General features: G+C 49.6%; 1 protein-coding gene across 1 annotated transcript; it reads right to left on the bottom strand.

Annotated features, from left to right (window-relative positions):
• Positions 1 to 225: 225 nt before the first annotated feature.
• Ntsr1 (neurotensin receptor 1) lies at positions 226 to 46,802 on the bottom strand. Its single transcript, XM_006976055.4, has 4 exons — positions 45,642 to 46,802; positions 7,239 to 7,452; positions 4,042 to 4,132; positions 226 to 3,000 (listed from the first exon to the last, which is right to left on the bottom strand). The coding sequence occupies exons 1-4, from the start codon at positions 46,356 to 46,358 to the stop codon at positions 2,751 to 2,753; spliced, it is 1,272 nt and encodes a 423-aa protein (XP_006976117.2). The 5' UTR covers positions 46,359 to 46,802; the 3' UTR covers positions 226 to 2,750.
• Between the last annotated feature and the right edge of the window lie 14,146 nt (positions 46,803 to 60,948).

Raw genomic sequence — 60,948 nt, 5'->3', positions numbered from 1 at the left:
TGAGTTGAGTCTCCTTTTCTAGAGGTAAGACTGGAAAGTGTTCATGGTCGACATCATCATCATTGTTATCATCATGCTGTTATGATGTTCGGTTGCCTAACATCTGAGTGCAGCTCTGCTCAGCTTGGGCCACTTGACATTTGAGTGAAAGCCAGGAAGAACTGTTCATTTTTTCCCTCATTCTGGATGTAGATTTCTTAACTTTGAGGGGAATTCTGTTGTCTAAAATTCCAAAATTTTATTTTTTAAAATTTAACCAGCATTTAAAAGCAGCCATCATTCAACTGTCCATCGAGCTGCCTGCTGAGAACAAGTGAGAAGCCTGGCAGGTGGGCAAGGGAGGTGGGCAAGGGAGGTGGGCAGGGAGGTGGGCAGGGAGGTGGGCAGGGAGGTGGGCAGGCAGCAGGTGTGTGTGCTGGGGGCAGGGACTTTTCACTCTTCGGGAAGGTAGGCAGGGAGGTGGCCAGGATCCCTTCAGTCTTCAGGAGATAAGACCACCACCCATTGCTTATAAGAAGCAGATATAAGCCCACATGTTGCGTCAGCCCTGCCTGCCTTAATGAATGGATGGGTGTGTGAATGGACGCACACACAAAGGCCCAAATTGGGTGTCCACAGCTTCCTTTATTCTTTATGGGGGAGGTCTGGGGGAGAGTGTTCTTCAAAGTGTGGTAGGATGGGGGATATTCTGTCATATATTTGAGGGCACGTGACTTGTGTCCACATCACTACTGGGCTCATGAAACTCTGGATTTGTGGCCCAGACACCAAGGTCAGCCTCTGGAACTATTTCCATCCTGACTTGGCCCTGAGCTGAGGATACCAAGCCAGGTCACAGGTGCATCTGGTGGTGCACGGATGTGTCCCTAACTACGTCAAACACACAGACAAGAGGACAGTAAGGACTTCTAGTGACAGCCACATCATTTCTGGGAGGTTGTATAATAGGGCATTGGCTCTACCCAGCCTCAGGGTATCTCACTTCTCTTTACTCCAGACTGGGTCCTTCACGACAGTCCCAGTCAGCTGAGAGGAGGAAACTGAGGGTCAGAAGAACGGCTTGCCCAAGGTCTGGGGATCCAGGATAGGGACCTGGGGCTGGGCTGCCTGGCCAGGGTATAAGTCCAAATCCTCCTGAAAAAGCATTGGCCTGTGACCCACTCACTGGGCAAGGTGGCTCCACAGGGCTGGGAGGGGCTCCCATGTAGATAGTTCTTGGGTTGAGAGGCCCCACCTCTGGGCTGATCACGTCTTCCTAGTATTGGCAATGAGCCTGATTTGCCCAAGCCCTGCCTTTGATGACCTGAGGGGTCATGTTATTGGCAGAGTGGCTATATCTGGGTGACCACAGATACCCCAACATTCAACCCAATGTTTTATAGTCCTACAGCAGTACTGTTCTCACAGGCCAGCTGCCCATCTATTCATTTCTTTTCCAGACAATGGGGCCCAAGACTCTTTTGCAAAAGGCTGAGCTTGGTTCTCTGGCCCTCCTGCTAGTCCTACCCTGCTGGTCCAGGGCATCCTGGGACCATCTCCAAGTGCTCAGCCAACTTTTTTGGCTGAAGGCTAGATGGTTCTGTCTTGTTTGGAGACAGCTCCCAGAGATGAAAGGTGCCTGCTTTTCTGGGCGCCTAGAACCTGGGCCAGGGCGGCTACTTGGCAGCTGGTAACAAATTGACATATGCCTCTGTCTGGGGCTGCTGGCCAGCTGGATGCTGGGGTGTTGGCCTTTCCTTACCTGCACAATTTCAGACACTGGCATCTTGCTGAGGACCTGGCTCAGTGCCCTACTCAGGAGTCCTGCCCTGAAGCCAGCAGCTGCCAGACTTTAATCTCTACAGCTGTATAGAGACGCAGAACTGTGTATCCCTCCCCCTGCAAAGTCACCTGGACAGGGGAGGCCAGGCCCCACTTATCTGCCATCCTTTTGCAGATCCAAGAGGTCAAGGTGCCAGTGCAAGTGTCCCTGCAAGGCCACTTGAAGCTTGTTCTTGTGAGGACAGGCCTAAAACAGGAGTCCCAGGTCTGTATGACTCCAGTGAGAACTTGGGTCTCTTTAGTGGGCTATAGCTGTCCTGGGTGGAGACAGAGGTGTGGATCCTCTCAGCTTTCCGCTGTGGACCCTGAGCCTTAAGGAGAATGTTGGGGATTTCTCTGGACCACTCTGGGAGAGGCAGTGTGCCCTCCTGCCAAGGAAGGGTCTGGACATGAGGCTCAGAGAGAGCCACAGGATCTGCTGGGCCAGGGCAGGAGTGGAGGCAGGAGGAAGCTGACATGGAGCCTATGCCTATGAACTTGGAGCCCAAGTACAGCTTCAGTCACTGCCTGGCCCAGCTGGTGCGGCCCCGCGGTGCTGTGATGACTACAATAGCCCATCTGCCCGAGAGCCCAGGAGGTGCTTTCATTTCTTCTTTCTAAACATCCATTAGTCTGGGAACAAAGGAGGCTATCCTTGGTGAGTGCTAATTTCTTCTTGTTAGAGGCCTTTTGGGGAGCAGGAAGAGAAGCAGCCTCTGTTCTCATTTTTTAAATTGGAGGTAGGAGAGGGATAGGAGCAAGAACAGAGGATTGGGGAGGAGGGGGCAGAGGAAGAAAAGAAAGAGAAACTGGAAAGAAAGAAGCTTCCAGGTGGAGGGTGCCCCAGCCTTACTGGCACGGTTTAGACTGGCCACTAGTTGGCCCCGTGGAGGCCTAGGAGGGTGCTGCCCTGAACAGAGGCTGAGGCCTCCTCCCAACCTCCTCAGGGCCTAGTACAGGGTCTCCCGAGTGGCGCTGGTGGAGAAGGCATGGTTGCTGGACATGCTGTTCGGCTTCCTAGAGAACGTTGGCCTCTTCTTCCGGTGTCGCCAGCCAGGACACAGGCAGGCCAGTGTGGACAGGAAGACCTGGCGGAAGTTGGCCGAGACCAGGTTGTAGAGGATGGGGTTGATGGCAGAGCTGATGTAGAAGAGAGCGTTGGTCAGCATGTAGAAGTAGTGGTAGAAGTCGAAGAGGAACCTGTGGGAGGACAGGAATTTAGACCCCAATGGCCCTCAGCATGTACAGGGAGCAGACATGGGCAGGATGGTGGCCTGGGTTTCCAAAGCATCCCTAAGGCCTTTCTCCTGGGGTTGTGATGGATCTGGCTTTGACACAGCCCCACTTGGGCATGGCTCCTCCACTTTGCTCCACTTCTCCCAGCAGTACATCTGAATTGTCCATAGAGTCCTATTCAGAGGCTCATTGTCCTAAGGCTTCAGGGCCCACTGGTCCCTAACCACATAACAAAAACAGGAACCACTAAAGCTCCTGATGCCTGTGTATGTTGTGTCCACTCATGAGGATCTTGATCCCCACCCCCAGGCATCCCTGAGCTTCAGAAGCCTTCACGGGGATGTTCCTGTGCTCGCTAAAATCTCCCTGTGAGCAGAAACTATGTCTTGTCCACTGATGCCTATTATTCTGAAGGTAGGTGCTGTTACTCCTGTTTCTGGTAGCTCTGTTCTGGGTACAGAAAGAGTTCGCAGAGCAGGCCTGCCAAGTGGCTGGCCCTCAGATGGCATCCATCAGCTGACTCATTTGCACAAACGGGGTTCGTGCTGGTCACCTGCTTTCCCTCTGGGAGCCTGACTCAGGGTAAGCAGATGGGGCCTCTTTGACCAGTATCCTCTAAGAGCCTGGACATCGAGTCTCCCTGAGTTGCCCAGTTAACACCATTCACAAGTGGCTTGCAGCTGGGAGTTGAATCTATCTGTCTCCCCTGACTTTGCTTCGTTTCCTTTTGTTGTGACAAGTCGCAGCACTGTGTAAGTCTCTTGAGCCCTCAAGTCCAACCCTGGGGTGGCTGTGACCCAAAGGACCTGCAGGTCTGACACAAATGTCTCAGGCATGGCCTTGAGGATCTGCTGCCTGCTCTGACCTCTGGGCTACAGACATCCTCATGCAGCCGTCCTCCCTGGAACCACAGGCTCACAACAGCCCCACCGCATTCCAAACTGGCCTGTGGGTGGTGAGGCTCATGGTAGCCCTGCCCCCGTCTCTTGTAGTCCAAGCACTCACGTAGTCCACTGCTCATCCGAGATATAGCAGAACATGAGACGCCGCACGTGGTAAGGCAGCCAGCAGACCACAAAGGCAATGACAACAGCACCTGCAAGAGTCCTTGGTCTCAGAAACATGGAGAGAGCCACAAGAGACAAGACGGCATTCTGAGGGCATGGGCCTTTCCCCTTTTCTTCCTTCCTCCCTTCCTTCCTCCCTCCCTCCCTTCCTTCCTTCCTTTCTTTTTCTTTTCTTTCTTTTTTTGGTAGTAAAGACACCTGGTGTAGCGGTGTCTGTAACCCAGCGCCAGGAGACTGCTGACCAGTGCGGAGACATGTGCATACCTAGCACTCCTGGGCAAGCCGGCAGAGCTGAACCAGTGATTTCCAGGTTCATGAGAGATACCATTTCAAAAGAGAAGGTAGAGAACAAAAGAGGAAGACATCTGATGTCAGCCTCTGGCTTCCACACACACGTGTACATACACACGCCCACACAAAGCAAACACACAAAACAACCAAAGAGATGCAAGAACGTTAGATGTTGTAGCCACTGTGATAAACAGCAATTGCAAAAACAGAATAACATTCAACACATGATCCAGCACCCCTATTTCTGGGAATCAACTTGAAAGAATTGAAAGGAATGCTTGTACCCCATGTTCACAATAGTATCATTCCTAACTGATCACAGAAGTGGAAGAGACCTGGGAGCCTGTGGACAGACAGGTGGAGCTGCTACCATGTCCTGTCTGTGGTCATGTGGTTCATGCACACACAGGAATGTGTACTTCTGAAACATGAAGTGAGCACTGTACCATGGAATATTATTCAGTATTAAATAGGCAGGAGATTCTCATCTAACATATGCTCCAACACAGACAAACTTGGAAGATGTTTTGTATATCAAGACATACTAGCCACCAACTCTTATATGATTCTGTTTATACCTCCCAGGAGTCAGACCCCCAGGACGGGCAGGGGGACAGATGAGGGGTCCTGCACATAGGTGGTAAGGTGCAATTACTACTTAGCAGTGTGAGTTGCTTAATGTCCCACACTGAGCATCTAACAATGATTATGGTAAGATATTTTATGCTATGCACTTTTGGTATAAAATTAAAAATCCCCAAAAATGCACTTGGGAGAGCTCCCTGAAAACAGAGGATGTGGGACCCTGAGGGTCAGCACAGTGGTCTGAGAATCAGGATGGCTCTGCCCTTGGCCTGACATTTGTGGGGAGCTTTGGTTTGTTGGCCTCTGTATTCTTATCTATACAATGTGAGCTTTCAAGGTTTTCAGTTTTGTTCCATTGAGGGTACAGACCCCCAAAGTTACTGGAAGTAGTTGGGGTACCTTGGGGTCCTAGCAGGGGCTTAGTAGTTGTCTCCTCTTCAATTCTGGCGTCTGTCCTGGGTGAATTGGCTCCCAGTGGGTGTGATCAGAAGGTTGGAATAGCTGGATAGTCATACAGCAACGTAAGATCTCAGAACAGTGTAGCATGATAGAGTAAGTGGACCCTCAGACAGAGTGGGTCTGAGATATTGGGTATAGCCTTGCCAGCTAGTCACTCACTGTAGGGACTTGGTAGAGATCCATTTTTTTCTGTCACACTAGGCAGAGCTTCTCCTAGCTGGGGCAACCTTGAAAGTGAGCAGTCACTAGGAAGGTCAAATCTGGGGCCTTACTAGGGCAGTCACTACAGGGACCACCCCAAGGTACTGGCTCTAGCCTTTTAGCTTGCCGGTCTGTTCCTTTATCTATCCAATATGGATCCTTGAGGTCTTCAGTTTGCATCGTGCTGAGAGAAGCTGCCTAATTTGCTAGAAGCAGAGCTGTGGCATCTTAGGGCCCTGAAGGGCACCCAGTGGCTGTCTCCAAGTCCGAAAACTACTACCACAGTATCCCCTGCCTGGGCTGACATGGGTGAGGGCGAGTTGCACTGCTTGAGCTGACAGTGACCAAGCCCAGAATAAAGAATGCCAACCCGGCCATCCTTTCTGGATGCTGAGGGTGTACCTGCACCTGAGAGGATGCACCCTGACCTGAGAGATGTTCCTGGCTGGGGGCAGGAAGGGCCAGCTCTAATTCTCTGTATGTTTGTTACAGACATAGCCAGGTAGGGATGATGGGGGCTCAGGCAGGGCCTGCAAAGGACTATAAGGCAAAGGGCAACTCAGAAAGATGGGACAGCACCTCTCTAGGGTGGGCCTGGACTTTTGGGGCAGGATGAAAAATGCAGTTGATGGTGCCCTGGCCCAGGTGTGTCCTAGCAGGCAGTCCTGAGCACTGACGTCCCCAGACAGCTCTGCTTGAGGTCTTGGGTGCTCCTCCCTACCTTCAGCCTCAGGCTCCTCCTTGGAACCAGGCCCAGGCCCCACTCATTCTTCCAGTTACCCTGAGAGACATTAGGTTAGTGGGGACATGAGGTCCCTGCTGAGGTCTGCCAATGTCCTTGTGAGGGGTGTTTGAGAATGGGTCCTTCTCACAGATGCTGTCTTTGGGGATAGAGGAGAACATCTGTGAGGAATGCCACCTAGACCCACTCAGAGCTGGTGCCAGCCACTCTGGGCTCCAAGGTGCTGGCCTGGGGGACTCCTTGCTGCCCTGTGCTTTGCCCTGAGACTGCACCTGGAGCTGCTGGGAAAGGGGCAGGACAAGGAAGGAGCCACAGTCATAGCAAAAAATGCAAGACATGGGTCTGGAGAATAAAAAGACTTTTGTCCTGAGTCTTTCCCATCCAACACACCTAATGGCTGTTTCCTAAGGTTGCATCAGCTGCAGGACTCAGGCCTACCCCCTCTGCTCAGCATTGTTGCCAAGTACTGTCTGACCACTCGGCCTTTGCTTGGCATGCCTTCTGCTTACAACTCTGTTACCAGGACCTTCTAGTCCTCAATAGCTAGATGTTGCCTCCAATGAGGTCCCCAGCTGCCAGGTCTGGTCATGTGACATCACTTGTGAGTGTGCCTGGGGTGCACTTGCTTACTTGAAAGAGCCTTGATTTTCAGCAAGAAAGCCAACCCATGTCTGTGAACAGGACTTTGAGCTCAAAGTTGGCACCCAGCCTCTGGTTGACTGAGTGAAGGTATGAGGGAGTGAAGAGGCAGAATGCTGCTGCTGAGCGTGGACCCACACTCTGTCCCGTGCCTTTACCCGTGGTGCTGGGCTGAGCCCCACAGCACTGTCTGCTCCCCGGGGTCTGAGGTTACGTACGTAGGACGAGGACTCCATGGCGCAGGGCCTGGACACGACCAGGCTCGATGGACATGCTGAATGTGCTGTGCTGTAAACTGTTCTGGGTCCCCACAGTGCAGACCCGGCCCTGCTCGTTGGCCTGCTGCACCATGACTGTCAGTTTGTTGGCAATCACAGTGTTTAGGATGGAGATGACCAGCATGGGGAACACAAAGGACATGAAGGTGTTAACCTGCAGAGAGCAAGAGGTGGCCATTAGTCTCAGGCATAGACCTTGTTTATCCACAGACCTGGGGACTATCATGCTAGTGTGCTCAGAGCTGGAGTTGGGAGGTACTTCCTAAGTTAGGAAGGCCATGCCCATCTAGCCTGCCCACCGGGCCAGGCCCTCCCCTGGAACTCCTCCTCAAACTCAGCTCCCACTCCAGTCTGCTTGGAAATGATCAACATAGCCTCTGCTCCTGGATCCGGGTAAAACCCTAGGTGTTCTGACAAGGTTCTGGGCTCTGAGTCCTGAGTCTGGGAATAACATGTCCAGGACTCTAGAACTTAGCATGGTCTTTTCAGTGAGGCTGGGTCCTTGGCTCTCACTCTGCATGCAAACTGTTTGCACTGATGCCTCCATACATTCTCCCCCCCACCTGGTGCCTCTCAGAGTTCTGAAGAAGCGTAGCCCTACTCATCAGTCCAGGCTTTCTGCATAACTCTACATTTGGGGAAACCGAATCTCTGAGGTTCTTGTGGCCAATAACTCAGAAGAGGCTGGACATGGATTTGTTTTCTGACCTGTATGAGTTCAGCTGGCTTCTTCAGCAATGTCCAGCTGACCCTTGGAGCCACACAAATGTGGGCATGTCCTAATTGAAACACATAGAGAACATGGCCAGCACAAAACTTGTGACTTGTGATGAGGACAGTCATGACCAGATCCTGGGAAAGAGGGGAGTGGCCACCCAAAGTGCTGGAGTTGACTGGACTCCCTGGGCCTCTTTTGGGCTTGGGTGCAGCATCTGTGAAGGCCTTGCCTCCACTCCCAGGTAGCCACAGACTATCACTGGGAGGGGCTGGGAAAGAAGCCATCCAAGTTGCCGTTTTGACAAAGCTCTGCTCAACAGTCAGGGCACAAACCATTCAAGGGACAGCATTTCTGCATGTTCTTGGTCAACACCATCTCCCTCTTGGGGCCTGTGTGCCTTCTCCAAGCTGTGTCCCCTCTGACATTGAGAATAGAGGATCTGTTCCATCCCCTGCTCCCCAGGCTCAGGGGCCAGAGCTGCTCCTGCCATGTTCTTAGCTCAGTCCATTGGAAGCCCATGGAGGGTAGGCAAGAAGTTCTCTGATTGCTCTGGGCCCAGCTGTGCCCCATCCCAGGAGACACACTAATTCAATTCCTGGTGAGTCGTGGTGGAATTAAACACACAGAATGTATCCAACACAGATTTAAAATGTCAAAACATTTAAAATACCACACCTCGCTGAACACAGGCAGCAGACAGCTACCTCTGGGACCGGACAGAGCCAGAGCAGAGCAGCAAGACAGGGACAGGCTCTGGGCTCTCCCTGGCCCTCATGCTCCTAGCCCTAAGGTTCCCAGGCTGAGCCCTTTTCCGACCCTTGCCAGGTGGGGCCCAGCCTCCAAACTGTCTGCTTCCAACTTGCAGGAGCATCCCAGTCCTGTCCACACAGAACAGACTTGAGGAACATTTATGGCCTCTGCCAGCTTGAGGATCATGGTGAGTTCACAGTAGGATGCTTCAGTGCCATCCCACCTAACCAGATGCACCCACAGCATCTTCCAATGTGCCTGTCCGAACCAGCTCTGGGTGTCCTAGGGGGCTGACAGGGGCTGACCCAAGACTACCCTGATCTGTGACTCTAAGCAGTGTGGAGGGACACAGCCAATAGCAGGAAAGCAGGAGGGGCAGCAGTGCTAGCGACCTGCTGTGGGAAGGGCTGTCTCATCACAGCCGGGATGTGTAAATGCTGGGAAGACTCAGTGTTGCAGGTCTTTGGGAGGCGCAGCACACACAGCGTCTCTGCCTCCCTGTCTCTGTGTGTGTCTCCCCTGGTATCTCTCTCTTTGTTTTTCTCCTTCTGTTTTAGACATGTGTACCAACTCTCATGGGTGGCAGGACCTGCCTTTAGTGTCCTAAGGCCAGCTAGGGGAGGCTAGTGGACCCCAAGGGCATGCCAGCCTCTGGTGCCCTTGCACCCTGGCTGTTACTGTCCCACTCCATTCTGGATTGGAAATGCAGGGAGGGGCTCCAGAAGGTGGCGGAACACATGGGAGTTGGGGGCTGGAGGTTGCGGTGCAGACTTGAACCTTAGACAGACAGGAGGAGTCCTATGTCCTTGGGCAGCTTTGACCTGGGGCAAGTCCCAGTCAGATTCCAGGTTTAAGGTTTCTTATTGAAAGAGTGACCCAAAGTGCCCCCAACCATTGGGTGCCTTCAGTAGTACCCAGAATTACCATCAGGGTGGGCAAAGGAAGCAAGCTGAGGTTTCTTGTCAGGAAGCTGGGGTGGTTTCTATGAGGAATAGGGGTAGCCCAGCCACTGGTCTCCCTAAATCTATATTTTTGTGCAGAAGGAGGAAGGCAGAATAGAGGGTAGAGAAGAAAAAAGAAGCAGTGGCCAGGGATGGTGAGTCCAAGCTGTACAAAGATGGTATGGGGAGTAGATTTATAGTCTGTCTGTCAACAGGCGAGGATGCAAGCAGCTGGTAGAGTGTACCCCTGACTCAGGCCACCAAATGGTGGCCTTGGCCCCTGAGCTGGAGTTCTTACCCTCATCTACATTTCCCCTGCAGAACAATCCTGAGGCTTCCCCACCCCCTAGTTAAGCCCATTGTGTTTAGATAAAAAGTGGGACTCACTCACTCCAGCAAGCAGCCCACAACGGATGGGAAGGCGCTGAAGGGGTTGCAAGGTCTACGAGCTTCAAAAGACAGAAGGGTAAGGTATGAGAAGTTTCCTGTGCAGTCCTTCCCGGTGTGGTGACCTTCAGGACCAGCCCAGGTTGGTCTGCAGGAGACTGTCTCATCTGTATGGGTGGCTGAGCCCCAGCCAGGACAAGTTCAGCAATGGTCTAGCCTGGGACAGACTGCAGATATAAGACAGTCTTCAAAGGCCAGCACTAGTAGGTTCCTGTGCTCTTACATTTCCTGGCTTCCCTTCTCCAGCTCTGCTGAGACTAGGGATGATGGTGTAATGCACATCAGAAGGACCCGATATCAAGGTTGTCAATGCAGCCTTGTTTGAAATAACAAAAACGGAATGATTCAAATGCCTGCCACCAAGGCAGCCGGCCAGTCCCCATGCATCTGCTCCCTGGGGCACTGGTTGGCACCAGGTGCCCCAAGATAACAGTTTATGAAAAGAGCAAAGGAAGCAAAGGGAAACATCATGGCTCCCCGAGTTCCTCTAAGGCACAGCTTGGCACTACAGAAAACCTGACCAATCTGTTCGGAGGCTGGCAGTACAAGCTTCAGGTGTCCTTTTTGAATTGGAGCTGGAATAACTGGCTCACTGCACAGACTGGACATGTCTCGTACCTTACAGAAGATGCCCTGGTGTGAACAAGGGCCCCCATGCCACACCAAAGCCATCATTTATTCCCAGGTCTGGGAAATATTAGGGACAAAAGAAGCCTGCATCTGGTGGGTCTATTCTCATTTCACAGGTGGGCAGCTGGGGCCCAGAAAACAAGAGGGGGGGTCTCTTAAAGTGACCCCGCCCAGAATTCTACAGGAGCAAGAGTGACTGCACAGCATTTGCTCTCAGGGCAGGATTGTGGAAGAAGACAAAGAAGACATCATCTCAGAGTCCCCACAGGATGCTTGAGGGCTGGGTTCTAGTCAAGTGGCTAACAGGGAGGAGAGGGCTTAAGGTACAAGGAAATTGCCGGAGCAGCTTCTTCTAGAATGAGTGTCCCAAGAGTGGCAGGCCCAGGATGCCATGTTGTCTCAGTCTCCGCTTGAACCCATGTTACCCTTGCAGGTATCTGGGAGTGGTGGCTTTGACCCAGACAAGCTCTAGGTATACCAGGACTGGAAACTGAAGCTTCAGGATTTGCAGCTCAGAAGGGAGACAAAGAGGCAGACTGGACCCCAGCCAGATGAAGTACAGGATGGAGTTCTTCATCTTCATGAGTGAGTGTGCTGAGTACATCCCTCGACTTTCCAGGTAGTACCTCTTTGGGCAGCTACCAGGTTAGGGAGCATCCAGTACAAAGGCTGGGAGTCCTTGGACACCTCTTGGAAAGCTTCTATCCACTTACTTACTTTGCCCCCACCCCACTGTTGGGCCCCTGTCCTTTTCTGGTTTGGAATTATTGGAAGAGGCTGGACCCCAGAGTCCAGTTGGGAGATTTGTGGGGTAGTTCTTAAATCCTACATGGGAGGTCAGGACCGCGGACAGCACCTACCTATGCCGAAGAAGACTTCTGACAGTGTGTGGGCAGGACCCCACTGCCCTTCTGCTCCCAGCAGATGGCACGTACCACCCTCCCACCTCTCTGCGTACTGGCCACTTTCGATGGGCTGTCCAGAGGCGTAGAGGCTGCTGCCTAATTGTGGACTTGGCAACAGAAGGCCTTGAACATCCACATCCTGTCAGTGCCCGGCTGTGCTGGAGGCCTGGCACCAGTTTGGCTGTCAGGAGACCACTAACTCAGCCTGGAGGCCTCAATTGGATTAGGGAAATGGCCTTCTCAACAGCACTGCCCTTGTCCCCACCTGTGCCAGGCCCGAGTGTCTGGGGAGGGCTCAGCGCTGCAGCATGGGTGCAGGCCACCGGGGTCCAGACCCCTCAGCACAGCTGGTGGTGTGGGGCTCGTTGACGGGGTGGAGGGCAGAAACACGCGACAAGACACTTCAGTGTTCCCAGCTCCTCTCAAAACTGGCCCCAAGCCGTCTGCATAGGGGAAGAACTCTTCAGGGCAGGGCAGACTGACATCTGTCTGCCACGCCTTCACATACATGTCATCCAAAAAGCCCATTAGAACGTTCAAATCTGTGGGACAGCCACTGAGGAACAACAAACGACTTCAAGGTCCCCGACAAGTTCAGTGGCAGTGCAGTCCAGAGTCGGTGGGCTGGGTACTGCTGGGCCCATAACCCCCACCTCTGTACCCGACATAGAGGAGCAGGAAAGGGCCTCAGCTTGTACCTAAGTCTCACTTTGTACCAGCAGCCAAGAGAGCAGCACGTGGCTGAAATGAGTCCATGACTGTCCGTGTCAGCTAGGACAGTAGCATTTCCTCCCACGGATAACCATGTCCTGAAAAGCAGCTTCCACTTGCTAAGATGCATCTGCTGTGTTCCTATTTCAAAAACCCAAGCCAATTCAATCAGCTTTGCTGATACGCCTTTTGTTTGCATTTTCCTAAGATGCAGGGTGCTAATTTGACACTGAAGGATTAGACATTGGGCCAAGTGCTCAACACAGTTCATTTAGAGCCCTTGACAAAGGTTGAGTCATCCAAGAAAGTTCTCTGTTCCATGCCAGGAAAGCCTGGGACTCGTGGACATTAGCTTCATATTTCCAGTGATCATGCAAAGCTTCATGCTGGCCTTGGGAGGGAGGCTCTGCAAGGCTGGGACAAGGCTGGCTGCTGGGGTTCAGGGGTTGTAAGCAGGACACACAATGCATCTCAGAGTGTACTTTTAGTGTGAGGCGTACGGGTCACAGCCCCTTGCCCGTCCCTATGCACCAGCCGCCACGCCATCCCATTCTCATTGCAGCTGAATCTCCAGCCCTACAATTTGCTGTGTGCTTTCTTGCCATGTAATTGTGCAGCAAATATCCTGCCTGCTCCTCCCAATTTCTAATTACCACCTATTGCCAAAGCTGGCCACCACACTTCCCCGTGGACATCTGGCTCTTCAACGTCGGCGTCCCAATGGGATTAGTGCTCTGTCCCTGCTCAATAAATCTGATTATATCGAACATAGAAGGGAGTGTCCTCACCCACAGGAAGGGGATTTAGAGATGGCCATTGTGAGGGAAGAGGTTGGTAGAGGGCTTTCATTCCCCCACACAGAGCCTCAGAGATGTCAGAGGACTCACCCATAACTGCAAAACTAGGCTCTGGCCTTCTGGGCGACCAGGCTCTGGGCTTCACCTCTGGCTAGGGGACACTTTGCCTGAAGGCAGCTTCCTGCTGGGTAGGACCTGGGGCATCTGAGGGCAGGCAGAAGTGAGTGCTCCTCAGAAATGGCAGCAGATGGCCAGTTAGTAAAGTGCTTGCCTTTCTTTTTATTCTTCTCTCATGCAATATATCCCGACCCCAGCCTCCCTACCCTCCACTCCTCCCAGTCACTCCCCCCTCCACCTCGTCTCTCGCCCAGATCCACTGCTCATCCATTTCCCTTCAGATATATGACTGTAATCCTAACACTAGGGAGGTGGTGACTGGGCATTGGGACTTGCTGGCCAGCGAGGCCATCTTAAGAAATAATGTGGACAGTGACAGAGGAAGACACCGGGCATCAACCATTAGCCTCCATACTCACGCACACACCCTAGAGCATTCTCTCTCTCTCTCTCTCTCTCTCTCTCTCTCTCTCTCTCTCTCTCTCTCACACACACACACACACACTCAACACAACACAAAACACACACTCTCTCTCACACACATGCTCAACACAACACACATACACTCACTCTCTCACACATACACATACTCTTAACACAATACACACACACTCTCTCTCACACATACACTCACACACATACACACACTCACTTTCTCTCTCTCTCTCTCACACACACACTCTCAACAACACACATACACACACACTCTCTCTCTCACACACACTCTCAACACAATACACATATACACACTCACTCTCCGCCCCCCATATCTGAGGCTGAAAGGCTGGAAGATGAGGAAACTAAACAGTGGCTCAAATGCTGCCCAGTGAGAAGGAGGGTGGGGGAAAAGAACTTCTCTGTTAAAGACCGCTCTTCCCTCCCCGTCTACAAGCTCTCACTATGTCCCATTACCTCATTAGGTTTTACATTGTTTGTCCTTTACAGCCACATGGGGCTTTTCTTTATAATAACAAAGAGGCTTTTTTGTTTTATGAATGGCACAGCATGCAAATTCACGCTCTCCAGAGTGTCTGTGAATCAGAGAGCTGTGGGTATAAATGCTTTGATTTTCTTTCTAGATAGGGAAGAAGGCTGGGAAGAGGAAGGACTGCCAGAGTTGATCTTATCAAGTGACCCTGAACTCCTTCCTGCCTCACCTTGGGCCTGCCATCCCCCATGGTGGAAAGGATGGGCCAGATCACCCTAAGCTGTCTGGCCCTGACCATTGTCCTCATGATCCCCAGTGATCTCTGAAGTCTGAGGACAAGGTGGACCTGGCATGCGCTGCTGGCTACAGCTTCTCCTACTCTGTCTGCTTCCACAGAAGGAGAGACACTGGCACAGGTCTTTACCCACCCATTGCCAGGCCATGAGTCAACCTTAGAGTATTGAGAACCAGGGCCTTGGGGAGCCTCCCCAGGCTCAGAGCTCTCTCAAAGTCTCAAATTAGCTTGCCAGCCTTGATGTCCTTCCACAGGAGTGCAGAAGGAGCCTTGGCCATTTCAGGAATTGTTGCTATGCTGCATAGACCGACCCTAGCAGTCAGGCGGTTGCTGATTATTGTTCCAAGCTGGGAGCAGTTGTGTTGCAGGCTGTAGACCAGAGAAGGTGCAACCTGGCTCTTTCTGGAAATTCCAGAACTTATGGCTGTGCCCGCCCATCTCTTCCCTGGAACTGCTTATATACCCTTCCATTCTACACACCCTCTGGCACTGTCTAAGGCATTACATGTCCCCAAGCTCACTTTATCTAAGTCTCATAGTCACTTATCCAAAACCTGATGTTTGCAAGATGTCTCACTTGCAGAAGTTGGAGGAGACAGGCACTGAGAGGGAGGAGGCCTTGGCTGGAGGCAGAGGTGAGCTCAAGATTGTATGAAGGCTTAATTAACACTTGTTTGTGGGCTGGGATCCTGTGGGCCAGGAGAGGTTGACAGGGGCAGGAGTCCTGGGAACAGGGAATTGATATAGCTGTGTATATATTTGGGGTGCTCAGCAGAACCTGGGACAGGAGTCAAGGATGGCAGCCTATGTTGGATACAGCTGGAGAGGGGCCAGGGCTGTGGCTGGACCTGATGATGGGGCAATGTGGTGGGGCACCTGACAGGGTTTCTTACTCTCTCTCAGCAAGGACCCAGTGCTGGACGTGGCACAGGAGCATTGCGGAGTACTTACAGAGCCAGGACTCCACAACCCAAGCTCTCAGGCAGGGTTGCATTGCACTGACTTTTCCAGTTCTGCCATGGCTTGGGTCCTTGCTGAGAGAGAGTAAGAAGCCCCACAATGACCATTGTGGGCCCTGCCACTGTGCCCACAAAGCAAAGAAGCCTGGCTGAGTTAAAGTGAGGTGGGTCGTCTTTGTCCGTAACCTGACAGTGGGAACCATTTGAATGCTGCCCTGAGGTCCTTCCTCCCCATCCTCCTCTGTCCTGGAGCAGGAGTCCACAGATACCTGCTGTAAAGGGCCAGAGTGAGTGATTTTGCTCTGTGGGCCAGATGATCTCTGTCACAACTGCTCAGCTTGGCTATCACAGCTCAAACTATCCACAAGCATGTGAATGAACACTGGGCCATGTGCCAATAAAACTTTACTTTCAGCAGTCAATCAGGGTCTCAGCTTGCTGACTCCTACCTGAAAGACCCATGCTTACAGTCATGTCACGGTCCATCTGAGAAGAATGGGGACTACCATAACCATTGGGACTGTATTCCCACACCAGTGTCAGGTGTATAGAAGTAGCAAGAGGAGGAACCAAAACATGCGTTTGAGTGTGAGAAGCGAGATGCCACCTAGAGGCAGCTGAACACCATCTGCCACTGTCCTCTGTCCTTCCCACCATAAACCTTTGCTGTGGTTTCCAGTTCCAGGATAGCCAATGGGCCTAGGCTGGTGACGTGCATGGCTGATGACCTGTCCCATTCCTAGGGACTCTGAGGTGAGAAACCATCTCCTAGGCTCTTTTACTTCACATCCAAAATGGTTTAAAACAACCCTAAGAATGGGCTATACTTGGCAGAGGCAAGAACTCTTTCATGGCTTAATCTAGCCTGCTGCTGCCAAGCTAGGCATTGCCTTCCTGTTCCACAGCCTCTGAAGGTAGCTCCCCTGCCACTGTGCACACAGTATGATGAAAGGTGAATTTTCTCCAGTTACATGAATCTCCCCTAATGTGTCTCCGCTGGCAGTGGCCGGACACCTTTCATGGACAACTGGGGCTTCATTCCCTCAGAAATGTCCCTGCAGAACCTGTTCCTGTCACTGAACAAATCCATCTTTCTGCAGGCACTTGGCATCCTGATTCACATTCTGTTGAAAGTCGTGGGCTGTCAGTCACTCTCACTAGAATGCCTTGTCAGGCACGTTCAAGGTGTATATGGAACGAGATTTGTTTCATTCCAGTAGCATTCGGAGTAAGCATTTGCACTAGGGCCTTCTCCCACACTCCTCCCCGCCCATCTCAGACAAGCACAATTTGCCGGGGCACTTAAGAGAAGGAGGAGGAGGAAGGGGGAGGAGGAGGAGAGGAAGAGAAGGGGGAAGGGGAGGAGGAGGAGAAGCGAGAAAGGCAGGAGGGGAAGGGAGGGGGCAGGAGGCCTTGGGGAGACGAGGAAGGGGTGGTTCCTTGTATTTAGTTGGAAGGTGGATGCTGCACCCACTGGACAGGCTGAGTCAGTGGTCTATTCTCCATGCTGCTGCTGCTGCTGCTGCTGGGCTCTGCCATTGACCTGGATGCTAATTGCAGCAGCAGGAAGCCTTATTCCAGGCATTGGAATGCATGGGCTGCATCCAGCCGTCCAGCCAGGCTCCTTGGGGCAGCAGTCTCTGCCCTGCTAATCTTGTTCCTGCAGGCTAGATGAGTTTCCTTTGATGGCTTTGAAATGGCCACTTCAAGGCACTCAGGCCTTGGTCTGTAAATTCTCCCGGACCACAGCAGCTACAGGAGAAAATCCACAGCAAGGCTGGGCTGAGTGTTGATGGCAAATTCTCGTGATTGAAATGGAGTCAAGGTCAGCTGTCAGTAGGAGGGAGACGATCCATGTGACCATTTCTCTGACACTCAAGCAAGTCCGGTCTTTTATGTGGCCTTGTCCCCAGCTGGTGCTAGTCACACTGCTGGCATCCTGCTTGCTCGGTCACATCAGCACAGTGGCTCTGTGTTCTGGAAGCTGCACATGTGCATGGGCTCTCAAGCACACACGGAAAGACTGGACAGAGGCACAGAGGTACATGGACACACAGACACAGACACACGGCAAATATCAGGATCTCCTGGGTCCTCACCCAAGGATCTTTGAGGAGGCCAGCTGAATCACACGACCAGGAACTCAAACTCAAGAGGAAACGGCCCTGGTTTTCCTTACATGCTTGACCCTTCTAGTTTCTCTCTGTTCAAAAACAAAAACAAACAAAAACCAGTAACAAACCCTAGCTCTAAGGGCTGAAGGGAACTTTACAGTAGTGTTGAAGGCTCGTTAAGGGAAAGCTGCTGCCTCCTAGACAGAAGAACGAATCTTCCCCTGGTGGAGACATACCATGGTCTCTTCTCCCCATAGTTATTCTAGTTGGGCAGGTCAACTGCCTGGCTGAGGGAAGACCCCTCTGGAAGGCAGATTCACCTGAGGCTTTGCCAAAGAGATGGGAGGAACGTTTATTCCTTTAATGATTCCCTCCCACCATTTGTGCAATGGCCCCAGAACCATCATCAGGGCCTTTAGATCCTTCAGCCTTCTGAGTCCTGAATCCTTCTGCCTCTTTTTTTGAACACTGGTCAGAGCCTAAATACGCTTCCTTTGGTACTTTGGGCTTCATTCTTTCTCTAAAGCCATGCATCCCTTTGCCATCCACCCTGTCTGCCATATGGTTGCCTGTTTGCCAAACCTCCATGCCTAAGTAAAGAAGGCTCGGTGTTCTCTCTTCTCCATCCTTTGCCAAGATTTATACCTTTTCTGTCCTGGAGTTTTTCTTTTAATAAAATTATCCTCAAGTGTTTGAGTCCATTCTTAAATTCTTTTATTGTTGACACTAATAACCCCAAGATGGGACACCCTCTTCCCCACTTCCTCAGTGACATGTGGCAACTCTAGCAGGACTTCCTAAAATTTCTAGTAATAAGAAGGGAAGAGGGGACCCAAGGGGAGGACGGGGTCCTTCTCACCAGCCTGAGGATTAGGCTAGGTTTGACAAGTCAGTGCACTATGTGGTCCTCCTGGGGCTTCTGCGGAGCTCAGAGAGCGAAGCATGACTTCTTTTCACATCTGTTTCTTGCAGAGAGGGCTTTATCACTGGACCCAACCCTTAGGTTCTGCTGGGAACCTGGCAACTGCTCCGTAAGCCTTGGTAGAGAAGAACTGGCTTTTTGCCGCTGTTCATACTTGGGTAGAATCAGGCAAAGTGGTCCTGGGGTACTGGGCCAACCTAAGACAGTGTTCTCTGCTCCCTGTGAGTCTAAGAGCTGACTGCTCCCATGATGCTTTCCCACAGGCACCAGCAATCAGCAAGTGCTAGCTCAGCTACATTGGCATGAGCATGTATCTGTGTGTACATCTGTGTGCTTGTGTTTGTGTGTGCAAATGTGCATGTGTCTGTGTTTCAGATGTGCCTGTGCCCATGTGTATCAGGTCTGCTTATACATGTGTCTCTGTATGTATGTGTACGTGTGCATGCACACATGAGTGCACATTGTAACTGGTGGTTTCTGCTTTAGCTCCTATAAGCTATTGGCCGTCCAGAACTCTGAAAGCACTTGAAGATATAAAAGGGGTGCCAGGTGTTATAAGGTCCTAGGGCCTGGAACCCCCACCATGACCTTGGGGAAGATGTGTGATCAGTGCCTATCCAGTGTGGTCGTGGGTCCATGCCCCTCTGGTAAAGGTTTTAGATTGTTACCTGGAGCCGAATGCCAGGGCCCTACAACCAGATGCAGGGATTCTCAGGGTGAGACTGAGTCTCCAGTGGCTGGCCTCCCTTCTTTTCTACTATTCTCCCAGCTCTCTGCCTTTGTTGCCCATCAGGAGACTCAGTATCTCCATGGGTTCCCTGTTGAGGCAGGCGAGGCAGTGTGGCTAACATCTTTCCATGTGTTCAGAATCCAGGGAGAGCGGCCTCTCAGGTCTCAAGGTCTCCCTAATGCCAAGCATAGTCATGCAGACCTGGGCCAGGAACAAGCTTGGCTGCCCCACCTGCCTGCCTCCGCTGGGCTGGGCACCCGGCCCTGCCCATTACTGCAGGGATGAGCTGGAGAGCAAACCTGCCTCAGAGCCAGCAGTGGCCTTCAGTCACCACAGAGTGCTCCCCATTGAAGGATGCAGACCCGCAGATTGAGTAGGGAAGCACCTGCCTGTAAACAGGGCTGTGGTAAGTGGGTGGTGGATGGACACAGAATCCAGACCAAACCCCTTGGGAGAAAACCTCAGCTTATAATGATGATCTTACATCCTTCACCACTGGGCTTTGGGTGAGCGTGAGGGCTGTTCTCCAGCCACGAGCCAATCGTCCCTTCTGATGATGCAGCCTGGTGCCTCTTTCACTGTCTGTGGCAAGTACCATAACCTTACATTACCCACCTGTAGCAGGAAAACAACAGGATGGGGGCTGTGCCCTGCTGCCCCTCGGGGTGGGCATGGGGAGGAACCCTAAAAGGAGGGGCGAAGGAAGGTCTGTTCCTTGGACTGAGATCACTTTACTCTGAAGCCTTCACCCCACTTCAAAAGAAATCTCATCTTCCTTCCAATAATGACTTTGTCACAAAGACATAATTGGTTCATTTGTTAGACTGAGTGTTTCCAGGCTGAACACTGAGGATTTTTTTTATTTGTTTTTGTACAGAAGCAGTCTCACTCAAATGCCACCAGGCTTTGAGGCAAATAGGCATTCATCCTTCCTGCTGGGGGTTCCATCCTGGTTCCTACCTCCTCTGCAATCAGTGAATTTGGGGATTTGCGTAGTTGTGAATGGAGCTGCCCAGGGTGCCAGGTCTGTTTGGAAGTCAATGTGGGAACAGACTGACCTTCCAGTACAGCCTCCTCTGAGTGTCTGATGCTGCTGGGTCTTTAGGACCCACAAGAATGGAGCACCTGTTAACCCAATCAGGATCTGGCACTGCTCAGCAAGAAGGATTGGAGCTGGTCTTGGTCTTCTGTCTTCTATATACAGTGTTCATGACAGCAGGCAGTTTGTGCTGAGTTACTGTCTGTTCTTCCTCAGGACCGGCTGAGGACAAAGCCTGTCAGTTTTACCCAACACTGGGTTCTCCAGAGCTAGTAAGGAGTCCTCAGAAGAGGACATCCTGCCCTGAGTGGGTGGGACAGGCTCTGGACCTCCTCAGGTACACAGGAAAGTCTACAAAGTGCCCCTGTCCTGGGGTAAGGAGAAACAGGAAGCAGGCTATAAGGAAAAGCAGCCATATTTTAAAAGTAGTTCTACCCTGGGGAGAAGGCTCAATTGATAAAATGCTTTCCTTGTAAGCATGAGGATGTGAGATTGATGTTGAGGACCCTGTTTAAACAAAGAATTCTGGTGTGGTGGAGCACACTAGCAATTTCAGCACTGGAGAGGTGGAGGCAGGAAGATCCCTGAGGCCAATCACCTTGCCAACAGGTGAGTTTTAAAAGAATAAGAGGCCATGTATCAAAACAATGTGGACCGCACCTGAGGAATGACACTAGAGGTGGCTGGCATACACACACAGACACACACACACACACACACACAGACACAAAAAATAAAAAAAAACCACACACACACACACACACACACAGACACACACACAAAAACATACACACAGACACACACACATCAGAGGTGGCACACACAGAGACACACACACAAAAACATACACACAGACACACACACATCAGAGGTGGCACACACACACACACACACACACACACACACACACACACACACACAGGTTGTGGAATATTCCTTTACACTGTGTGAAGATGTGTCACTGTGATTGGTTTAATAAAAAGCTAAATGGCCAATAGCTAGGCAGGAGATAGAGCAGGGACTTCTGGACAGAGAGAGCTCTGGGAAGAAGAAAGGCCGAGTCACCAACCAGATGTGGAGGAAGCAGGATGGACAGCACAGAGTAAAGGTAACTGAGCCATGTAACAGAATGTAGATTAAAAGATATGGGTTAATATAAATTAGAAGAACGAGTTAGGAGCCAGCCTAAGCTATAGGCTGAGCTTTTATAATTAATAATAAATCTCTGTGTCGTTTTTTAGTGAGCTGGCAGTCCAAAGGAAAGTCCAACTACACACATACACACACACACACACACACACACACACACACACTCGTGAAATAATTAGTTTTGTTTTGCTTTGTTGAAATAGCCTTTTGCTATGTAGCCCAGGATGGCTTTAACTGTTGATCTTCCTACCTCTGTCTCTTCAGTGTTGGGATTATAGACATGGCTACCATGGCTGGTTGTAAATAATTTTAATAAAATTGTATTTAATTCATTATATCTAAAATATCATTTCAAAATGTGAACGTGTTAGTGAAGTATTGTATACTCCATGCTCCCTTTCTTACTGATGCTTTAAAAGCTGTGCACCCTTCCTAAAGAGGGCATCTAAATGTAGCCATGGACAGGGCAGTTATCTGTTCTTCTGGGAAGACTTGAAGAGAAATGTTAAGGTGTTCACCCTACAGACCCATTGGGCAGCATATCATCTTCCTGCCTTTCCTATGGAGTATCCTTGACTCACTTCTGGTCATGTGAGGTCCTGGGCTCACAGGTCACTCCTAGGATACATGACTCTGAACAAGGTCAAGGATGGGACATTCATCTTAAACCACTTACAAATCACATGTACTGGGTAAGGAGGGGTGATGTACCTTTCAGAAACAGGTTCTCCCTCTCTTTCTCTCCCTGCAAGGCCCCATAAGCAGAGCTTGTGCAAGCTGAGCCAGCTACACCAAGATTTCACTGGGTAGGAACAGGACTCACTCTGGAAAGGCACTGCAAAATCTCACTGGAGTTTCTCTCCCTACCTCTTGAGTTCTTCCTGACCAAACCTCAGAAGTGTCACGTAGTAAAGCTAAGCCAAGCCTCAGGGCTTGATGGGAGAGGACCCTGGAGATGAGGCACAGGCTGGTCAGACAGCAGGTCCCAAGTACCCACCACTGTGCTTCTCTTCCTCACAGACCTTCACTCTTCCTCAGCTGAAAAGTGAAGATGGTCCACAGAACCCCCAGACTCTCGGCTGGTTTGCGCTCAGAGATATCTTCCGCCTTGTGAGGTGAATAGTAATTACGCGCTCAGCACAATTAATCCTCGCAGTAATTGCTTGTCACGGGAACTCTGCTCACCCAGCTGTTAGGTTAGAACTTTCTTTTTCTTTTTTTTCTTTTCTTTTTTCTTTCTTTCTTTCTTTTTTTTTGTTTTTTTTTTTTTTTTTTGTTTTTTTTTTTTTTTTGTTTTTCGAGGCAGGGTTTCTCTGTGTAGCTTTGTGCCTTTCCTGGAACTCACTTGGTAGCCCAGGCTGGCCTTGAACTCACGGAGATCCACCTGGCTCTGCCTCCCGAGTGCTGGCATTAAAGGGAGATGTTGTGGGTGGCTGTTTAAGCCATGCCCTGAAGCACCGCCCCTAGTGAGGTAGCAGGTAGCTGTCACACCTGTCTATGACCTTGAGGTACATGCCCCTGGGGCGTGGCCACTGGGGGACCCTTAAGACCTGGGATGCACGTATGTGCTCTCTTTTCTCTACCTCATGGTTTTGGATGCTGGTATGGACCAGGGCAGAGCTCACCAGCGAACAGCGCATTGGACTGTGCCTCACCCTTTCAGGATCCTGCAGCAAATTCCTTTATTATGTCTTGTGAGTTAACCGTCAAATAAATTCCTTTGATCATTAAGCAGCCTCCGTGGATTGCTAGCGATATAATCCCATTACTCAGCTCGGAATCTTCCGTCTGGTCATAGTGAGACCCCAGTCAATTGTGGGGACCAAAGCTAGATGTGATGGTATATGCCTATAATCCTAGCACTTGAGAAGCAGAGGCAGCAGTTTGAAGCCAGTCTGGGTTCTATGAGAACCTACTTAAAAACAAAAACAAACAACTGAGAGAGGAAAAACAAAACAAAACACCTTGTTTTTTAAAACCAAAAGGAGTGGTGACAAGAAAGAGCTACCCTATCTTCATCCCTGCCCTGCTTCTTTACTCTGCCGCTGGAACTCACCCTGAGCTGCAGGTGAGTCACAGTGGAGGAGCTTTCTAGGACTTTTTTTGAACCAGGAATGGGAAGATAGGGCTAGGATCCACCTGAAGAAGTCACCTGCTAAGGGAAACACAGCTGTCCCCAAGACGCAAGTGGCCTCAGACAGCTGCTTTGGAGGGGATCACACCATCAACGTTGGGCTCACCAGGTTAGCATTGATTCTCACCCTCCTGGGGCTGTGAATGGTGAGGACAGCCTGGTGGCTGTGCAGAGGGCTGGAGGCCCCTCCTCCCGCTGTGGTTGTAATCATGATGCATTTTCTCTGACAGATCTTCTCCAAAACACGGCCACAGGTGCTCATGACATTTAAATTGCTTCAATTTGCAAGTCCAATGTTTACATGAATATTCACACACACACACACACACACACACACACACACACACACACACACACGAGTGTGTGTGTGTCTCTCTCTCTCCCTCTCTCTCTCTCCCTCTCTCCCTCTCTCTCTTTTCCTGGTATTCACCACAGCCTGCTTGGGGTGACAAGACTCATTGATTCCCTCCCATGATGGTTTCTCTCTCATCAAAGAGTATTTTGGAACTGAAACCTGTCAACTGCCCAAACTGTCCTGAAATGCACTTGGCCTGGAGGCCACAAATTGAAGATGCCTGGCTTAGATGAAACAGGTAGATACAGAATCCACCAAAACTCCCAAAGAAGAGACAGACAATTGGAACAGTCTTTTTTTTAAATTAATATTAATTAATTAATTAATTAATTAATTAATCAATCATGTATATAGCATGTATGCCCACAGGCTAGAAGAGGGCATCAGATCTGATTACAGATGGTTGTGAGCCACCATATGGTGCTGGGAATTGAACTCAGGACCTCTGGAAGAGCAGCTAGTGCTCTTAACCACTGAGCCATCTCTCCAGCCCTGGAACAGTCTTTATTAAAGAAATCTAATAGATATTGGATAACCTTCTAAAACAGGAAGTACCAGGCCCAAATGGCTTGTTGGTGAATCCTACCAAACACATAAAAGTGATACAACTCTCTCTAGTATCTCTGAGAAGATAGATGTATAGGGAGACCTTAAGCTCACTCAGTGAGGCCAGCATTACCCCAGAACCAATCACAAAAAAATGACAAATGCAAAAAACCTTAGGAAAATACTAGTTAATTAAACACAACAACACATATGTGATGGTTTGAATGTGCTCCTCAAAGTCTATGTGTTGGAAACTGTCTTAAGGTTTCTTATTGCTATGAAGAGACACCGTGACCATGGCAACTCTTATAAGGAGAACATTTAATTGAGGTGGTGACTTTCAGTCCACTATCATCATGGTGGGACATGACTGTGTGAAGGCAGACATGGTGCTGGCGAGGCAGCTGAGAGTTGCACATCTTGCAGGCAACAGCAAGTGCATGGAAACACTGGGCAGTATCTTGAGCACACATGAAACCTAAAAGTCCACCTCCATGGTGACACACTTCCTCCAACAAGACCACACCTACTCCAACAAGACCATATCTCTTAATAGTGCCACTCTCTTTGGGGGCCATTTTCTTTTAAACCACCACAGAAACTTAATCTTTAATGCAACAGGGTTGAGAGGTGGGACCTAGTGGGAGGTTTAGGTCTTAAGAAAGAGCCCTCACATACACATTAATTTCATTATCCTGAAGTAAGTTTGCTACAAGAGCAAGTCTGGTCCTCTTGCCCTCCTCTTAGCTGCTCTTCTGCCATGCCGCATTACAAGCACAAGAAGACCATCACCACACCAGGCATGGTGGCACACACCTTTGACCCCAGCATTTGGGAGGATGAGGCAGGCAGATCTCTGTGAATTGAGGTCAGTCTGGTCTACATAGTGAGTTCCAGGACAGCCAGGAACAGAGAGATCCTGTCTCAAAAGAAAAACAAACAAACAAAGAAGTCTATCACCAAATTCGGCCCCTTGATATTGATCTTTCAGTCTTCAGAACCATGAAGCCAATAAAATCCTGTTCACCAAAAAGTGCCCAGTCTGTGGCAGTTTGTTATAACAGCATTGTCCCGGCTAGTTTATGTTAAGCTGATATAAGCTAGAGTCATTGGAGAGGAGGGAACCTCAACTGAGAAAATGCGTTCATAGCATTGGGCTGTAGCTAGCCTGTAGGCATTTTCTTAATCAGTGATTGATGGGGGAGGGCCCAGCCCTTTGTTGGTGGGACCACCCCTGGGCAGGTGGTTCTATAAGAAAGCAAGTTGAGCAATCCAGTAAATGGCCCTTCTTCAAGGCTTCTGCATCAGCTCCTGTCTCCATGTTCCCACCATACTTGAATTCCTGTTCTGACTTTCTTTGATGATGAACTGTGATGTGGAGGAGTAAGCCAAAAAACCTCCCTCTTCCCTCCCAATGCTTTGGTCATGGTGTTTTATTTCATCACAGCAAGAGTAACCCTGACCAAGACAAGCACAAGACAGACCCAAACAGCATAGCAAGAATTATACGCTATGACTGCTACAAGCTGCAGAAATATGAAGTAGGGATTCAGCTGTATATTGTAAAGCTATACCTGGAAGAATCAAGGTGTTCTTCCAGAGGAACCCAAATCTCAAAGAGTATTTGGTGTTGTTTGACTTTTAATTTCTTGTGTGCTCTCATACCTTCCCCAAGAACTTCTAACAGTGTATTTTGTATGATATGCTTCTCTAGCATCCAAGGCCAAAGGGCAGATAGGACAAAGCATTTCAGACCAACCACTTAGTCTCCTGAATTAAGGTAGACACCCTCATGGAGACAGATGAATGTTAGGTGCATAGCTTTGTTTTTTGTGCAAATTAATCTCAGATCCCCTTTCTTATATAGGCTTAGAGGTATTTATATTAACATTATAGACTCCTAACATTTTACCTAATCACTTCTAGGAATGTAGTTTGAGCACATAAATTCCCTTTTTCTGATATATTAACCGATTTTAGCTCTTAGTTGACCTCCTCCCTTAACCACTGCCCTTTTGGGTGGTAGAAGAAAGCCTGGTGGTCACTGCATGAGGAAAACTCTTACCTGCCTTTATGACCCTGTAAGAATTCAAACCTGGTGATCTTGCCTTAATCAGAGCATTGCTATTGCATGGGTATATAACTGTAAACCTCAGAGACTTGGGGGACTAGATTGGAGGAGAACAAGAAGGATGAGATGGGAGATGAGGAAGAGCCAGAGGGGGAAGAACTAGGTGAGTAAGAACGAGATGAGAAAGACCAAGATGGGGCAGAACTAAGATGAAAGAATTAAGATAGCATTTAGAGGGAACAGCAGAAAGAGGTAGAAAGAATAAGGCAAGAAAGGAGCTAAGCAAAAGAGCAGAAAAGAAGCTGTGTAGAGAGAGAACTGACTCAGAAGAATAAAGTGTATGGACTAAAGAGATTCGTGTGCATAGATTTATTAGTGAACCCCTGAGATTAATCTGCCGCTGGTAGCGTCTCTTCTGGAACTCTGGGTGAAGGCTATCAAGGGTTCACTTGATTGCAGTCCACACAATCACATCAATAGATGCAAAGAAAGCTTTTTGACAAAATCCAAAACCCATTCATGACTGAACTCTTAGCAAGCTAGAAGTGGAGGTCTTCCTCAACATGGTGAATAACAAAAGCCCACAGATAATGTTACTGCTGGTGAGATTCCAACTCCACTAAGATGAGGAACAAGGTTTGCCCAGCACCATGCCAACTTAACCTTGTACAATAAACCTTAGCCAATAAGACCCAAGAAAAGGGGAAAAGAAGGCATGTGTATTGGGAAGAAAGAGAGAGCTTTGTGTGTAGATAGCTATCTATGTAGAAAATAGCAAAAACAGACATTCTTGGAACTAGTATGATTATAGGAAAGTAAGATAAAGGGTTAATAAACAAAATTCAATTGCTTTTTATATACCAACAATGAACAATTGAAATAAAAAATATAATACTGTGTCTGTTTTTAAATATTTGTTTAATATTTGTGTGTGTATGCATGTGTGCATGTCTGTCTGTCTGTCTCTCTCTCTGTCTCTTTCTGTCTCTCTCTCTCTCTCTCTCTGTGTAGGCCAGAAGAGGCAAGATCTCATGGACCTGGAATTACAGACAGTTGTGAGCTATCCAATGTGGGTTCTGGAAACTAAACTTGGGTCCTCTGCCAAAGCAGTATAAACTCTTAAACACTGAGCCATTTGCCCAGCTTCATAATACTATATTTTTGTACTAAATAATTAATGCAAAAACTTTAAAAATAAAATACTATTTATAATAACACAATAAGTGAGATATGGACTGGGCATAGGTCGTGGCAGAGCACTTGCTTTGCTATCCTGAGCATCACCAGCCTGCTCCAAATAAAAACTTGGCTTAATTTTTAAAAAGATGAAGGGATTGAAGTGATGGCTCAGTGGTTAAGAGTGCCTGCTGCTCTTGAAGAGGACTTGAGAAGTTCAGTTCTCACCACCTATCATGACACCAGCTCCAGGGGACCCTACATTCTCTTCTCACCTCTGAAGATCTATGGACACTCGGCATACACTCGTATTGACACCACCAAGTCCAAGACTGCCAACAAAACTACATAGTCAATATGGTGTGGTCAGTGAAGCCAAGAGAGCCTGGAAACTGACCCACACAGGACCTTGGCTCTCTGGCCAAGGCAGTATGTAGAGGGCAGGTCACCCCTGGACAACCATCTGTGAAAGGACAGGATCTACACCTTCCAAAAACTAATCAAAATTGATCACAGATCTAATATAAAGTTCAGGAAAATAAAGCAGGAGAAAAGTTGACTAGCCCTGTGTTTAGTAATGAATATTTATTAAGTTTTCTTAAGACAGGGTCTCATGTAGCTTCCTATGACTCTGAGTTCACAATCCTTCTGCCTCTTCATCCCAAATGCTGGGATTACACTTGGAAATCACCACAACCAGCTGGATTTTTAAACAGAAGAATGTTCCATGAAAGAAAAACCAATAAATTGGGCCTTATTAAAATTAACAATGCTGTTAAAAGACAGCATGATATTGTAACACCTATAATATCAGCATCAGAAGCCTGAGGCAGGAGGATGGCAAGCAGGAGGCCAGCACTAGCTATATAAGACCTGTCTCCAAAAACCAAAATAAAGATTAAGTAAGAAGAAACCTGGAAAGCAGTATTTGCAAAAGGCACATATGATAGGCTGATCAAAAATATACAAAACTCTTAAAAATAAATAAGAAAGCACACACACAAAAAGGGGCAGAAGTCTAATCAGGAACCTCAAGTAAGAAAACCCACATGGACAAAAATTTGTGTCATGTGGTGCTGTGTGCCACACCTTACAGGACTCAAGGCCTTGATTATCAGCTCAACTCCACTGGGTTTGAACACTGGAGAGACACATCTGTGGTCAAGTCTGTGAGTGCTTCTAGAGAGGTTTAACGAAGCAAAGAAATGTGGAGGGTACTTCTCAGGGTCTAGAGTGCTGGGCTGAATAAAAGAGGGGAAAAAAGAAGCAGTCTGAGTATCAGCAGATAAACTTTCTCCTTCTTGACTGCCATACAATGTCACCAGCTGCCTTACATTCCTGCCACCGAATCTACAGCAGTGGCTCTCACTGCTGTGCCTCCCTCATTGCTGTGCCTCCCTCACCGTGATGAGCCAGACCCTCAAACTGTAAACAAAATAAACCCTTCCTCCATTAAATTGCTTTTGGCTGCCAGGCGGTGGTGGTGGTGCACGCCTTTAATCCCAGCACTCAGGAGGCAGACGCAGGCGGATCTCTGTGAGTTCGAGGCCAGACTGGTCTCCAAAGCGAGTTCCAGGAAAGGTGCAAAGCTACACAGAGAAACCCTGTCTCTAAAAACAAACAAACAAACAAACAAATAAAAATTGCTTTTGGTTAGGAATTTGGTCACAGCAATGGGAAAAAGTAACACAGCAATGGAATAAAACAGGAACGTCCTAAAACAAGCCCCAAATCCCGATGAAGAGCACCTGGAATGTTCATCATTGCTGGGGGAAGGCGAAAGAGCGCAGCTGCTGTGGGAGACGGGTCAGTGTCTCGTACAACTAACGTATTCATAACGTAAGGTTCCATGATTGCATTCTTCGGTTTTTTACCCAAAGGAGCTGAAAGCTTATATTCACACAAAAAACCTGCACAGATATGCTGGTAGAAGCTTTAGTCATAATTGCAACTGAGATGTTCTTCATTAACGGAACAATAATGACATCTAATTCAGAGATACAAAGAAATGAGCTTCCAAGCCAGGAAAAGACTTGAAGGAGCCTTGAATGAATATTAGCAAAGGAAAGAGGCTGGCCTGAAAGAGTGACTTGACTCCAGCTGTAGGACCTTCTGGAAAAGGAAATAAGGAGTTGGCTTAAAAAAATAAAATAAGAAAGGTTGGCCAGAGCTGGGGTGGGGATGGTGAACAGATGGAGCGCAGAGCACTGGGGGGCAGCATAGCTGTTATCCTTGATGGGATACCATGCCTCTATCCAGAGCCACTGACTGTGAAGCACCAAGGAGGAGTCCTTATGCTCTGTCAGTTCTTACTAATTTGTCAACACTTGTAAATTGTGACAATGTACCTCACAATGCAAAATCTTTTCAACAGAGGAAACTAACAGGTGTGTGTGTGTATGGGGTAGGGGTGGGGGGGGCATAATGAGACATTGTCTCAAACAAATTACAGAACTGCCCTAAAAAGTGTCCATTAACAGTTGTAGCTCCTAAGGCTGGAGAGACGCTCAGCTCAGTGGTTACGAGCACCGGCTGCTTTTCCAGAGGACCTGGTTCTGTTCCTGGCACCCATAGTGTCTTACAATCATCTGTAACTGCAGTTCCCAGGGATCTAACACCCTTTTCAGACCTCCTCAGGCACACATGCATGTCGTGTACTGACATAAATGCACCCAAACACCTACACATAAAATAATTTTTAAAAGGTTGTAACTCCCAACCCCTTAATTTCCCACCTGAGCTCTTTTGTATCCTTCCAGCAGTGATAAGCATTCCAATTGTTCTCTGACCTTGTGAGTATTATGTGCCAGGATTTGGTTTGTTGGGTTGTTTGGTTGCTGCTTTGCAGACATTTTAGGGACTGCGTGCATTTTACAAGGTCCCTGTTTTGTGAAACTTGCTTGTGGTCAGGCTCTTAGCTCAACTGAAGGTCCTTCCACCTGAGGCTGCCCTCAATACTGTGTGCTTCTGAGGTATCTCCCCTCAAGCAAAAGGAGCCCCTAGCTCCCTGTATTGCCCGCGTTTCATCTCTCCTCAAGGTCTGGACACCTCAGTTCCTGTGTCTCATTTTGGTCTCTTTCCCAGCCTTCCTCATTGGAACCAGCTGCTTCAGAAATGGCAGTCCCTTCAGGGCCACAGCAGAAAGGCTGGTCACTGTGACCAGATGACAGGCCAGGGAAGGGACAGTTAAACTGTGTGTGTATTTAGGAACAACAGGCACCTCAGAGTGGACTTCCTCCTGGGTCTGGACAAGGCCCTGACATTCACCTCTCACTTTTGTGTATGTCTCTCTCTGGATCTGGTTAGAAGACGTGGGGTGGGCCAAGGAGGTCTTGGAGGGGGTCCTCTACTAACTGGGCAGCTATGATTGCTTCAAAATAAATCCACCTGACTGTCTCAGTGTCTCCTAAAGACCCTTTGCCCTGAGTAAGGACCCACTGAAGGCTGGTTCTGGGTGCAGGTGGCATGTGGCCATGCTGACCAGGGGACCTGGTAGATTCAAACTCCACTTCAACTGCCCCCAGATCTGCTTGGTAGAACCCCAACTCCCTGGGACCAGCCCCCTCCACAGCACAGCGTTCCTTTTACCCTTTCTTCCTCTTTTTGAGCAAGACTCAGAGGCTTGCTCAGGTTGAGCATGTGCTGTCTTCTACAAAGCACGTGACCAGGGCTTGTGGCAGCAGCTCTGAATGGACAGGCAATGAGACCACCACAGGGATAGAGAGACGGCTCAGAGCTTTAGAGCACTAGCTGCTCTCCCAGAGGTCCTGAGGTCAATTCCCAGCAACCATGTAGTAGCTCACAACTATCTGAAATGAGATTTGGCACCCTCTTCTGGCATGCAGGCAGAATACTGTATACATAATAAAAAAAATCTTTAAAAAAAAAAAAAAAAAAAAGAGACCACCACAGTTTATTTGCACCAAAAATCCATAGTTCTGAGGAAGGGATACCAAGGGATGAGCTCTCTCCATTTTTTAAAACAGAAGAATTCTTGGGACCAAGGCCGGTGTATGTAGAGATGAGGCTTTGCTCACTCACATGGTGGGCTTTCTGTTTGTCCATCTGATAGAATGGATTCAGGCTGTGAGTACATTAAACACGCGACAGGGGAGGAGGGAAGCCTGGGGTCCTTCTGAGAAGGCAGGGGCCAATGTGCATCTGGGGAAGGGAAGGTATATAAAGCTGGAGCTGCTCAAACCCTCATCAGTACCCTTAAAACACTTGCTTCCTTGCCTTCAGAGCAGACTCCTATGTCCTCCCAAAACTCTTCCTGCTCTCCAGCACCCCTCAGTTGATGTAGCCCTTCATCCTCGTAGGAACCTTAGGATGGGTGTACAGAGGCAGCCAAGGAGGGGAACATGCATGGTCACTGAAATGCTGAGATTGGAGACTCAGGTACTGCTCAGTAGCTTCACAAGGAGCTGCGCTGGCATTTAGACCCATCTGCTGGCTGGGCCTTGTCTCTGAGGAAGGAGGCCCATAGTTCCAGGGAGCACTCTGTTTATTTCCAGCATTCACTCCACGCTGAACCCTAATACTTGAACCTACTTGTTCCCTAAGGAATCCAGTTTCCTGACCGACTAGGAGGACAGACACATGTACCACTGTGATCTGTGTTCCACAGTCCCAGTGCTGATGGGCCACACCCAAAGCTGGGCAAGCACAGCCCGGCCTAGAAGTATCTTACAGGGTCTGTCCCATACGCAAAAAAGGCAGCAGGGAGCTGGCCTTGTCCTTGTCTTCACACTGTTTGTGAAGAGTGGCCCTGCCTGGCTGACAAACAGCAAGGTCATGAGGAGACTGGGGTCTTCTGGGGGGAGCAGGCCTGCAGGGGCCCCGATGGCAGGCTTCCTGGGTAAATTGCAGGTAGACAGCTAGCATGGGGTCCATTGCCCAGGGAGAGCAGAGCCGGGTCCCGTGGGCGCCTCCCCAGGTTCTTTCTTAAGTAGTCTGTCCTCCTTGCTTTCAACTCTGACAGGACCCTTGTTAAGGCAGGAGGACTGAATCCGAGCATCACTTACTGGTAGCTCCCTCAACAGGAACCTGCCCTTCAAGCTCCTTAGAACCCAAGGCTCCAAGGCAAGCCTCCAGGTAGCTTTATTTCCTCCACTTCCTGTGCTCAGATTTTGTTTTGTTTTGATTTTTGAGACTTGCTAGGTAGCCCAGTGCTTGAGTTTTGGCTGTCTGCAAGGCAACCCTGCTGACAAGTTTGGCCAGCTTCAGAAGGCCCCCAGGATGCCCATTTGTTTTGTGAATTAGTTACAAAGGTCAAGGAAGAATGCCATCAGAACTCAGTGGGAGGCTGTGGGAAGGGCTGAAATGTGTTCCAGTGTCAATCACAGCCACTCACCCTCTGCTGGGTAATGCTGCAATGGTCAGGTCCTAGGCCAGAGTGCAATTGGGCAGGCCTATTTTAGCTACTCAGAACACATTGCTGCAGCCTTGTCCCACAACAGGAACAGGACAGTGAGTCTCTTGAGGAGCCACAAGGCCCAGGAGGCAAGTGGAACTTGATTTGTGGGTAAAAGGAAGAGCCTCCAGCCTCCTGATCAGGACCAGTTGCTCTGCCACATCCTCCTAGGGCCTGGCCCTCTAGCCTGTGCCTGAGGATACCCTGAAGCTGAGCAGCCCAACCTGAGGTGATGCTTACGGTAGGAACTGAGCCTAGTAATGTTCAGCACTGCTGGCCCTCAGTACCCCCATAGTGGCACCTTCATGGACCTGGGCCCTAGCAGGGATTCTCTGGAACATGCTTCACGTCACAAGACAGCAGTAGCCAATAGGTAAGACTCAAGCCCTGGGTCTGGGGCAGTGACCCCCCACTGTGCTGTCGCCAGATCAGTGTGCTCCTGAATTTGCTATACTACGGGACAGGATTCTGCTGGAATCAGCAAGCACATTCCCCTTAGCAACTAGAAAAGTCTGTGACCAGGCAGGTGGGGGCAGCTGGTCAAGTTGAGGGGAGTCCTTTCCACAGTGTGGGTAAATGATGGAATCCAGAGGCAGCTGTGGGGAGTTAATACATACAGCATTTGGGGAAGAGGCAGCCAGTGGAGGAGCTGGCCTGCCTTGTCCTGGGAACCTCGCTGGCACACATCTAGGAATCCAGCAAGAGTAACGTCTCAGCATGGAGTGGGACGGAGCAGAAGATACAGGGGCTGTTCAGCCCTGAGGTCGCCCTGAAGGCAGAGGCTTTGCATGAGACAGGATCGCACCCTGACCTACCTGTGTCCCACCTTGCCCTGGCTCGAGACCTCACCTCCTGACCTTAGGAAACATCTTCAACAACTGTGGACTGGGCTGGGCATTTCTGAGGCTGCATTCAGATCCTTCTGGTTTGTTTTTATCTTCCCGTTATCAAAGTTCCCAGTGTACTGGTTAGGCATAGCTCAAGGAACAGCATTGGCTGTGCCCTGGACCAGAAAGACCAGACCTTGGATCCAGTCTCTGGCCTCTTTTTAAGGTATACTGAGATAACACGATGGTGGCAGTGTGTGTGTGTGTGTGTGTGTGTGTGTTCAACCTCTCAACCTCTGAATAAATACAGCCTTATTTGGGAAAAGTGTTTCTGCAAAATATAAAATCAGATTTAGATGCAATTGTCCTGGTTCAAAGTGGGTCCAAAATCCCATGACAAATGTTGCTAGAGGGCAGATATACAGATGGAATAAAGACCAGTGAGACCGAAGGGCTGTGGCCATGAGTGAAGGACACTTGAGTCCATCATGGCTGGAAGAAGAGGAGGGGGCCTCCTGAGCCCCTAGAGGAAACATGGCCTTGAGACACACCTCTGGTTTCTGTGGTCATAAGAGAATATGTTTGCATAATTGTGAGTCAGTGGTGTCAGGCCCTGGGTTACGGTGGCCACAGATCTCAGGCACGCTCTCAAACTTGTTTGAGGTTAGTGCAGTTAAAAGCACGAGCATCCAGCCCTGATGGTTTTCTTTAGAGGCTCTGTGAGCACCGCCTGGCTGATCTGCCACAAACACAGGTATTTTTAATACATTAGACGGCTCCTTTTAAACAAGCTGTCAGGAAAATTAATTGCAGGAAGTTTAACAGGCGCTAACATGCCTAAGAGCCCTGCAATTACCGGCTTCCAGTCTGCAGGCACATTTGACAGCCTGGGGGCCCTAGGGGTGTCTGGCTGCTCCAGAAATGTTTTCTTCTGCTGGGGGTGCCTGACCTGACCCCAGATTACTGCTCCAGCATCTGAGTGGATTCTGGAGTCTCTAAGGTGCAGAGCGCCCGATGAACCTCCTCTACTTGGGTCAGAGCTGCAGGGTTCCAAGTCAGGATCGGGTACACGGCACACCACCAACTTCATCTTCTGGAATTCAGTTCAGCCCTCGTGGGGAAAGTCCTGTGGGAGTACAGTCCATCTCAGCAAAATGGATGCTGAGGCTAGGCAAAACCTGGGGTCTCAAACTTGTGTGAGGTCTATAGGGACAGAGGAGACTTCCTGGTCATTCTGTCCCTGTCCCCAAAAGCACAGCTGGTGCAGAAACCGTGCTGGGCCCCTGTGTCAGGCTTCTTCCCCCAGTTTTTCCCTTGTCCTTCTAAGCAACACTGGTGTCTTATGCCTGACCTGCTGTCATAGGAAGACCCCTCTGGGGACCAGGCAGGAGTTGAGAGACCTTCAAAGCTGGCCTCATATTCATACAAATGCCTTTCCTGAGTGTGGTTCTGGACTCAGAATCATCAGTAGAACAGGAAATACAGAGGCAGTGTCAGGGGCTCTGGGCTTGAATGCAGTCAAGACAGGGGAGCTTCAGGTGGCTGAGTCTGAAGGTCCGGCCTACCTTGTTTTTTATGTCTTCAAAGGTTCTTGGCAGAGGCCAGCGGCTGCAGGCCTGCCATGAGCTGGGTGCAGGGTCCTGGAGGTGGGTCGCAGAGGGCTATGAGCTGGGTGGGGTGACCCCTCCTCGTCCCTAGGCAATAAACCTGACTCTGGACAGTTGCTTCCTACTGTGCACATCCTGCCTACAGCAGACAGGTTCATAAACAAGCTAGTCCCACCTGGATCCAGACCAACTCTAAGGCCTGGACGTCTGGCGCTCAGCTTCCCGAATGACACGACCCAGATGTGCTTTGCACCACTCTGCTTGACCCTCAGGAGCTGGGGATTGTGTGGTTTTACTGAACTCTTGGAAATTATGCGCTGGACCAACGGCTGGCTGTGAGTGTTTACATCTTAACAATTCCCAGGGAGAGATTATTTCCAAACAGCTCCTGAGTTCTCTGAACCTCTCAGAGGGGCTGAAAGTGTGGCATCTTTAAAGAGAAGCACCGATTTTGAGTTACAAGAAAACAAAGCTCTCCCAAGAATGCTCTTAACCTTTAAATACACCAAAGGAGAGTTACTGGAATTTACAATAAATTCACCTTTTCACAGACAACTGGCTAAACGTGTTGAAATCCAAACAATTCTGCTCTTTTCATAAGCCTAGTGTAAGACTTGCTGAACGTTTGTAACTACCTTCCTTTGTTATGTCCTCTTTACAACATCGTTGTAATAATTCCTTCAAGCCAAAGTTTTGCATCTTAGCTGCCTGGGATATTTGTGGATGTAGGCAATGTTTAAAGTCAGGAGAAAGCTTTCACTTGCGATACTAGACAAACTCGGCTGCTATAAACAGCCGTAAACCATCCCCGGGTGCCTAAGGCCCTGTGTTCTGACAGGCTGTGCACTTCTCCCAGCACCAGAGCGCTTTACCAGTGCTCTCTGGGGATGTTTTTGTGATGGAGTCTTTGGGAGCTGGAGTCTTTGTTAGGACAGCTCCTTAAGCTGGTGAGGCCAAGTTCAGGGACTGGGCTGTGAATCCACACAAGGCTTCTCTGTGGGTTCTGTGCTGGTAGGGCTAGGTGCAGACAGAACATGGAAGGCCTGGAGGGCAAAGCCAGAGGAGAGGGGCTGTTCCCATACTGATCTTCCAGCAGAGGATCACCTACACCTTACCCTAACAGGTTGAAGCAAACGCCCATCGTGTGTGTGTGTGTGTGTGTGTGTGTGTGTGTGTGTGTGTGTGTGTGTGTGTGTTGTCCTCTTCCACTCAGCACAGCATCAAATACAGCCTGAGCAATCTGAGGATGCTCTACCAGCCATGGAGTCCCTTGCTTGAGCAGAAATCAGATCCTTTAAAGGAATGCAACAGAATCCAGAGCCTTATAATGTGTCATCTGCAGTGTTTATTATCAATTAAACGACTATCAAATATGTAAAGAAATAGGAAGAGGTGGCCCACTGACAAGAAGAAGTCACACGGCACAGACCACAGGTAGACCAGTGATAAGTGGGAAGCATCTGTGTGACTCACCACAGTTCAGTGTTTACCAGATTCTGATAGATTGAGGATGTGCAGGGATGGCCCTAGTAGGGTGTTCACCTCTGCACCATAAGGGTGACTCTGGAAAGCCAGCAGAGATGAGATGAAAGACTCTGGCTTCCTCAACAGAGGATGGAGAAAAGGAGCCCTAGAAACTGAGGATCATGGGAAGAAATCTGAGAAGAGATAGAAAGGGACCCACTGAAGCTGTGTCTGACCCAACATGAGTCCTGAGATTGCCCTTGAATGGCATAGGCATGTAACTCTCAGTAAAGGGCTTGAGACCTGAGCCACAGCCATGAACCAAGACTAGGGTGAGTGTTCAGGTGTCTAAGGACTTAGTAGTGGTACTGATGTTGGCACTACCACCAACAGATGGTACAACCAAAGGCGTAACTCTCACTGGACAGCCTGCCCACCTCAAGAAAAACACCAGCATTCTCCAGGGGTTAACATAACCCAAAATACCATAACAAAGTTTAAAATGCTCAGGAAACAATCCAAAGTTACCACTGAAAGATCCAGGAATACGACTCACTCCTAAGGAAAAGACAATCATTAGATCCATCCATGGGATTGTTACAGTCACAATGACAGCCCATTAAGAAAAACAAAAACAAAAACAAAAAAACTCTTTCTGGCCTGGGTGAAGACCTAACATTCACCTGGGTCTGCTCAATTATCTAAGGAAGGTGGGCTCACCTTAAACTATGCTAAGGAGATGGGGGAAATAATTTTCCCTTTAAGGGGATACTGTACTTCCTGCTTCCAGAATTCCTCGGTGTAGTCCCTCTGAGTCACCATGAGGTCCAGCCGAATCATCTCACTTTTCTGAAGCCTGAATCTAAAAGGCACCCCCTCACCTCTGCCTTTTCTGTCTCTTTCTGATGCTGGCCAGAAGCTATGTATGTTTTCTGACATTTTGGGTTCCTTTGCTCTTTCTCTAAAGCCCCCACCCCACCCCCACGTTCTGTGGCCATGTGTCTGTCGTGTGTCTGACTCCCACGGCAGCTTAAACGGCTTTTTTTCTTCCATTCTTCTTCAGGCAGCTGCTGAGATTTATATCACACCTGCCCTGAGAGTTTTTCCTTTTAAACTTTAATAAAATCATCCTTGAGCTTCTGTTTGAATCCATTCTTAAATTCTTTTGTTAGTGAGACTAAGAATCCGAAGAGAGGGTCTCGATGTCTCCTGTATCACCCAGTGACCACAGAGGGACATAAAAGTTCCAGGAACAGGATGGCCCAAAGGAAGGAAGATCAAGGCTTTAGCAGGCACTGGGGCATGCATGGTGTATCCCGACGCTTGGGAAGGTGAGGCAGGAGGATATACATTCGAGCATGGCCTGGGCCATACATGCAATAAGATCTTACGTGAAGACAAAAACAAAACAAAGCAAGCATGTGTTCATGTGCCTTAAGGTGCGGAACTCTCTGAAATGAATGGGAAGATAAGGGCTCATAAAAGAGAAAGACTGTATTACAAGACCAACTAAAACCTTAGAGGTAAATTAAACACCAGCAAAAAGCATTGGCAGTTACAGAATAATCTGCTGCTAACAGAACATTCTGCCTGTTTCATGAAACATCTACCAATGTTGACTATTATCCTGGATATAAAACAATCTCCAACAAACAAAATTTATATCATATGAGCATATTCTCCTAAAACAATAGGATAGAGTTGTATGTGGATACAGTACACTGGCATCTGGGAAGACGTCAGAGCATCTAGAAGTAAAAACACTTCTAAACAACCTGGAGGTCAAAAGGGAGTCTTAACAAAAACAAGAAAATATTTGAACGAGAAAGTCTCAAAACAATAACAACAACAACAACAAAAACCAAACCCAATGCTCGAGATGCTACTAAAGCAATACTTCAGAGGAATTTTGTAGCATTAGTTGTTTATACATGAAGTAATGAAGTTCGTGCTGCGATGTAATGGCACATGCCCTTATTCCCAGCACTGGGGAGGCAGAGGCAGGTGGACCTCTGAATTCAAGGCCAGCCTGATCTACAGAGTGAATTCCAGGACAAACAGGGCTACACAGAGAAACCCTGACTCAAAAAAACCCACCACCACCACCATATATAATGGAGTTCTTAAGCCACCAATCTAAGTTATTACCATAGAAGTCTAGACTGATAAACGGGGTGTGGAGGCTTACACTGTAACCCGGGTTAAGGCAGGAGGATTGCTGCAAGTGTGAGGTCAGCCTGGGCTACGGAGTGAGACCCTATTTCAGAAAAACAAAACCAGAAAAGCAGTCCATCAGTCCAGGGAAAGAAGAACAAATTAAACTCAAAGGAGTCAGACTTAAGAAATGAAAAAGATTAATATAAATTAACTTGGAGACACAACAGGGAAACCAGAAGTTGTTCTGTGTATGAGTGTTTGCCTCAATGTGCGCCTGCCTGTGCACCACTTCCTCACGATGCATATAGCGCCTAAGGTGTCCAGAGGCCATGCCAGATCCCCTAGGACTGAGTTACAGGTAGTTGTGAGCTGCTATGTGGGTGCTGGGAATTGAACCTCAGAACTCTGGACTAGCTGCCAGTGCTCTTAACCACTGAGCCATTTCTCTAGCCTTGGAAGTTGATTTTTTTTCTTTAAAAAATTTTATTTTCATTGGTGTTTTGCTTGCATGTATGTCTGTGTGAAGGTGTCAGATCCCCTGGAACTGGAGCTACAGATAGTTGTGAGCTGCCATGTGGGTGAGAGAGAGGAAGAAGAGGAGGAGGAGGAAGTAGAGGAAGAGAAAAGGGAAAGAGAGAGGGAGGGAGAGATTGATTATGGGTCTGGCGTCAGGCCTTCGTTTGTTCCCTCCCAGCCCGGCCTAAGCTTCTCTTCTGGAATAATGGAATAAGGCAGCTGCTTCCTCACTACTCTTACTGTCCCAACATTGCTTCCTGAAAGGCAGAAAGACAGATCTGTACCCTTAAAACATTACGCCTCCATTCTGTTCTGCTGGGAAGCTTGCTGCTGCTCATTTCCTGGAGTAAAAGCCACAGCATCATCTGTCCATTAATGCTCATGGCTCCAGCCACCCCAGCTTCCTCCCAATTCCTCAGGCACACACAGCACACATCTGTCAGAGACCCTTTGTGCTTGTCCTTCCCTCTTCCCTGACACTCCACATCACTTCCTGGCAGCCTACAAGAGGTCTTCTTTGACCTACTAAGCTGTGCTCCCCATCTTAACTCCTCCACATTCTCAGAGCAGGATTCCTCAGAATGAGCTGCTGGAGAAACCTGGTCCTGGATTCTGCCTCAGACAGCAAGTATCTCTCAAAGGAGGTAAATAGATGCTGGCCAGCTGGCTGTGTTCCCTGACCTAGTGTCGTGTGAACGGTGTGGGGTGTCAAAGATGGATGACAGAACTGCTCTCAGGCTCTGGTAAAGACAGCATCCTAGGAGTAATAGTGTCTGTGTTCTACAAAGAGGCCTTGCCTGCCTATGAATCTGCTGTATCTTTGTTGTTCCGTGAAGTGGAGGGAATCCTGCACGTTGTGAATTGAGAGCTATTCTCGTCCCTGGCAATTGCAAGTGTCTAATATGAACTAACTCATCCACCGTTGGCACGCGAGGAAACAAAGTGCCCAGGGTCCTGTAGCTGTTCATCTATAGAGTGGAGATTTGAACCCAGCTCCAGACTGCTGCTCTGGGGTGTCCCCCAAACTGCTGGAGTATCTGCCAAGTCACTAATTGTATCTGGTTTGCCTTCCAAACCAGCCCTGGCACTAACGAAGTGGCCTCCAGAGGACACAGGTGTCCGGCTTAAGAAGGTAGAGGGTCCTTTCAACTTGGCCAAGCTAATCAAAGCCCTGTTCGACTTTGCATTCTGTGTCTATGATAAAACATTGACCGATAGCAGCTTAGTGCGCAAAGGCTTTAAGAATCTCTCCTTCCTGTAAACACAAACAGCTAGAAAATCATACAAGTTTGCGGAACAGACAGACCTCCAATCCTGGTGTATGGTCTGATATGATGGCAGTGTCCTCCATGTCAGGCTGGCCCTGGGGCCACACTGTTTGAATGTGATCATGGGAGCATCTCTGTCACATTATCAGACTTGATCAACCAGAGTCCCTGCCTCCCAGTACAATATATTGAGACTATGACATGAGGCTCAGAGAACAACTCCACTGTCCTTGGCACCCTGCAACAGGGTGGCAGGTGAAGGCCTCAAGGATGAACAGTCTTCAAGAAAATTATCCGTCTGAGGATAAGGCCTATGAGCCCAGCACTTGGATATTATAGGAACTACATGTATAGCCCCTGAGCTGAGCTGCTGTGGAGAAGGCTTTTTTTTTCCCTCCCTTCTCTTTGCTCATCTCCCAGAGACACTGACCCTTATCCCCAGCAGAAGCACCAACAGTCAGATGGATACATTGGACAAGTGCTCTTTCAGTCACCTGATTGACATGACTGTATGACCTTGCCCCTGTTGCTTTCTGAGAAGCAAGGTCCCAGTGTGGCCCCCACCTGGATTGCCTGCATGTCTCCATCCTTCATGTCCTGCATTGCTAGGCCAGGCCAGCAACCAGGAGAGATCACCCTGTTCTCAAGGTGAGGGTTACCTCCTCCTGGGAGACCATCTCAGTCTGCCTTGCTCCCCAGAGCCTTAGACCCTTCCCACGATGCTCAGTTACCGTCTATAGACTGAACACCAGATTTCATAAACCAAGTTCTACCCCACCCCACTCTAGTCCTCTCTGACCAGGTTTTCCTAGATAGCCCAGTCTTAGTCTCCTGAGAGCTGAGATTACAAATATGCACCACTATGTCCAGCAATATATAGCATGTTGTTGGGCTTTTAAAAGCTTTGACCAGGGGTTGGAGAGATGGCTCAGTGGTTAAGAATGCTTCCTACATCAGGCGGCTCACACCCCTGTAACTCTAGCTCCAGGGTACAACCACACACAATCTCACATACACATTAGTAAAATAGTTAATAATAATAATGATGATGATGATGATGATGATTATGATAATAATAAAACTTCAGTCATCAGGCTGGGCATGGTGGCACAAGCCTTTAATCCCAGCACTCGGGAGGCAGAGGCAGGTGGATCTCAGTGAGTTTAAGGACAGCTGGTCTACAGAGCAAGTTCCAGCAGAGTAACATAGCAAAACCCTGTCTCAAAAAACAAAACAAAAGAACCTTTAATCACCAGGATGGCAAGATTGCTCAGCTTGGTAAAAGTGCCCACTGCACCAGCCTGACCACTTGTGTGTGACTCCCGGGCCTCACAGTGGAAGGAGAGAGCCGACTCCTCAGAGTTATTTTCTGAACTCCACGTGCATATACCTCCACTTGAGTGTGTGCGAGCATACACACAGTAATTAAAAAACAACAACAAACTTTGATCATGAAACACTGCAAGTATATAAAAGAGACTAATACCCAATGCTCACTATTGCTTCCCCTACACACACCTGTGATCTTTTCCCAGGCTGTGTTTCTGTGAACTATTGGAACCAGTTTTCTTCTTTGTGGAGTCAACGTGCTTTTCATTTCCTAATCATCCCTGACCAGCCTGGGTGCTCCCCATGTCACCTTGCAATTGATCTGCTGTAGATTTTAGGTGGCAGCTGTAGGTACCACCTCTCCCTGTGTGGAGTGTAGCCTCTCCTGCTCCGGGGAGGGAGTATGCACTCTCTCCAGTGATGATGCTGCATCTAAAGTTGAGTCTGACTACAAAAGGAATACTTCCATTTTCACTGGAAAAGAGGCATTCAAGGATAACTGAGTGGTTGGAATTGGGGAGGATGGACACAGTCCATGGACTCACCTTTCCTCCCCATGTGTGCATATTCAGTACCTGTCCAGTACTTGGACATGTGGACAAGGACTTATATAAGCTATAGTCTGGGACACAAGCTTCAGGGTCAGCAACAGAGAACTACAAGACAGTTACAGAGCAGGTCAGAGCAGGGAGCAGGAGCAGGACAGTTATAGGTCAGAGCAGGAAGCTGGCCTGGGTGGCATCAGGGCCACACAGGGCTCAGGATTGGGCAGGGACATGTGACAGTCTTGGGGAACCCTTGGACACCATGAAGTCCCCAGCTCTTCCTCCTGTCACCGGTATAGAGGCAAGTCTCAAGCCTTTGGGAGAAGCTGGGTACCAGGCTTCACCTGCTGTTTTGCTCCTTCCACTGCTTGGCCAGCCCCGCCCCATCCTGCTACACCCCAAACACATGGCCTCCAAACAGTGACTGTTCTCAGTTGCTCAGAAGTTTTACCACCTAACTCTCAGCTCATTTTTGAATCATTCTGATTGACAAGTGCCTGAGATGGAATCCTTTAAGTGTGCAGAGTAGTCAGTCCTCACAGCAGGTGCTAAGGCAGGGAGATGTCCCTGTATGGAAAGAGGCCAATGGGTCAATACTTCCAAATATGGTCATCGGGATGGAGACATGGGATGGCTAGCCATGACTGGGGACTCAATAGAGCAGAAGCTATCCATTCAGATCTGTTTCAGGTACCCAGACATCCTGGTGAACACCACAAACCCCATAACCTCAGGAAACAAAACACATCTTCAGATGGTGGATAGTGGTGCAGGAGGGATGAGGGAGGAATGGTCTCATCAAGTACCCAGAAGAGCTTGCGTTCCCAGCCAGAGAGGCCTGGTCAACTGTTAATATCAGATGGATGAAGAACATGCTGTAATCAGTCACTCCAAGAATGAGGCTGAGTCTTCTGAGGAAAAATGGAAGCCCCTGTTCTCCAGGGGCTCATACGAAGGCAGCCAGCAGGCACTTAGTAAACTCTCAGCCAACACCATGACAGCTACAGAGGGGAGCCTGGCCTAGGGTAGGTGCTCAGCAAACATTACCGATGGACAATGACCAGGATGTTGTCAAACGGGCCCCGAAGCTGCCAAGCAATGACAAGTCCCATGCATCAGAGCTTTGGGAGGGAGGAGACACCCTGTCATATGGGGATCCAGTTCTGTGGCTCCAACGGGTTCTGCAGGAACCTCAGAAGATAAGATGAGTTGTGCTGGCCTCTTGCTGAGGCCCTACAGGTGGAGAGGCTGCTGTCCCCAGGCCCCCCTCCCACAAAATTGATTAAAGACAGGAGCTTGAAGGAAGAAACAAGCCTCAAAGGAAGTGAGAAGCCATGGCGATCACCCACTGCTCACCACACAAAGCACCCATTGAATTCGAACACCCACCAAATGTGCTTGTCTCAAGGCGCAGGATCTTGATCGAGAAGCTGAGCACTGGCTTATCCCTGCTAAGAGCGGCATCTCAGGAGGGGCCCCATACAGGGACACTTGTAGCACAAGTGTATTTCTGGCCCCATGGCCCACCTCAGAGTAGACCTGTTGAGTTAAATACTGCCCAGAGTCGGAATGCCGATTACAAGCCACCCAGCATTGCTAGTTTCTGGGTGGCACCTGAACATACCATGTGGCTTCTAAAGTGACCATGGAATCCTGCTGGGAGGCTGTGGGAGGCTCTCATGGTTTGGTGAGCAAAGTGACAGACACATGGGACAGCTGGCTTCCCTGGAGGCCTCTAACATGGCAGGAGCCCCTGTCCAGACTGTCTCATTCTCTGCCTTCTTTGCCCACCCTGAAGTGAAGGAGAACCCTCCCTGTACCTCCATGGTTGTCCAGGGTCTGGGGCCAAGAAATTATTCAAATCATAATTCTTTGCTTTTTTTCTTTTTTCTTGTTTTCCAGACAGGGTCTCACTATGTAGCCTAGGCTTGCCTCAAACTTGCAAGCCTCTGGACGTCGCACTACAATGCTTAAAGTGTTATTTCTGCTCCAGCTTCCCCTGCGGATGCCCTCCTCAATCTTACTTGCCTCACCACACCCAGACACCCCAGACTGCTCTGCAGACACATTACCAGTAGCAGCAACAAGGGCACTGCCTGGAAGTGCTTCGGCACCCTGGGGACCTGGGAACCCCTCTTCTAGCTCTCTCTTCAATGTTGTGACTGTTTCATTTCTCAGGTGGGTAAACTACAACTCGGCTAGGGACATGTCCAAGGTTAAAGCTCCAACTCCCAGGTTTGGGTCCAGAAGAGGCAACCAGAAGGCATTGGGGTGGGGGGTCGCCTGGGGATCAGACATTGTAACCTCTTGAAAGGCTGATGACAGCCTCCTCCCCTGAGAGTGCCGTCATATTGCAGTAGATGGAGGGAAGTCACTGCTGGGGCTCAAGCCCCCTTCAACAGGAGGGGAAGAAGTAGGGTGGGGCAGGCAGCTGCCAGTGAAAAGTTAAGGAAGAAGGGATGAGCTGCTGGAGGTGTTCTGCCCCTTCCCTGCCTCCTAGGAGCAGCCTTACTGAGCTCTGTCAGTGCCCAGGATGATGTCACTGGGCCTACTTTGAGACAAGGGAGAAGAAAGTGCTGCTGAGGTACGGTTCTTTCCACAAGGCAACACTGCTGTGTCTCCCCGGGTGGTGCCTTGACTCACTGGGGCCCCTAAGGTAACGCTGCTGAAAGTCTCTGTGTGGCTCCAATGGAAAGAAACAGTCAGACATCTGGGAACAGTGGCTACCCTGGTGCGCTCTCTAATGTGGCATAGCACACAATCCCCACTTAAGACACTCTTACCTGGATGACGACCTTGACTGTGGCCGTGTCCACAATGGGTGTGCACACCAAGCCACCAGGGTGCTGGCCATCAGCACTGCGGTTCTGTAGGCCCATGGTGAAGAGCATGGGCACAGCTAGCAACCCCGAGGCTAGCCATATGGCACTGATGAATTTCTTGGTGCGGCTGCGGGACATGAGGGTCTTGGCCTTGAAGGGATGGCAGATGGCCAAGTACCGCTCCACACTCAGGCTGGCCACATTGAGGGCTGTGGCATAGGTGCAGGCATCACGCAGGAAATAGTAGCCACGGCAGCCGGCATCCCCAAAGGCCCAGGGATGGTGCACCCAGATAAAGTTGTACAGCTCCACGGGCATGGCCAGCAGCAGGATGAGCAAGTCGGACAGTGCCAGGCTGCCCAGGTGGTAATGCACAGTGCTCTGCAAGCTCTGCAGAGACTTCTTCCGCGCTAGAGTGAAGGCTGTCACTGAGTTGCCCACAGTGCCCACCACGAAGAGCGCCAGGTATATGGTGGTCACCAGCACCTTGGAATAGATATCAGTGTTCACGTCCAGGTCGCTGTTAGGCGCTGCCGGGACAGATTCCGAGCTGTTGCCAGAGCCATTGCCCAAGCCGAGCGCCAAGAGCATCGCCTCCAGTCCTGATTGCGGCCAAGGGAAGGGCTGGGCGCCGGGTTCACCAGGGGCGCCCTGCGGCGCGGAGCTGTTGAGGCGCATGGTGGGCGCCGGGTGCGTGGCTTTGTCTTGCACCTCAGCGGGTGAAAGTTCCTCTGGGGCAGGTGAGGAGGTGCCCAGAGGGGAGAGTGCAGAAGCTAAGGGGGGCGTGCCGTCCAGCGGAGAAGCGCGCGATCCTGACTATCCTGGGAGCTCTGGGGCTCGCGACGTGCTGTCTCCGGAATCCACTCTCCTTTCTCCTCCAGAGTCTGGGATCTGCCTTTTGGCTCCGCTCTTCCTCGGTCCCAGACTGGGGCTGCTTCGACCTTCAGATTCTATGTGGTTGGTTCTCTGAATGCCTGGGTGGCAGCAATGTCCTCAGGACAGAGACCCTGCTGGCTTGTGCTTCGTCAGACGATCCTGTGGCGCAGAGCGGGCGGAGCGCACGCACGGCTGCTCAGCGTGCTCACCCTCGTTCGTTCTCCCTCTTCTGCTTCGAGCTCTCCCCGCACCCCGACTTCGCACACCTCCTGCTGCGCCGGAGCCTGCGGGGCTCCTCGCGCCTTCACTGAGCTGGCGGCTGCGCGCCGCGCCCTCAGTGGAGGAGGGAGTTGGAGAGGCAGAGAGGCGGCCCCAGCCACTGTCCCCTCCCCACCCTGGTACTGGCTGACGGTAGCCCCTGCTTGCTCCCGGGGACAGCCTGGGCTGGGACGAGCACCCCCAGAAAATCAGGATTCCTTATGGGTGCTGCAGAGTGAGGGGATATTGGATCTTTCCTTTCAGCCTCTCTGGGGCAGCACAGTCTTCTCTTCCCAACTTCTCCCACCCCCAAAAGAAAGCTACCCCATGTCGCCTCCAGCTCCCGCAGGGACACTGGGGGTATACTCAGGGAAGGCGGAGAAAGAGGCGGCACCCTCCTAGTATGGCAGGGCCTTTGTACAGCAGGCTGGACCCCCTCCCTTCTGGGTGCCTGCAGGGTGCCATAGCTCTAGTCTGTGCAGGGTTGGGTGAGGGAAGCAGAGAGCAAGAAGGCAGAGCAACCCAAGCTCCAGGCCCAGGCCATTCTGTGGTCCTCAGCTGCCCTCGGGTATGATGGGCCTCTCTGTCCTCTTGGAGTCACCTGGATTTAGTCACTAGCAGTCACTCTCAGAGTTAGGGCCCTGCAGGGCTTAGAGGGGCAGGGCAGGTTTTTGGGTGACACAGAGAGGCATCTGTCCTTGCAGGAAACACTACAGCCTGTGCACTCAGCCCAGTTCAGCTTTTCCCAGGGGACCCTGCCCCTGTCTTGGACCAACAGAACAAAAGTCTTTGCATCGTGTTCTTCTTGGCAGGGCCCTGGCAAGAGCTTCCAGGATTGCTGCCATCTTGCTTGCCCCAGGGCCCTTGCCTCTATTTCCCTACTTGGCCCTCTTGGGAGCCTGTACTCCTCTTCCAGACAACTCATACGGGATCCTGTGGAGTCCAAGGGCAGGGCGGAGGTTCAGGGATTGCATTCCTGCGTGGACCCAGCCCGCTGCATCTGCTGTGCTGGAACTAGGAGACCTGAGCGGGCTGTGGGGAGTCAGTGGACAATGAGAGACATGACTCAGACCAGGGATTCAAACTTGACCTGAGACCCAGGTTCAGCCAGCAGGGAGACCCCCAGATTTATACTTTTAACCTGCTTTGGGCTCACCTGATCAAACAAAAGCTGGTCTTGTCACTACAGAATCTTAACACACGAAAAGTAGTGTTTAAACATTTGGTCTTCAAAGGAAACAACTGTGTCCCCTTGCTAGAAACCTGTACAGCAGGCTCAGAGGCTGTAGGGGTTGAACAGGCCTTTAATATTTGGGCAAGTGTCTCTGCCTTTCTGAGCCTTGGCGTCTTCCTTTGTAGAAGGGAAACCTAAATCTGCACTGATGGGTTCTAGTTGATTGCCCATCGACTGTGCCAGCAAGGCAGGCTTGAAAACTGCCCCAGATGAGACTAGATTTGTTCTCTGACAGACACTGGGCACCAGCTAAATGAGCAGGTGCGGGGTAGGACCTGCTGGTCTGTGACATGGTTAGGAAGTAATAGCACTAGGCTGTATCAGGCCCACACCTCACTGCCCCGTGGTATCCTTGGTCTCACCTACCCCGGTCACCAGTAGTACCACCTGGCCTCCTCTATCAGGGGGTTCCCCGGAGGAGGGCCATAGCCAGTGACCACAGGAATATATATATATGCAACAAGAGCCGCAGTCACCTGGGAGAGGCCATCTCAAAGGCAACTTGAGCTCATGTTTGGTTTTCTAGTCCTGACCTTTTGGCTAAGCCGGCCTTGTCTCCAAAGCTTTCTTTTGCGATAGTGTCAAAGCTTAAAAAAAAATCATAAATGGCAACTTAGCACAAATATTATGACAAGGTATTTGCTTAAAACCAGCTAGGAAAATGCCATCCAGAAGGCTTGGCTATGCACAAGGATGGGGCAGGCCCTCATAGGGGGCACCCCAGTGCTCACGCTCCTGGACCCTTCTGGAGTATTCTTTCTGCTCTGAGCCAGGAAGACTCAACAGCAGAATCTTTAGTTGCAAGTTTGCATCTTCAACCCATGCTTCCTAACAGGAGCCCTCTCCAAACAGCATGTCGCTGAGCACCTTGTGCGAAGATCAAGCCTGGATCCAGCTGTGTCCATAGGTGACCCAGCCATAATCCTAACGGCTCAAGTCCCACACTGACACATTGAAGCCCCACATATCTATGAGCAAGCAAAGCTTGAGAAGCATTAATTCCTACTGTGTTGGGATCAGGAAACCGGAGTGGGCTGTGGGGAGTCACAGCTGCTCCCCATCTGGACCCACTTTCAGGATCAAAGTTGACCCACCTCCTCTGCAGCGAGGGCCAAGGTCTATTGACAGGGTCTGTGTTTTCAGACAGATAGAATACAAGATGATTTCAGTATCCTAGGTTCCTTGTGTGGTATGGGCAAGGCTGAGTCCCACCATTATGTGGAATTTTTAGCTATTATCTATGTGTGAAAGTCAAGTTCAAAGAGCCACCAAATGAAAGACTCCAGGAAGCACCCTCCTAAGGGCTGGTATCTTTGTTTATTTGTTTTGATAGCATGACCCCCAACTGCTCAGACAGACACAGCTGGCACTTAGTGCATGAGAAGATGCACAACTTAGCTCAGCTGGACGAGAGCTGTGCCACCGACTCATCGTGTCCAACAGGCTCCAGTAAAAGCAGAGTCCATGCCTCCTTCCTCTGGCCTCTAGACCACTGCTGGGCAAGAAACCTCCTTAATAAATTCAAAAGTTTGAATATGGGACTAAAGAGATGGCTCATTGTTAACTGCAGAAGACTGGAGTTTAGTTCCCATCACCCACAGAAGATGGTTTGCAACCACCTGTAACTCCAGCTCCACAGAATCTGACATCCTTTTCTGGCCTCCACTGGTGTATGACTCATGTACACATGCCCCACCCCCACCCCTACCCACAAATGTGCATAATTAAAAATAAAGACATTTTTTAAAAAGATAAATACATTTCCAATCATAGTGCACCAGTTATTGTTTCATAAGAAGCCCCTGAAGCTCAGACCCTTAACTCAGCAAACATTTATTTATTTGCTTCTTTTCTATTTTTGTGGTGCTGCAGATTGAACCCAGGACCTCACACATCTAAACAAGCACTCTACCACCGAATTACATCTCTAGTCCATTTATTTATTTATCTCCATTAAAATTTTTAAATTATATTTTTGTTGTTGTTATTGTTTTGAGACAAGAACTCACTGTGTAGCCTTGGTAGTCTAAGTTTCGATTTGTAGATCATATTAGTCTTGAAATCATAGAGATCTACCTGCCTCTGTTTCAAAGGTGTGCATCACCATTCCTGGCCAACATTTTATTTATATATTTGAGTGTGTGTGTGTGTGTGTGTGTGTGTGTGTGTGTGTGTGTGTGTGTGTTTGTGCAGGCATATGTGTACCACAGTGTGTGTGTTTGTGCAGGCACATGTGTGCACAGTGTGTGCGTGTGCACTCAGATCAGAGGACACCTTGTGGGAGTTAGTTCTCTCTTTTCAGTTTTTGGGTCCTGCAGGTCAAATTCAGTTTGTTTCCATGTCTCTCTGGACCTTATTTTCTATTTTTGAGACAGAGTTTCCCAAAGATGCTGAAGCTGGCCTTGTCCTTGGGATCTGGCTGCCTCAGCCTCTCAGGTGCTGGCATTGAGGGTGTGTATACCCTACCTGGGTTATATTTATCATTATTATTTGGTGTCCTATGAGACTGTGAGTAGATGGGATGTAAATGTGTGTAGATGTGAGGATAGGCACCATGGATACTTTGAAGAGTTCAGCTGTCTGCTCCATCTCACAGTTTGGAAATTGCACATGTTCCAAGGCCTGCTGCCTTCCAAGAAGAAATCTTAAAAATAGAGCAACACATGTGCATGTGTGGGGAGTAGCCTCCCCCTCTCCCTGTGGTCTGGCTATGCTCACAGCATCTCTGGGGTTTCTGGCAGATGTCCAAGGTCCAGGTCCATTAAGCTATAGAATGGTTACCCTTGTCTTTCATATTCCCAGATCACCCTTCAGCCTCGGCCAGCTCTCTGGAGTCACAAGCTGTATTCTGGGAGAAGAAACAGGAGAGGAAGTGGGGTGGCTGCTAAGAGTGCACTGTGTGACTACAAGAGACATGCTACCACAGGGCCACCAGCTACAGAGGGCTATTGGTAGGGCATGGGGTGTCATGCGATTAGGATACACAAGGTCTGGAGTCCTAGCTGTACCTTGCCCTGGTGATTAGCTCTGACAAGGGAAATAAATTTATTTTTTCGGAACTGAACTAAGCCTGTTTTCCCCATGTATACAGTGCAGATGGTGTGGTCTCTGTGAAGGCTACTGAGGGTGTCTTACAATGAGTGCCCCTCTTCAAATAACACAGAATGTCACTCTGAGAAAACAGCAGCATTCACAAAACACTGGCACCATCTGAATGCAGGCCAGCAGGAGAAGCCAGGCAGGGAGGTGCCACGCCCCTTTCCTCTTCCTCAGGTAACTCTTTCCCAGGATGTGCACTTGCCTAACAGTCACCCTCCCTTGTGTCTGAAGTCCTCTCGGAATGGGCTATCACGCCGTTGGGGGTGGGGCGGGGTGTGTCAGCATGACTGCCTCATCTCGATTTCAAAGCTGTGGTTCAGAGGCCTTTCAGGACCAAGCAGTCAGGGATGGCTGGGGGTGGGGGGTAGCTATTGGTACTCCCTATCCTGCAGACCCAATAGCTTACCCCCCCACCCCGCCACCCCCCATCTCTCCTTCCACTGCTCTCCCTGCTGGCCACCCTATCCCTGGTCTTCCCACTAGGACAGTCCTCAGCTCTCCTACCACCCAAGTCACCCAGAGATCCTTCCTGTGACTAAAGCACCCAGAGCATTCTAGTCCAAACCTGAGGAGGTTCAGCCAGCACTCACTGCCAGAAACAGGCCCATTTAAATCCTGTGTCTCTGCCAGGCTCTGCTCTATGGTTGCCAACATCAACACATGTCTCCCAAGGTCTGCCTGGCATGTGCGGTGTGAACCTGCTCTTCCCCACCCCTGATCAGGGCTTGCCTCGAGGGAGCACCTAAGACTGATCGGTTTACTTTCTTCTGACTTCTCGTGCACCCAAAGATATCTCCGTCCCTTGAACTCAATGACCCTGTGACAGCTGTGTTTCTCTTGTTCAGTGTCCCGTCCCCCCAGCACCCCAGCCTTCCTGAGAACTGCCTGAATGCACAAGTGTGTATCCCATGCTAAGCCCCAGCCCAGGGTTTCTAGGGTCTTGGTCCATAGACATAGGCTTGCTGAGGTACCTGCTTAGAAAGCCAGATTTTTTGCTCCACCCCCCACATCCCACCCCCAGGGGGTGCTGAACACTGGCTTTGCCCAGAACAGAAACCAGAATGGAGAGGGAGAAGAGCCCCTGTGGCCATCTGCAGATCCTTAAGTTCTTGCTTTGTTTATTTTGATTTTAGACAAGGTCTTTCTCTGTGTCCCAGGCTACCATTGAAATCATCATGTAAGTTAGTTGTGGCTTGAACTCACTGCCTTAGCTTCCAAGCTTTAGAACTACAGGCGGGAGCCACCACATCCAGCTTCCTTAGTTTTTTCTACTGTGCCATGAAAACTGGTTCCCTTGACTGGAGTTGGGAACTCTCGCCAGCCTGATGCTGTCTTCTGGGTAAGTCTGCTCTGCTTGGTTAGGTGAAGTGTTTAGGATCTGACCTAGTGGCTTCAGTCTTGGCTACCTCCACTGAGGCTGTCGAGGTACCCAAGCCTCGGTTTCCTCATCTGTGAAGTGGTGGTGCCAACTACCTAGTGTTCATGGAACTGGCCCTATTCGTTTGGGACAGTGCATGTTGTCAGCAAAATCATGGGCTCCAGACATCCAGAAGATCTGTGAGGTGGCTGCTTCCTAACTGTCTAGCATAGGAATTTATCCTGGGCCATCAGAGGAACCTGTCAAATTGGGAAGGATCTCTAGTAGGGATGAGGGGGGCAGAACCAGGGAGAAAACAGCTGTGGAAGTCCCCCTCAACCACGATGGGAGCCCATAAGGCTTCCAGAAGGGACCAGACTCACTAACATCTTGGTTCTAGACCAGGGGGGCCTATTCTGGGTTATGATTGCAGAATTGCAAGGTGGCAGGTGCATCTGTGGGAGGTTTGTTTCAGAGAGTTGGGAAACAGACACTTGTAAAGCACAGGGTGTAGAACTCTCGCCCGGTAAGCACCCAGCACATGCTCCAGTCAGACTGAGGCTCCTAAAGAAGCTCTTGAAGAGCTGGGCAGTGGTGGTGCATGCCTTTAATTGCAGTACTCAGAAGGTAGAGCCAGGTGGATTTCTGTGATTCAAGGTCAGCCTGGTCTACAGAGCGAGATCCAAGACAGGCACCAAAACTACACAGAGAAACCCTGTCTTGAAAAACCAAAAGAAGAAGAAGGAGAAGGGGAAGAAGAAGAAGAAGAAGAAGAAGAAGAAGAAGAAGAAGAAGAAGAAGAAGAAGAAGAAGAAGAGGAGGAGGAGGAGGAGGAGGAGGAGGAGGAGGAGGAGGAGGAGGAGGAGGAGGAGGAGGAGGAGGAGGAGGAGGAGGCTCTGAAGCTGGGAATGGTGCACAGGAGGCTGAGGCTGGAGGATCAGGAGATCGAGGCCAGCTGGGCTACACAAACAGACCATTCAAAACGCCCCACAACAGAGGAAAAGTTATGATGGAGCAGACGGACTTTGCCCTTAACTGTGCATACACAGCACACTCTTCTACTTGGCCCCACATCTTATCCCCTCTCTGATCAGAGACTGAGTGGGAGTCTCCAGCAGGAATACCAAGGTAAGTACAGGGAGCAGGAGAGAGCCATTGGAACTGTTGTGGCATGGCTGGGGATATGCACCGATGAGAGAGGGTGTGGCTGGGAAGGAATATAGCTGGGATGGGGAAGGGCATGGCTAGGGTGGGATGTGGACAGGAGGTGCTGCCCTGGGGGCTCCTATGCTGATCACACGGAGGAGCAATGTGGTGATATATTGTGTACCCTAATAAACTTATCTGGGGATCAGAGGACAGAACAAGCCACTAGATTAGACATAGAGGCCAGACAGTGATGGCACATCCTTAATCCTATCACTTGGGAGGCAGAGATCCATCTGGATCTCTGTGAGTTCAAGGCCATAATGGGAAGAGTCAGGAAATGGTGGCACATGCCTTTAATCCCAGGAAGTGATATGGCTGGGTGGAGAGGGTACAGGAACTATGCAGCAGTTCAGCTGAGATTCATTTGGCTGAGAACTCAGAGGCTTTCAGCCTGAGGAAACAAGATCAGCTGAGGAGTTGGTGAGGTGAGGTTGGCTGTGGCTTGTTCTGTTTTTCTGATCTTTCAGCATTCACCCCAATATCTGGCTCTGGGTTTTTGTTGTTGTTTTATTAATAAGACTTTTAAAGGTGGTGTTGCTGAGCAATGATGAGGCTTGAGGCCCCGTATTCTGTCCTCAACTATGCTGGGAGGTCCTGGGGGAATACATAAGTGAATGAATGGCCAGTGGGGGCTCAGGGCCCACCCTGCTCTTGCCACTGTCCATCCTGGAGGCCAGATCCCTCTTGTTTCGCTTCCTAGGAGAAAGCCCCAGGATGAGTGGATGCAGAAAGCATCCCCTTGTCAGCTCTAGGCCATGCTGGTGGTGAGAGGGCCAGGGGTGGGGGAGGGAAGAGGGTAGGAAGCCCCAAGGACCAGTCCTGCCAGGGTAGAGGCAACTAGCATCCAGGTGGCAGAAGCTGTTGGATACCTCGAGGTGTAAGGGGTGACTGGGCTATGAACTGGCACTAATCCGATCCACACAGCGAGTCAGTGCTCTTATTAGTGTCTACCAGGGGTCCCTACATCCTCTATCCCCTTCACCCTGGCTTAGTGAATACTCCATTTCTTGATGGGGTATGCCAGCTTACTTCTGCCTCAGGATATGTGGAAAGGGTGTCCACCTCCAGGCATCTCTTCCTTCTTTGGTTCCCATGAGTGATATCTGTTTGTGGTGGCAGTCATTAGACAAATAATGCCCCACAGTGGGAGAGGAGGAATCTATCTTAGCCCATATGAGTGGCTGCAAAACAAGGTTAGATGCTGGGTGACTGGAAGGGCAAGACAGATTCCATGTCCCGTAAGGGCCACTTCTGCTTTGTGGATGGTACTTCTTGCTAGGTCCTCACTCAGTAGGAGAAATGAGGGGTTTTATAAGTGTGTGTGTATAGGAGCACTAGTCCTTGCCATGAGGTGAACCCCCACAGCCTAGTCACCCCACAAAACACCCCAACACTACCCCCATGGGGTTTTTCACATATTAATTTGGAGGAGACCCTCTGTTTCTCAGCCACATGTCTTTCTGGGACTCTTTTCTCCCCAGGGCCCCCTTATCATCCAGGGGCTCCTTGGTCCCTGAGATTCTTGTTTCCCCGAACCATTTCTGGGGTGAAATGGAGCTGTAGTTTCCTGGACCTGGTTTGGGTCCCTGTCCCAGCCTATCTGGTCCCTTGGACTCTGGTCACATAAGCTCTGTTTTTCTCAACATGGTTTGACTTGGGTTTGGGTCACTTGCTCCAGAATGTCCCAAGAAAACCCTCTGTGAACTAACATTAATTCTTCACCTTCTGGGTGGTTTGGATGTTTGGAGGTCTCAGTATGATGAGGGAAGGGGACTTAAGTCTGCCCTCAGGAGAAACTGAGTCTCTTGAGGAGACTCAGAGCCCGAGTGGGACAGCTGAGCAAGGGTTGCCCTACTGGGATGCGGCTCAGTAACAGAGCACTTGCCTGGTATGTAGGAACTCAGTTCCATCCCCTGGGCTGAAAAACAAGCAATAAATGGCAAAGGTGCCAGGCATCTGTCCTTGGCACAGCAGCCCCACAGAGGACACTGGCTCCCAAAGGCAGACTCCCTTATCCCACCTTCCAGAACACACACTGGGTTCTCAGTTGGCTCAGCCTGACCTAAGCAATGCTCAGAGGCTGCTGTGTCTAATTTTTGCATGTTTTCTTTTCAAACGATGAATTATGTTGAGTTAACATGGATAATTGAGTGTAAAACTTTCCCTAAAAATAACATACAGGTGCTAACCCTGCGGGCTGCCTCTTCCCATGCCTTCCAGAGGGAGAAAAGGAAGGTCTGGACCCTGCCTGGCCAGGCTCTTTGACTGCCCTTGATCCTTCTTCTCTACTTTCCATTCCACCCTTTGCTAGGTTTCTCTGAGATCTAGAGGCCCAGAATGTGGGTGCAGCCTTGATTCTGCACTGTCCATGATGTGGCCCCTGCCTGGACTCATCATTGTGTGAATTCCAAGTAGTAGGTTCTGCCTGATACTTAAATTGAATCATCTTTATGATCCAGGAGCACCAGTCATGACTGTCACTTGTTAAATAGTCAAGAACCTTGGGGACAAATCACACAAGTTTTATCTTCACATACAGATAGGCCAGGTCACCATAACATGGGCAGGTCTTTGGGGCTTGAGGACAGTTCAAGAGAGATCAAACACAGTCTCATTTCCTCTACCAGGAAAGTCTAGACAGCATTCATTTCTCTCAAGCCTAAGTGTCCAGGACCTTTATTGGAGTCAGTCACAGAGGCAGAGGCAACCACCTACCTGGCTAACTATGGTTTCTAACACTTTCTAAGACTGACTGAAGCCATGAGAGCTACCACAAATCCAACTATTAACAGAGGTGATGCAGCATCCATCATGTCCCAACACCCCAGGCAAACCAGGGTCCACTTATCAGACAGTACATTGGGGAAGGGAAGGTTTCTAGGCATCTTCCAGGAGTCTGTTCCAGACAGTCCTTTCTTTAGGCAGGGTTGGTTCTAGGTATCAATACCATCAATCCAGGTCCATCTTTCTTTCTTTCTTTTTTTAAATAACATATTTATTTGTATTTTATTTGCATTGGTATTTCACCTGCATGTATGTCTGCGTGAGAGTGTCGGAGTCCCTAGAGCAGGAGTTACAGACAGTTGTGAACTGCCATGTGGGTGCTGGGAATTGAACCTGGGTCCTCTAGAAATGCATCTAGTGATCTTAACTACTTAGCCATCTATCCAGCCCCCCAGGTCCATCTTTCTGTGCTGTTGATGCCAGCCCAGTTGAGGCCATTAGAGCCCAGCTGTGTGGCTCGTCAGTCTTCTGACCAATCCCTCTGGTATTGGTGGCATTGTAGCAACTGCATGAATAAGGACTATTCCTTTCACATGGAGCTTGGAGAAAGCCATGGTATTGACAGAGAGAGTCTTTCACAAGGGGGTGGGTGCTTCCCCAGAGAACCTCGGGGAGTGGCCCTGCATGTAAGCTACCACATATCCACATTGTTTTGTTTTCATGTGCCTCATTTGTACACTTGTGTGTTACTGCTTCTGAGATGAGACCAGATGCTGGTGCCCCCGCAATGGCCTTATACTTTGAACAAGCCTTGGAGAGGGAAATGTTGCTCCCTCCATGAGTGTATAGGACGTGGAGAACTCTGTCCTGAGAGGCATCCATTGTAGAATGGCTGGAGACTGAGCTGGAACTCCAGGCCCTGTGATCCACACTGCCTGTGATCTCAGGCAGATGGCATGGCCTGCCACACTTCAGTCTTTCCATGGAGTAGAAGGACTGAACAGGCTCTTTGGTATATGGACAGAGGAGGACACACCAGGCAGTGATAAGAGAAAGCCATGAGATAGGTTTGCAAAGCAATGGTCAAATATGTGACTCCATGTGAACAAGCCTGCAATTCAACAAACTTCTGGAACTTTCCCATGGGAGCATCAGAGCCACAGGTTCCACCAGCCATCACCAACAAGGTGCCTCACACATCTCAAGTGTGCTTCAGAATGCCCAAGCCTGCCAAGGTACCTCAGCCCTCAGATATGGCACAGGCTGCAGAGTGGAACAGCTAGCCCATGGGTTGGGAGTTTACAGTGTCTGCTTGTCATGTTCTTATCTCCAGAAGTAATGAGCTACTTCGACGAGATTCATGGCTGCGATCCTATCTCTGCCTATTGTTGATTGCCACACCAACACTCACTCCCATCCTGACCCAGAGACCAGCTCAGTGCCAGCAGCAGCACTTTGCAAACTAGTCATGCTCCCAGCCTCTTGACTCCCTGTACAGCCAAGGTGGTTCTTCACCTTAAGGGGCTCTTACGGCTGCAAGCCCACCCAGGCATCAGGACATCCGTCCACTATGGTTTGCATGTGAAATGTCCCTACAGGCTTATGTGTTTGAACACATCATCCCTAGCTGATGGCTGTGTTTCAGGACATTATGAAACCTTTGGATGCAGTGCTTTGTAAGGGAAGGTAATTGTTTCTGGGTGGGGGCACTGGAGGGGTCCAGCTTTGCAGCTTTCAGCCCAAGTTCAGAGCCACATAGCAAGCAGCTACTAGACGCTGTGAACTCTGCATGCCTTCCCCACTGTGGTGGGCTGTGCTCTCCCAAACCATGAGCTGAAAATCTTCTGTCACAGTGATATCACGGTACTGTGATGCAGTAAGAAATCTGCATTTGGTCTCTAGCCACAGTCCCTGGCACAGAACACCTAAATCCCTTATAACTTCCTGAGTGATGATGGAGACACCAGGAGAGCCTTTGATTTGAAGTCCCAGTTTTCCACATGGAGCCCTGACTTTTGTGAATTCCTGGGTAACAGGAGCATCTTTGTTTGGGGAACAATTCTATGACATAATGAATAATATGCAAACGGCTTATAGAAAAACCACATGGCCCTGCTCTCTCTGTCTCTCTGGAGCCTTGACCTCTCTAGCTCAGACCCATTTCCAAGTTAAAAATCTTTTCTCTCTTAACAAACTATCTGCCTTTCTATTACTAGCCATGTGTCTCTGTCCAAATCTTTTTCTTTTTCCTCGGTATGCAAGAGGATGGGAACATTAGTGGATGCCCTCTGGCCTCAGATCCATTCCTGTAACAGAAGACATATACCCCACTCCTGAGCCACAGTGCAGAGTTTTAAGGTGAGTGAGGCTCTCCATCCTTTCAGGTATTGTGGGGACATCTCTGGAGGTAATGCTAGCACAGTGCAAAGAGCTGCAGCCAAGACCCCAACAGGACTATTCTTAGAATCACCACACCCTGCCCAGGTGTTGGCTGAAGTTGGTTGAGGTCTCAGGCTGATTGACTCCCTTGACTAACCTTTCTTTTTTCTTAATTTTTTTATTTAAATTTTTTAAAATTCATTTTACATACCAACCACAGATGCCCCTCTCATCCCTCCTCCTGCTCCCCTACCCCCTACCCCCCACCCTGCCACCACCGCCTTCTCCTGCCCCACCCCCCTTGACTAACCTTTGTGGGATGAGTCAAAAGCCCAGACCTGTCCCTCAAGATGGGACAAGCTCTGGGCTGCAGTTTATACTCCAGGGCTCACTGGAGTCAAGCAAAGGTAAGGCTCTAACTGCTTTCACTCCCCTGCTGGTCCTCACTTAACCTGTCCTTTCTCTTATCCCTCCTTGATTCTGACCTGGCCATTTACTCACACTCAGGCTGCCTGAGAAACGGGAACTGCTCAACAGCTCCTGGGAGGCCTAAGGGCTACAACATTGAAGAATATGGCAGCCTTTCTGGATGGGTTTTAAACACAGAAGCTAGGCATAATGGCCCTCATCCATAATCCTAGCACTTGTGAGGCTGAGACAGGAAGGTTGCCAGGCATCCAGGGACAGCCTAAGCAGTCTCACAAAAACAACCAATCATCGAATCAAAGAAACATCAGAAGAACCCAGCAACCTTAGAGACTCCCTGTCAAAGGTGACCAAGCATACAAACTCAAAATATGTATTTCAGGGGCGATGGAGCTGTGAGAAGGCCAGCGTCAACCAGAATGGGCTTGAGGCAGGAAGGAAGGGTCAGAGGAACATGACTAGGAGTCAGAGGAAAGTTAATCCCAGGACCCAATCATTGAAAAAGACTTCCTCACTGGCTGGGGTGATGATGGCACATGCCTTTAATCCCAGCACACGAGAGGCAGAGGGAGCTTGATCTCTGAGTTCTAGGTTAGGATGTGTTCCAGGACAATCTAGGGCTACATAGAGAGACCCTATCTTGAAAAACCAGAATAATAAATAAATAAATAAATAAATGCTCTCCCTTGTGCTATGTCAGATTGCCCGTTGAACTGTACAAATTCCTTCCAGCAAACAAATAAATCCAACCACAGTTGCATAGTAAAACCCAGTGAGGGGATTCTCCTTGAGATTCATGCATACACTAAAAGATGATTATAATCATAACACAGGATCATGAGATTGTTTATGCACAATAAATATAGTGCATAAATCCATGCATGTCAATCACCTATATTAGTCAAAGACCCACTCCCTCCCCTTGTGTATTAAAGTCCCTGGACCCAGAAATGAGTGACTTGAGAGACTAGAGCAGCTCTCGCTCTGTAGAATGTGGTTTCTGCTTTCACGTTTAATAAATCTATCCCTTTGTTACTGCTTTTTTTGTGCCTTGCTCAGTTCTTTGTTCAAGACACAAAGAACCTGGACATTTCATCACAGAAGACCCCTCCCAGTAATGGGTGTTGGTTGAGGGGCCTCTACCAGAGCTATTGAGAGATCTTCATGTGGTTGGTGACAAATATCATCTAACTGGGTAACTCAGACCAGCAGGAGCTTATTCTCTGTGTCTGTCCATTGTTTATCTATCCATCTGTCCATCTTCCAATGCAGGATGAGCAGGAAGTCACTTGCAGTGCCAAGGGGCAAAAGAGACCCCTCTTGATTCGGGACCCAGGAAGTACCCAACCTGTCCGGGCAAGAAACTCTACAGTCACAAGGTCCAAAAAGCCCAGGTTTGTTAGACTTCATTGCCCCTCCCATCTTCCCTTGAGAGGAGCAGCAGATGCTGATGCCGGCTGCCTGTTTCCCTCAGAAATCTCTCTGAGTGCACCCGCAAGGCTCTGCACCGCACGGCTCTACAATCTGGTTCTTAAAAATATCACTGTGGAGGGGAAAAGGAACATTAGTGCGCGTAAGAAAGCTGTGTTCCCAAATAAATGAGCAGTTAAAACAAAATCAGATTATGGTGCCCGCAGAAATCACACCTCTTCTCTCCAACACATTCACAAGGACTTGCCTGGAAGACTCAAACATCATTATCATCA

Source organism: Peromyscus maniculatus, chromosome 4, assembly GCF_049852395.1.
Source record: "Peromyscus maniculatus bairdii isolate BWxNUB_F1_BW_parent chromosome 4, HU_Pman_BW_mat_3.1, whole genome shotgun sequence".
In the NCBI taxonomy this organism is placed as follows: Eukaryota; Metazoa; Chordata; class Mammalia; order Rodentia; family Cricetidae; genus Peromyscus; species Peromyscus maniculatus.
Note: the sequence above shows the minus strand (reverse complement) of the source record. Positions and strands in the feature narration are given on the sequence as shown.

What these genes read in the sequence shown, in the direction of transcription:
- Ntsr1 (XM_006976055.4), bottom strand. Translation starts at nt 46,358, where the DNA reads ATGCGCCTCAACAGCTCCGCGCCGCAGGGCGCCCCTGGTGAACCCGGC. An exon ending in CCATGGAGTCCTCGTCCTAC is followed by an intron (nt 4,133 to 7,238) that starts GTACGTAACCTC and finishes GGACTCTTGCAG; the next exon opens with GTGCTGTTGTCATTGCCTTT. An exon ending in TCGGATGAGCAGTGGACTAC is followed by an intron (nt 3,001 to 4,041) that starts GTGAGTGCTTGG and finishes GTCCTCCCACAG; the next exon opens with GTTCCTCTTCGACTTCTACC.